Consider the following 72,089-nt stretch of genomic DNA (forward strand, 5'->3'; position numbering starts at 1 on the left):
GATGAGGGAACTAAATGTATTATCTCCAAATTTGCAGATGATACAAAGTTGAGTGGCAGGGTGAGCTGTGAGGAGGATGCAGAGATGCTTCAGTGGGATTTGGACAGGCTGAGTGAGTGGGCACATGCATGGCAGATGCAGTATAATGTGGATAAATGTGAGGTTATCCGCCTTGTTAGCAAAAATAGGAAGTCAGATTATTATTTGAATGGGTGTAAATTGAGAGAGGTGGGTACTCAGTGAGACCTTGGTTTCCTCATGCATCAGTCGTTGAAAGTAAAAGCTCAGATACAGCAGGCAATAAAGAAGGCAAATGGTATGGGGGAGGCTAAATCGGTTAGGATTATATTCACTGGAGTTACGAAGAGTGAGAGGGGATCTCATAGTAACTCACAAAATTCTGAGAGGATTAGACATGGTAGATTCAGAAAGAATGTACCGATGATGTGGGAGTCCAGAACTATGGGTCATAGTTTGAGAATAAGGGGTAAACCTTTTAAGACTGAGGTGCGGAGAAATTACTTCACCCAGAGAGTGATGAATCTGTGGAATTTGCTACCACAGAAAGTAGTTGAGGCCAAAAAGTTGTATAATTTCAAGAAGGAATTAGACATAGCTCTTGAAGCTAAAGGGATCAAGGGATATAGGGGGAAGGCGGGATCAGGGTATTGAACTTGATGATCAGCCATGATCATCATGAATGGCAGAGCAGGCTCGAAAGGTCGAATGGCCTCTTCCTGCTTCTATTTTCTATGTTTCTATGACAGGGAACAGTGTGGGATCTTTTCAGTGGTGCCAGCCTGTCGGGAGGGGGAAAGTAGCTATCCAGAATTGTTATTAAAGCAGGCCATTTATCATGGGAAACACCATTCTACTTAGACATGACAGGTGATTGATATCCACATTCACGATAATGGGGAGCGGTGATAAATATTAGGGGTTACATATACATGCCTTTGTACTGATTGGATAGTTTAATTAAGCATGCGGACCTTTGATGTAATTCGTTAGTTATTCTCATGATGTAATCTTAATCAATCGTCTAGATTGGATAAGTCAAGATAACTAATCACAAATGATTGGTACATGCTAATTTCTTGTAATCGAATCTCAAAGTATATCTGACTGTACCATTCTTGAATCTGTGCTCCCTGGCATCCCAACTTGGAATGCCACGAGCCCCGCTCTATAGCATTGTAATAAAGGCTTGCAAGAGTCTTTGTCTGGTTTCTTGTGAGTGGGAGAGTGAAGTACACAAAAAGTCGAATAGCTGTACTTTTCCGCCACAACAGTCTTCCCAATCTATGTCTCTCTATTCCATGGATCACAGCTATATTTTCTGGATCAGCCTTATGATTAAATTTGTTATCTTATTTACTGCTGTGAGCTTCATCTCTTTCTGTTAATTTGTTTACTTTGTATCCCTTTTCTTATCACAAGTTCACAGAAATATAGCTCACTGTTTAAATTTCTGGTTTTATGTGGAATATGGATTTAGTACTTTTTCAGAAAATATGAATAGTACACTGCATTGAATCAAGAAGCATTGCGTTGAATGTTACAGGGGGCTGGGCCACATATTGCTTGCTCCCCTGGAAAGGTTCTCAGATGTTAGCTGACCACATTTAACAAGGCTGCCTCTCAACAGTAACACTTTGTGGGTTGTCTAAACAACATGAGGGTGGTACCTCTGACCCGCAATGAGAGTAACTTCCACCTTCTGGAGCTGGGAAGCAACTGCGCTAACCACTGTGCTACCGTGCTGCCCACGTGGAATTCCTCTCAGTGGAGGCGGAAAATCGCGGAGGCCACGGAGAATACCTGGTCAGGCCCGCCAATGCTATGCCAACGGCATTTACTGTACGTGTGGAGTGGAACACATTGACGCTGCTGTCGAGGTACTGGAGAGTTGTGATTTGGCGTGAAACTGGCGCCCACCACGATTTTGGTGTCAAAACCGATTCTCCCCCAATTGCGTTTCCCAATTCCGGTGTCAGCCAATGGAGAATCCTGCCAAGGGATTTTAAAAAGGCTTTCCAAAAGAATTCCACCAAAGTTCATGCACAAGCTGGCATTAACGCACGTAAACATATCTATAATCTTCTGCAAGTTTGATTTCTGATGTTACATTGAAATAAATCTTAATGAAAAACCTATTAATTCTCTGGGCAATAGGACAAAATTATCACTGTTATTTCATCAAAAATTGGCTGTGTCTCTTTTAAACCTTTTGACAATTGATTATAAACTCTTAATTTATTGCTGGGGTTTAGAATGTACTTACGGTACCAGCAGTAAGCTTTGTATGCTTACTAAATACATGCATGAAAATTTTCCAAATCCTAGCATATGATGCATTCTAAACAAGAGAGAAGTAAATCTTGAAAATATAACAAGTAATAATGTTGACTTCCAAAAAATTGAAAGGAACATTCAACAGCCTGCCCAAGTACCCTCTGATGTAAGTGCATCATGAAAGGAACAGACTGCTCAAGGAAAGATGCCAACTGAGTAAATATTAGTCAAATATAGTACAGATGGGCTGAATGGCCTCCTTCTGTGCTGTAGGAATTCTATGATTCTTTGGGATGACTTGCCCTTGCCATGTAATTTAATGAAGAATATAACAGCATATTTTTTCTTTTAATACTATTACCGTACTAATGGAATTTACTAATTCAAATATAACTGGAGGAAAATAAATAAACCCAGTCATGATGCAGCAATACATGAAAACATTTTTTTGGTTTCATTTCAGTCTGTGCTTCATTTCTGTCTGTGGGTACACATGCTTTTCTTATTAATAATGGGTTGTTGACATTCCAGCATTCAGGCACAGAAATATTGCTTATGCCTGAAATGTCTTCATTCTTTAAACAATTAAAATAAAATAACATTGACTTTGTATCTGTAGATGGCACTCTTGCTTCAAACCTATAGTTTTCCTATTTTATGTGGACAACTGCAAGTCTTGAGATGAGGGAATATTCATATGGTGGATGTCTTTCAAAATCTGCGATACTCTAATTAAGATTCACCACGTTGCAGGTGTATAATGATCTGTCGCATATAAGGTTGGTCAGAAGTCTTCCTTTGACTGGATCCACTGAGAGGATGATAGTGACGTATAGAGTAAGCAACGCAGAGTCGGGTTATTCAAGTATTTTGACTCTGCTGCATAAGTGTATAACCTAGAGCCACATACAGGGGACAATTTGAACTTAATGCACCAGGTGGGAGGCACACACTGGAGGAGGTGAAACACTGATTTTAAACTTTGCCCAATGGGATCAATTTTAACCTATTCCATCAATCAGGAGACTGATAGGATTGGATAGAATGTTGGTTTCACACCATGGCCGAATTTACTCTCCAAAAAAGCAGTAACCACTGGCCTCTCACCCACCGACTTTGGTTAAAATTCCCCCCATAACATCCAGATCAATGTTCCTGTTGTATTTTGTAAATATGGCACTAACATAACTTTGTGTTCTGATTTAGGAATTGCCCGTGAATGAGCAACACCTCTAAGAATGGCCTTTCAAATTTCTAAACCCATTAAATTTAAACAGGATAAGCTGGTCAAAAGCTTGGTCAAATGGGGACCAAGTTGTGTGAGCTTCAACCATTGGGTTCCCAAAGTTTGAAAACAATTGGCCTATGCTATCTATTTAAAGTGCGCTTTTGTTTTCAGGGTGCACAAACCTCTGGTCATGTTCATAAGACATGGAAATTGTTCCAATCTGTGGAGTTCATCCCCAGCATTCAAGTGATCAAGCTATGAAGCCGATGGTGTCCAGTGTGTTCTCTGGAACATTTCAGTATCATTTTGCTAGTATGTGGTACCATGGGCCACAAATGAAATAACTATTAATGTCCATTAGCACGGAAGGAGCACACACTCACTAGGCAGCCCTTTTCTAGAAGCAGATCAAATGTCTGTGTTCTGACATTTAATTGGCCAATAAGCCAATCCTGGCATCTGCCTTTCTGAAAACAGTAATCAATTTATTAATATGATCAAACATCATGGAATATGAAAGCTAATATGAAACAAGCACAGCATAAGAGTAATAGGATCAAAGGACTTATGAGCAGAAATATGCCGTTCGGCCCTTTGAGCCCGTTTCTTCATTCAATAAGATCATGGCTGATCTGGTTTTGGTCTCAATTCCAATTTCTTGTTTGCAATCCCCCCCCCCCCACACCATCACCACCTCCCTGCATGCTCCAGAACCCTTAACTTCATTGTCTATCAAAAATCTATCGAACTCAACCTTACATAACTTCAATAACCCAGATTCTACTGCTTTGTGGGGAAGATAATTTCACAGAATAACAACCCCCTGAGAGAAAAAACCCTTCTCATCTCCATCCTATAAGGGCAGGGTAGTACAGTGGTTAGCACTACTGCCTTACAGCTCCAGATTCAGGTTCAACACCGACCTCGAGTGACTGTGTGGAGTTTGCATGTTCTTCCTGTGTCTGTGTGGGGTTCTTCCGGGTGCTCTGGTTTCCTTCCACAGTTCAAAGATGTGCAGGATAGGTGGATTGGTCATGCTAAATCTCTCTTAGCGTCTCGGGATGTGCAGGTTAGGTTATGAGGATAGGGCAGGGTGGATGGGGAATTGGACCTGGTGAGAGCATTCTTTCGGAGGGTCGGTGTAGTCTTGATGTGCTGAATGGCTTTCTTCTGCACTGTAGGGATTATATGATTCTGTCACCACTTATTCTTCAACTGTGTCTCCTAGTTCTGTCTTCCCCACAAGAGGAAACACTCTCCAAGTTTCCACTCTATCAAATCCCCTCAGGACCTCAAAAGTTTCAATAAGATCACCTCTCATTCTTCTAACCTCCAATCGGTATAGGCCAAACCTAATCGACCTTCCTTTGTAAGATAAGCCCTTCATTTGGGAAATGATTTGAGTGAATCTTCTCTGTACTGCTTCTAACACAATTCTATCCTTTTCCAAATAAGCAGACTAAAACTGTACACTAATCCAGATGTGGGGCTAGATTCTCTGCCGGTAGTGGAGTTACCGATGAGGCGGATAATCCAGCGCTGGGAAGAAAATGGTATTAGTGCCAGGCACCAATCCGTTTCTGATGCGCCCCCCCCCCCCCCCCCCGCTGGCATCAAGATCAAGATTTGTGCCCCGTGCCCTCAGAAGGATCAAAATGGATCATTGACACATCTGCATTCGCTTACCGGGCCGGGCACCATATTCTCTGCGCCCGCGTGATTCTCCGGTCCTCTGGGACAGGCATCACGTGGGTGAAAATTACTACTGGTTCTGACAAATGTGGCTCTCACGTGGTGGGCCAAGGGAGTAACTCTTTAAGGGTTTTGCACCCAAAGTCTATTGGACTACCCTCTCCCCCACAATGCAAGACCTGCCCACCCCACCCACCTTATCACTCCCACAGAGACCCCTGAAATAAAGAGACCCACAGAGACCCCCCATGACGATCCCCTAAATAAAGAGGTCACCAGAAACCCCCAGAAGAGACAGCCCTGTAAAGAAGCCCCCCCAGAAGAGAGATCCGTGTGGAAACCTCTCAGAAAAGAGACCCTGTTGGAAGCCCCCAGAAGAAAGACCCCTGTCTGGAAGCCCCCCAGAAGAGAGACCCCTGTCTGGAAGCTAGAGAATACACCTATTGGCTCAGGCACAGGAAGCAGCACCTGTCAATTCCTGGAGAGAGAATTCCAGTCAGCTGAGTTAAACCCCCCTCAGATCTTTGATCTACAAACCATTCATTAATTTCGCTCTGACATTGATTTTATTAGTCTGTGATTGATACCTTCCACCGCCCCCCCCCCCCCCGAGCTGTCAGCATTGTTGCGTTCACCTCCCTTCACAGTTCAAGTGGTTAACTTTGAAATATTCAGCTGAGAAATTAACTCAATGTTTATAAACATCAATCTTTGACAGCTCCTGAACCACTTCATTTTTCAAAAAATGTTTTAATTTTAAAATTTAGAGTACCCAATTATGTTTTTTCAAGTAAGGGGCAATTTAGTGTGGCCAATCCACCAGCATGCACATCTTTCGGTTGTAGGTGTGAAACCCATGCAGACACGGGGAGAATGTGCAAACTACACACAGACAGTGACCCGTGGCCGGGAATCGAACCCGGGTTCTCAGCGCCGTAGGCTGCAGTGCTAACCACTGCACCACCATGCTGCCCCTCCTGGAGCACTTCAAACAGAGTTAAGAGCTGTTAGTTTCAAGCTGCCCACTTCAAAGGCACTCAACTATGAAGGGAGATGATTGGAAAGCACTGGCCTAAGGACATTTGGAGGACCATAACCAATGCCTCTACTGTCTCTGTAGCCATTTCTTTCAAGATCCTAGGATGCAGACCATTTGGGCTTGACAGTTTGTCAGCCTTCAGGTCTTTCCCAGCATCTTTACCATTCTGATTGTTTTAAGCCCTTCTCTCCCTGTCACATCTTGATTTTGAAGTATCTTTGGGAAACTTTTAAGTATTCTTCAGGAAGGCAGGCACAAAATACTTCAATTCCCCAGACTCACTCTCCGGAGGACTAGCACTACTTTTAGCTACTCTTTTTCTATATAAATACTTGTAAAAACTCTTACAATCTGTTTTTATGACCAGCAAGCTTTCTCTCATATTGTACTTTCTCCCACTTCATTTTTCTTCATCATTCCTCACTGGTTCTTAAAATGTGTCCAATCTTCTGACCTCTCATTAATTTTTCCAGACTTGTGCAGTGTTTCTTTTGATTTCATAGAATTTACAGTGCAGAAGGAGATATCTTCCACTTCCAAGTACTCCGCAATCGCATCTTTAATAATGGACTCTAAAATCTTACCAATGACCGAAGTCAGGCTAACCGGCCTATAATTTCCCATCTTCTGACTCCCTCCCTTCTTAAACAGGGGTGTTACATTAGCCATCTTCCAGTCCTCTGGGACCCTTTCTGTCTCCAGTGATTCCTGAAAGATCACCACCAATGCCCCACAATCTTCTGAGCTATCTCTTTCAGACCCTGGAATGTAGTCCATCCGGTCCAGGTGATTTATCCACCTTCAGACCTTTCAGTTTCCCCAGAACCTTCTCCTTAGTGAAGGTCACTGCACTCACCTCTGCCCCCTGATTCTCCTGGAGCTCTGGCATCCCACTGGTGTCTTCCACCGTGAAGACTGATGCAAAGTAACTATTCAGTTTATCTGCCATTTCTTTGTTTCCTATTATTACTTCTCCAGCCACGTTTTCCAGTGGTCCAATGTCTATTTTGCCTCTCTCTTACCTTTTATATATTGAAAAATACTCTTCCTATCTTCCTTTATATTACTAGCTAGCTTGCACTCATACTTCATCTTCTCCCCCTTATTGCTATTTTAGTTGTCTTCTGCAAGCTTTTAAAGGTTTCCCAATCCTCTGGCTTCCCACTAATCCTCGCCACTTTGTCTGCTTTTTCCTTAGCCTTTTGCTGTCCTTGACTTCCCTCGTCAGCCATGGATGCCTTGTCCTACCCTTAACATGTGTCCTCCTCCTTGGGATAAATTTCTGTTGTGCCTCCTGAATAACCCCCCAAAACTTCTGCCATTGCTGTTCCACTGTCTTCCCTGCTAGGCTCCTTTTCCAAACAACTTTGGCCAGCTCCTCCCTCATGTCTTTGTAGTTACCCCTATTTAACTATAATACCGTTATATCTGATTGCAGCTTCTCCCTCTCAAACTGCAGGGTAAATTCTATCATATTGTGCTCACTGCTCCCTAAGGGTTCCTTCACTTTAAGTTCCCGAATCAAGTCTGCCTCATTACACATCACCAAATTCAAAATTGCCTGTTCCCTAGTAGGCTCTATCACAAGCTGCTCCAAAAAAACATCTCTTAGACATTCCACAAATTCCATTTCTTGGGATCCACTACCAACCTGATTTTCCAAGTCCACCTGCATATTGAAGTCCCCCATGATCATTGTAATATTGCCTTTTTTACATGCCTTTTCTATCTCCTGATTTATTTTCTGCCCCACATCCTCACTACTGCCTAGGAGGCCTGTGCATAACTCCCATCAGGGTCTTTTTACCTTTGCGATTCCTCAACTCTACCCACAGAGATTCTATGCCTTCTGATCCTATAATCGCTCCTTGCTATCAATTTAACTTCATTCCTCACTAACAATGCAACCCCACCCTCTTTGCCCACCTGCCTGTCCTTTCGATAGGACACATGTCCTTGGATATTTAGATCCCAGCCCTGGTCCCCTTGCAACCACGTCCCTGTGATGCCCACAACATCGTACCTGCCAATTTCAATGGCGCAACTAGCTCATTTACCTTGTTCCGTACACTGCATGCATTTAGGTACAACACCCTCACTCCTGCATTGACCACCTCCCTTTCCCACTTGTCACCTTTTTTGCTCTGCCTGAGGGTGATGTTGTTCTTTTATTTTGGTTCTCTATTTCCCCTTCAGTTATTACACCTTCTAAGCTCACATTCTGGTCATTAAAAATCTCCTTAAATGTCTGCCACTGATCTCTACTATCCTACCTTTTAACCTATTTCCCACATTCATTTTAGCTAATTCTGCCTTAATACCCTTATAATTACCTTTATTTAGGTTAAAACGCTAGTCTCCCCTTCAAACTGAAAGTGAAATTCTATCATGTCATGATTACTGCTGCCTAGAAGCTCCTTTATCATGAGATTATTGATTACCCCGTTTCATTGCACATTATCAGGTCAGTGGTAGGCTCTACAAGGTACTGCTCGAAAGAAATATTCCAGAATACTCTAACAAACTCATTTTCCAGAGCAGTCATTGTCAAACCCAGGGTCACAACCCACAGGTGGATCGCAGGCAGGTGTCAGGAGCGTCATGCGGCCATGTGTAGCAGCATTCCCGATCGCGGATGTGTTCTGGCGTTCCCAATCTCGGGAAGTAGTGCTGGCCATGATTGGCTTTCAGAATGCGGGCCATTCTGCGCCTGCCTGCCGCCTCAGCAGTGCACAGGCCCAGAACCCAGCAGGGCAGAGCGCCTCCTTGTGACGTCAGCGCGCTGACACAGGAGTAGATTTTTAAAAAAAATTAAATCGCTTGAGTCTTCCTGTCTGGAGCGGTGGCAGAACCCAGGTCCCTGGCGCTGTGAAGTGCTAACCACTGTGCTACATGCGGATTCACGAAGTTCAGGAGGCGTGGGCCGCAAAGTTCGGCCGGCGTGGGACGTGAAGGTCAGCCGACGTGGCTCGAGCAGGTCAACTGGTGTGAGTCGCGAAGTTTGACTGCCAGGAGTCTCGAAGGGTGGGCGGTTGGTGAAAATGGATCCCGGGCAATAAAAGTTTGAAAAAACACAGTGCTAAAGGACCTTTGAAAATCTGATTCGTCAGATCTCCATGCAACTTAAAGTGATTCATGATTACTGCAGCACCTTTCTTACATGACATATTGATTTATTCCTGTATACTCTGCTACAGTGTAAATACTGTTATGGAACTACTCCGACATCTGACCTCTTACCTTTCCTATTTTGTACCGCTACTCAAACTGATCCTAATTGCCGTTCATTGGCATCTTTAAGGAACATTAAGGTGTCAGCAGAGGGGGATAGGGGAGTGTAATGTTCTTGTCAGATGGCCTGATTTATATTACGAGAACACTTGTAGCTAAAGCTATAAATAATTTAAAAAAATATATATATATGTTTATTCAAGGTTTTCAATAAATTTTTACAAAACACTCCAAAAAGGAAAGAAAATATACATAAGAAAAATAAAAAGGGAGGCCTTACGCCATCCCCTCCAACAACTTAAACCCCTAAACATTAAACTGTCTCACAAACTAAGAACAAAAATGGGGCAAACGCCCCTTACAAAAATAAAAACAAGGCAAAACACCCCTCCCCTGGGTTACTGCTGCTGCTCTTGACCTCCACCTAACGTTCCGCGAGAAATTCCAGGAATGGTTGCCACTGCCTGGAGAACCCCTGCACAGACCCTCGCAAGGCAAATTTTATCCTCTCCAACTTGATGAACCCTGCCATGTCATTAATCCAAGCCTCCACGCTTGGGGGTTTCGCATCCCTCCACATTAGTAGGATCCTCCTCCGGGCTACCAAGGACGCAAAGGCCAGAACTCCGGCCCCTTTCGGCTCCTGTACTCCCGGCTCATCTGATACCCCAAATATTGCTATCCCCCAGCTCGGTTTTACCCGCATGTCCAAGACTTTGGACATAGCCTTTGCGAAGCCCTTCCAGAACCCGTCGAGCGCTGGGCACGCCCAGAACATATGGGCGTGATTTGCTGGGCTTCCCGAGCACCTCACGCATCTCTCCTCCACCCCATAAAACTTGCACATCCTCGCCCCTGTCATATGTGCCCTGTGAACCACTTTGAACTGGATCAGGCTAAGTCTGGCGCGGGACGAGGAGGAGTTAACCTTGCCCAGGACCTCCGCCCACAAGCCCTCATCCAGTTCCTCGCCCAGCTCCTCCTGCCACTTGCCCTTCAGCTCCTCCACCGAGGTTTCCTCCGCCTCCTGCAACTCCTGATAGATCACCGAGACCTTGCCCTCACCCACCCATACACCCAAGGTCACCCTGTCCTGAAACCTCCGTGCGGGAAGCAGCGGAATTTCCCTTACCTGCCTTCTCACAAACGCCCTCACCTGCATGCACCTAAAAGCGTTTCCGGGGGGTAACCCAAATTTCTCCTCCAGCGGCCCCAGGCTAGCAAAAGCCCCGTCGATAAATACGAACCCCATCCTTTTAATTCCCGCCCGACGCCAGCTTAGGAATCCACCATCTATTCTGCCCGGTGCAAACCTATGATTATTCCATATTGGGGACCAAATTGAGGCCCCCAACTCACCCCTGTGCCGTCTCCACTGCCCCCAGATCCTCAATATCGCTGCCACCACCGGGCTCGTGGTGTACCTTGGCGTCACCAACGCTCCCAAGCTAGTGCCCACGCATGCCGCACCTCTAATCTTTTCAACGCCACCCCCTCTCCCTCCATTACCCATTTCCGAATCATTGCCACATTGACTGCCCAGTAATAACTACACAGGTTCGGTAGTGCCAGCCCACCCCTGTCCCAACTGTGCTCCAGAAACAGCCTCTTGACCCTCGGGGTCTTACGTGCCCATACAAACCCCATAATGCTCCTGTTTACTCGCTTAAAAAAAGGCCTTGGGGATGAGGATGGGCAGGCACTGGAACACAAACAGGAACCTAGAGAGGACTGTCATCTTAACGGACTGCACCCTGCCCGCCTGGGAGAGTGGCAACACGTCCCATCTCCTAAAGTCTTCCTCCATCAGGTCTACCAACCATGCCAAATTAAGCTTATGCAGGACCCCCCAACTCCTGGCCACCTGGATACTCAAATATCGGAAACTCCTCTCCACCCTGTGTTATGGTCAAGGCGTTTTCAGAACCCCAAAATGAATCATGGAGTTCAACCAACCTCACCCTTTAGTGTATTTGTTGCTTTTCCGAGCACACAGCTTGTTCCCTAGGTGTGGGATTACAATTATGGAAACGTGGGTTTTTAAACACAAAACAATGTTTATTCTATGAACTCAACTTAACATCTTAAATAAACATTGGATCTCTTAACACCCCTTCACTTCAAAGATATCTCTGAAAATATTGCAACAGTAAATAATTCCTCAAAATGTTCCTTCAAACTTCCAAGAGACTTAACACCTTTAAACAGAATCCCATCAGGTTAAAGGCTTTACTATTATGAGTTTAAATCACCCAAATGATCCAGAGATAGTCTTTCATGGCAGACATCACAGCAAATCCAGCTCACTGCAAACACAGACACTCCCCAAGCTTTTTTCCTCCAAACTGCAGCTCTCTGGAAACACACAGACATTCACAAGCTCTTTTTCAAACTCAAACTTCAAAATGGCTGACCTGAACTCAGCTCCACCCACTCTCTGACATCACTGTTTTCTTAAAGGTACATTGCTTAAACATCCATGTCTTAAAGGTACTCTCACATGACAACTCCCCCCAAGAAAAAAAAACCATCAACTTCAAGATGGTTTCATTTTTCACTTTTGCACCATCCACTAAGAAATGCACACAGTAAATATACATTTTCATTTAAAGAAAACAACACACTCAAACAGGTATAATAATATAGTCCATTTTTATTTGTTCTCCTTCCTCCAACCAAAATCCTTCTCAATTGGCAGTCTCTTTGAACAAAGTCTCTGCACGATCCATCAATTCCTCCACTCGGTATTTCTCTTCAGAATCAGATAATTTAGTTCAATCTGACCACAGAGCCCCTTGCAATTCTCCAATACAGGAACATTGGTTACCACAGCTTTCAGGCAGTCAAATGCCTGTTGAAAGTCCGCTGTCCATTGAAATTTTTTACGTTTCTTCAGCAATTCCATCAGTGGAGTAATCACGCCACAAAACTTTTGCACAACTGTTCGATCAAATCCACTCATGCTAAAAAATTGCATTATTTCCCTTCGTCTTGAGGATAACGGAAACTCAGCAAGGAAAGTGATTTGGGCTTCTCCAAATTCACTTTGGGCTAGTTTCATCACCAAACCCGCCTCTTGAAGTCGATCGAAGAACTCCATACGATGTTTTAAATGTTCTTTCCATGTCTGGAAGTTGGAAATAAAAGCAGATTGTCCCAATTTCTCAATGCAATCCCTCAAACGTGGGATAGGATAAGAGTCCGTTCTTGTAACTGCATTCACCTTTCAATAGTCCACACACAACCGTTGGGTACCGTCTGGTTTAGGTACCATCACTATGGGTGAACTCCTTTGGCTGCAACCCACTTCAATTATGCCATTTTTAAGCATACTCTCAATCTCTCTGTTAACCTGTGTCAATTTTAAAGGGTTCAGTCTATATAGATGTTGTTTGATCAGAACAGCATTTCCCACATCTACATCATGTATAGCCATTTTAGTACTTCCCAATTTATCTCTACAAACTTGCCCATGTGATATCAATAACTCTTTCAGGTCAGTTCGTTTTTCCTCTGGAAGGTAACTTAACAATTCATCCCAATTTTTAAGAACATCCTCATTTTCCAATTTAATTTGAGTTTTGTCAAATTCACAGTCATCTAGATTTGGTTCGTCACTTTGAGTTAGAATCATTAAAACCTCCTTTTTCTCTCCTTCCCTTTCAAAGTACCTTTTAAGCATATTAACATGACACACTCGGTGATTCTTCCTTCTATCTGGTGTTTTTACCACATAATTCACCTCACTTAATTTCCTTTCAATCTGATACTGTCCACAAAACCTAGCTTTTAGAGGCTCACCTACCACTGGTAACAACACTAAAACTTTATCCCCACTGGCAAAACTACGATCTTTGGATTTCTTGTCCGCTACCCGTTTCATCACATTTTGTGCAACTTTCAAATATTGTCGCGCCAATTCACCTGCTCTATTTAATCGTTCCCTAAAATTAGACACGTAATCCAATAGTGTAATTTCCGATTTCTCACCCACCAATTTTTCCTTAATCACTTTAAGTGGTCCTCTTACCTCATGACCAAAAATTAGTTCAAAAGGACTAAATTTGGTAAACTCATTAGGTGCATCCCTAATTGCAAATAATACGAATGGAATTCCTTTACCCAATCCTCTGGATAATCTTGACAATACGCTCTCAACATTGTCTTTAATGTCTGATGCCACCTTTCTAATGCTCCCTGCGATTCTGGATGGTACGCATTTGATTTAAATTGTGTTATTCCTAAGCTATCCATAACTTCTTTGAATAACTTTGGAGTATAATTTGATCCTTGATCCGATTGAATTTCTGTGGGTTGTCCATATCTAGTAAAGAATTTAAGTAACTCCTCCACAATCCTTTTAGCTGTAATATTACGTACTGGAATGGCCTCTGGAAATCTAGTAGACACATCCAATATAGTCAAAAGATATTGATTCCCACTTTTTGTTTTAGAAAGCGGTCCTACACAATCAATTATGACCCTCGTAAAAGGTTCTTCAAATGCTGGAATGGGTATTAAGAGCGCTGGTTTTATCACTGCTTGAGGTTTCCCTATCACTTGACATGTGTGACATGATTGACAAAATTTAACTACATCTTTATGTAGTCCAGGCCAATAAAAATGTTGCTGGATTTTAGCTTGAGTTTTCCTTATTCACAAATGACCTCCCACTGGTACCTCATGTGCAACTCGCAACACCTCCTTTCTATACCATACCGGCAATACTACTTGATGAACTTCTGCCCACTTTTCATCCGCCTGCATATGTACAGGTCTCCATTTTCTCATCAAGACATCATTTTTATGGTAATAACACTCTGGTATACTCTCAGATTCCTCTTCCGTAAAATGCTTTCTGATATATCCGTTTTATTTCTACATCTTTCTGTTTTAACTCCGCCAATTTTCCTGAACTAAAAATATCCGCCTCATCCTCCACCTGTTCTTGTTCTTTTTGAAACATCTGATCAAAAATCGTTTCTGATAATTGCACTTCAACTTCATCTTCACTCTTTGATTTCTCCTCTTATCTTAACCTGTGACTTTGCGACCTTGTTACTACACAATCCGGAAAAGTCCCAGGATATTCGCCCTTCAACACTTCAGTTGACTGATTTTCCACTGGCTTATCAACCACAGTAGACATCACTCCCACCTGCGATCCAGCTATATCATTACCCAAGATAAACTGTTTTCCTGGACAAAATAGTTCATCTATTACTCCTACTAAAACTTCACTGCTCTTCACTGGACTTTCCAACGTTATCTTATATAATGGAACACTACTCCTCTCACCCTGAATTCCACATATCACCACCTTTCCTGGCAACATTCTTCCCAAACTACATAATTCCTCATCTCTTACCATTAAAGATTAACTAGCCCCTGTATCTCTTAAAATTGTGACTTTTTTACCTGCTCCTCCTGATACACATAGTAAACTTTACCCACACAAGTAAATTCTTTAAATACATCTGGCACCTTCTTAACAATTACTTCTTGAACAGGCTGTACAATCGTTTGCACCTCTTTCACTTCCCTTGGGCTTTCCTTTAACACTTTCACAAACCCCACTGTGTTATCCTGTTTTACCACATCAGCCTTCCCAATGCTTTTCTTCAACCGCCAACACTGTGACTTTACATGGCCTAGTTTATTACTGTGAAAACATCTGAAACTTTTCATTTCTTTCCACCCTCCTGGATTTCTTTTTTAATCTGAGGTACGCTCTCTTTATTGTCTCCCATCAGATCACTTTTACCTTTCCCACTTGAGTATTTCTCATGTCCCCAGTTTCTATCCCTCACCGGCTGAAACTGATGTTGGAAACCAATCTTTGATTTATGAACTAATTCATAATCATCTGCCATTTCTGCTGCTAATATCGCAGTTTTAACCCTCTGTTCTTCCACATGAGTTCTCACTAAATCAGGAATTGAATTTTTAAACTCCTCCGAAAGTATAATTTCTCTGAGAGCTTCATACGTTTGGTCTATTTTCAAAGCCCTTACCCACCTATCAAAATTACTCTGTTTGAGCCTTTCAAACTCCATGTATGTTTGACCAAATTCTTTCCTTAAATTTCTAAACCTTTGTCTGTAAGCTTCAGGCACTAGCTCATATGCACCTAAGATGGATTTCTTCACCTCATACGTTCCAGATACCTCCTCCGGTAGTGATGCAAACACTTCACTAGCCCAACCTACCAGCTTTATTTGAATCAGTAATACCCACATGTCCTGTGGCCATTGCATTTGTTTAGCTACATTCTCAAATGAAATGAAAAAGGCTTCTACCTCCTTCTCGTCAAACCTTGGCAATGCTTGGACATATTTAAATAGATCCCCACCACATCTTCGACTATGACGCTCTGTCTCATTATCCTCATCCATCTCCTCCAACTGTACGTGTCTCTTTGCATCTACCAATTTTAACTGATTTTCATGTTTCAGAGCCATTTTCCGAAGTTCAAACTCTCTCTTTTTCCCTTTCCCCTCTATCTCTTTCTTTGTTTCTTTCTTCTCTCTCCTTTTCTTTTTAGTCTCTTTCTCTTTCTCTTTCTTTTTCCGCTCTCTCTCTCGTATTCAAGCCGCTTTAATTCTTTCTCATGTTCCATTTGTTTAATTTGCAACTGAATTTTTGCCATTTCCCATGAGTCAAACTCTATCTCAGGCAACTTTAAATGCTTAACCACCGCCATAATTACCTCATCTTTTCACATTTTGTCAGGTAATGTTAACTGCATTGTTTTTGCCAGACCCAACAGTCTGCTTTTCGTCTCTGTCCGTAAGGTACTGCGTGTGACAGTCTCCACCCCCAAAAACCTCTGAGCCTCTGAAAGAGCCATTGTCCACAACACACTCCCCACTTAAACTAAAATACCACACCGGAAAAGCAACAATCCTTCACTGTCTTTAAGTTCACAAAAGCCAATCCACTAGATAGACTTTTATCCCCCTCGAGCCCCCAATTGTTATGGGTGAAGCGTTTTCAGAACCCCAAAATGTATCATGGAGTTCAACCAACCTCACCCTTTAATGTATTTGTTGCTTTTCCGAGCACACGGCTTGTTCCCTAGGTATGGGATTACAATTATGGACACGTGGGTTTTTAAACACAATACAATGTTTATTCCATGAACTCAACTTAACATCTTAAATAAACATTGGATCTCTTAACACCCCTTACCTCAAAGATAACTCCGAAAATATTGCAACAGTAAATAATTCCTCAAAATGTTCCTTCAAACTTCCAAGAGACTTAACACCTTTAAACAGAATCACATCAGGTTAAAGGCTTTACTATTATGAGTTTAAATCACCCAAATGATCCAGAGATAGTCTTTCATGGCAGACATCACAGCAAATCCAGCTCACTGCAAACACAGACACTCCCCAAGCTCTTTTTCTCCAAACTTCAGCTCTCTGGAAACACACAGACACACACAAGCTCTTTTTCATATTCAAACGTCAAAATGGCTGACCTGAACTCAGCTCCACCCACTCTCTGACATCACTGTTTTCTTAAAGTTACATTGCTTAAACATCCATGTCTTAAAGGTACTCTCACATGACACCTCTTAAGCAGCAGCTCCTCCAGCCCCCTTTCCTGTCCCCTCGCGTGCACCACAAAGAGCTCACTCTTTCCCACGTTAAGCTTGAAGCCTGAGAAGTCCCCAAACTCCCTAAGGATCCGCATGAACTCTACCTTCCCCTCCACTGGATCTGCGATGTACAAAAGCAGGCCATCAGCAAACAGCGAGACCCGATGTTCCTCCTCTCCCTGGACCAACCCACTCCAGTTTATAGATTCCCTCAACGCCATGGCCAGCGGCTCAATTATAGAATAGAATCATAGAAGTTTACAGCATGGAAACAGGCCCTTCGGCCCAACCAGTCCATGCCGCCCAGTTTTTACCATTAAGCTAGTCCCAGTTGCCCACACTTGGCCCATAACCCTCTATACCCATCTTACCCATGTAATTATCTAAATGCTTTTTAAAAGACACAATTGTACCCGCCTCTACTACTACCTCTGGCAGCACATTCCAGACACTCACTACCCTCTGAGTGAAGAAATTGCCCCTCTGGGCCCTTCTGAATCTCTCCCCTCTCACCTTAAACCTATGCCCTCTAGTTTTAGACTCCCCTACCTTTGGGAAAAGATGTTGACTATCTACCTTATCTATGCCCCTCATTATTTTATAGACCTCTATAAGATCACCCCTAAGCCTCCTACGCTCCAGGGAAAAAAGTCCCAGTCTATCCAGCCTCTCCTTATAACTCGAACCATCAAGTCCCGGTAACATCCTAGTGAATCTTTTCTGCACTCTTTCTAGTTTAATAATATCCTTTCTATAATAGGGTGACCAGAACTGCACACAGTATTCCAAGTGTGGCCGTACCAATGTCTTGTACAACTTCAACAAGACGTCCCAACTCCTGTATTCAATGTTCTGACCAATGAAACCAAGCATGCCGAATGCCTTCTTCACCACCCTGTCCACCTGCGACTCCACCTTCAAGGAGCTATGAACCTGTACTCCTAGATCTCTTTGTTCTATAACTCTCCCCAACGCCATACCATTAACTGAGTAGGTCCTGGCCTGATTCAATCTGCCAAAATGCATCACCTCACATTTATCTAAATTAAACTCCATCTGCCATTCGTCGGCCCACTGGCCTAATTGATCAAGATCCCGTTGCAATCCTAGATGACCTTCTTCACTATCCACTGTGCCACCAATCTTGGTGTCATCTGCAAACTTACTAACCATGCCTCCTAAATTCTCATCCAAATCATTAATATAAATCACAAATAACAATGGACCCAGCACCGATCCCTGAGGCACACCACTGGTCACAGGCCTCCAGTTTGAAAAACAACCCTCTACAACCACCCTCTGTCTTCTGTCGTCCAGCCAATTTTGAATCCAATTGGCAACCTCACCCTGGATCCCGTGAGCTTTAACATTCTGCAACAACCTACCATGAGGTACCTTGTCAAAGGCTTTGCTAAAGTCCATGTGGACAACGTCTACTGCACTGCCCTCATCTACCTTCTTGGTCACCCCCTCAAAAAACTCAATCAAATTTGTGAGACATGATTTTCCACGCACAAAGCAAACAACCTAAAATATTCTGATCTCCGCCGGTTCGTAGATACGCTCGCCACCGGGGCCTGGTATAACAATTTGACCCACCCTATGAACCCCTCCCGAAACCCAAACCTACCAAGCAATTCCCATAGGTACTCCCACTCCACCCGATCAAAGGCCTTCTCCGCGGCCATTGCTGCCACCACTTTTGCCTCCCCACCCTCCGAGGGCATCATAATCACATTCAGGAGCCTCCGCACATTTGCATTTAGCTGCCTGCCCTTCACAAACCCAGTCTGGTCCTTGTGTATCACTCCTGGGACACAATTCTCAATCCTTGTGGCTAGGACCTTTGCCAGCAACTTGGCATCCACATTAAGGAGCGAGATTGGCCTATACGAGCCACACTGCAGCGGGTCCTTGTCCCACTTAAGGATCAGCGAGATCAGCGCCCGAGACATCGTCGGGGGGCGAATCGCTTCCTCCCTCGCCTCGTTGAAGGTTCTCATCAGCAGCGGACCCAGCAGATCCACAAATTCCTGTAGAATTCGACCGGGAACCCATCAAGCCCCGGGGCCTTGCCCGCCTGCATACTCCCCAGCCCCGTAACCAGCTCCTCTATCCCAATCGGGCCCCCCCGGCCTTCCACTTGCCCCTCCTCCACTCTCGGGAACCTCAAATGGTCCAGGAACCTCCCCCCCCCCCCCCCCCCCCCCCACCACCACTCCGGGGGTTCTGACTTATACAGGTTCCCATATAAATCCCTGAATACCTCATTTATTTTAGCCGAACTCCGCACCATGTTCCCCCTCTGTCCCTGATTACTCCAATTTCCCTAGCCGCCTCCCTCTTGCTTAGCTGATGCGGCAGCATCCGGCTCGCCTTCTCCCCATATTCGTATACTGCCCCCTGCACCTTCCTCCACTGTGTCTCAGCTTTCCCCGTGGTCAACAAATCAAATTCCGTTTGGAGGCTCCGCCGCTCCTTCAGCAGCCCCTCTTCAGGGGAATCGCATACCTCCTATCCACCCTTAATATCTCCCCCACCAACCTCTCCCTCTCCGTTCTCTCTCTCTTCTCCCTGTGAGCCCTAATTGAGATTAACTCTCCCCTGACCACCGCTTTCAGAGCCTCCCAAACCACACCAACCGGTACTTCCCCATTATCACTGGCCTCTATGTATCTCTGAATGCACCCCGGACCCGCCCACAAACCTCCTCATCTGCCAACAGTCCCACGTCCAAGGCCACAGCGGGCACTGGTCCCTTTCCTCCCCCAACTCCAACTCCACCCAGTGGTCCGAAATTGCTATGGCCGCACATTCCATTCCCTCCACTCTTGGAATCAGTGCCCTGCTCACCACAAAGAAGTCTATCCGTGAATAGGCCTTATGCACGTGGGAGAAAAAAGAGAACTCACTGGCCACCGGCCTAGCAAACCTCCACGGATCCACTCCCCCCATCTGATCCATAAACCCCCTGAGAATCTTAGCCGTAGCTGGCCTCTTGCCCGACCTCGACCTGGATCGGTCCAGTGCCATTTCCAGTGCTGTATTAAAGCCCCCACCCATTATCAGGCTCTCCGCTTCCAGATCCGGTATCCGACTCAGCATGTGCTTCATAAACCCTGCATCGTCCCAATTCGGGGCATACACATTCACCAGCACCACCCGGGTCCCCAGCAGCCTACCACTCACCATCACATATCGACCCCCATTATCAGCCACAACGTTCAGCGCCTCGAACGACACCCGCTTACTCACTAGGATTGCAACCCCTCTATTCTTCGCATCCAGCCCCGAATGAAAGACCTGCCCCACCCATCCCTTTCTCAGCCTGATCTGATCCACCACTTTCAAGTGTGTCTCCTGCAACATAGCAAAGTCTGCCTTCAGTCCCTTTAAGTGCGTGAACACCCGGGCCCTCTTGACCGGCCCATTCAGGCCCCTCACGTTCCATGTGATCAGCTGGATTGGGGGACTGCACCCCCCCCATCTCCTTTCTTAGGCCAGCCACATGCCCACGCCTCCCGCACTCTCCAGTCCTCCAAGCGGAGGACCCCTGCCCCGACTCTCCCTCTTTACTCCAGCTCCCCTTCGGTCAATGCAGCAGCAACCCAGTTCCCCCCCCTCCCCCGGCTAGAAAACTGTCTATACCCCTTGCTCCCCCCATTGCACTCCCGTAAGTCAGCTCCCCAGTCAGACTCCTGCTGACCCCAGCCGCTCCCGCCTCTGCCAACGATCCCCCGTTTAGATTCCCCGTCAAAGTCCCCCCCTGCCCCTTCAAGTCGATACGGACACCCCTCCGTTATTACGTTGTATAATTTTACTTCTGCTTTCATTTGTTTGTTGCTTGTTTATGCAAATTCCTGAATAAAATATTTTTAAATCAATGCACAAATGGTACAGCAACTTCAGGGAAGAGGAAATTGTGCAGTTAAAATGAAATACTGTAAAGTTGTCATCTGATTTATGCGGCTCAACCATTAACTTTGCAAAAATGGTGGCTTGCTGTTTGGTTCCCTTTTGAAATGCATTGAACAGAGTGAAGGTGCTGTGCTGGATTCCTGGCTTGGATCACTGTCTGTTCGGAGTCTGCACGTTCTTCATGTGTCTGCGTGGGTTTCCTCCGGGTGCTCCGGTTTTCTCTCACAAGTCCTGAAAGACATGCGTGTTCGGTGAATTGGACATTTTGAATTCTCCCTCAGTGTACCCGAACAGGCGCTGGAGTGTGGCGACTAGGGGATTTTCACAGTAACTTCATTGCAGTGTTAATGTAAGCCTACTTGTGACATTAATAAAGATTATTATTATCGCTGTGCAGTGAATATGCACAAGATGCCCCACAGACAGTTGAGTCTTGTCCATTTCATTTAAGTAACCTTTTAACAATATGATAAGTGTTTATCACCACCAATCAAATTCTCTGGCAATAGAAATTCCTGAATTGTCTTGAGAACATTAGATTTAGAAGTTTAGAGGAGATGTGAGGGGGAACCTTTTCACCCAGAGGGTGATGGGAGTCCAAAATTCACTGCCTGAAAGGGTGGTGAAGGCAGAGATCCACACAACATGTAAGAAGTATTTAGATGTGCGTTTGCGATGCCAAAGCATACAAGTGTTATGGCCCAAGGTTTAGAAAACTCCAAAGTATATCATGGAGTTTACCTGGCCAACAAGTGTTTATTGATTTTGGTTATGATGAGCACAAGAGCCTGTCTTTCAGATGTTATTCAACAGAGTTCTTAGCCACTTTTAATCAAAAAAACAAGCTTTATTCTAAGAATTTAGTTAACATTTGTAGAAACACACACAGTAAGAATTATCACCAACTACAAACATAAAGACTCCACACAGCTACAGTAATCTATGTATAACCCTTAATGAATTCCCCCTTAACTGTTCCAATTCAATAACACGATTCCATAAACCAAAAACCTCTTTTTACCAAAACAGCAGGTAACTTTAATTATAGGGTTTCTTCCTTGGAATACTCTTTAAAATTGATAATAGAGAGACAGGCCAAAATACTTCTCTGTCTGAGTCGACAGCAGCCAAATGTGAAAACGAAAGTAACAACTCACAGAGCCACAAACCAGGTTCCAGAACTCAAGGTGAAAGTAAAAAATACTACACTCCTGTACTACACTCCTGCATGCTTCACCTGATGCCAGCGATTATGTATTTACATTGTGTAGCTTGTGTTGCCCTATTATGTATTTTCTTTCTATTTTATTTTATTTTCATGTACTTAATGATCTGTTTGAGCTGCTCGCAGAAAAATACTTTTCACTGTACCTCGGTACATGTGACAATAAACAAATCCAAATCCATTTTGGTTTTTTTTGCAAATGCAGGTCTGTGCCTTGTTTTCATGTCTTTGCTTTCAAACAGAACTGATCTTTATTCTGCTATTAACACACACTCTGGACCACTGCTTTGTTTATTTACCACAACAATTAACACTCCCATTGTCAAACCCACCACATATCTACCTTCCTTCAGTTCCAAATAAATAATTCTCCTCAATACATGAGCCTGTTTCTATCTCCACAACTGCTGCCAGACATGTTGGGCTGGATTCTCCGGTTGCCGATGCCGAAATCGCGTTCAGTGATCGGCCGGAGAATCCCCGTTCCCGACCAAATCGGAGGCGGCACCACTTTTGTGATGCTCCGCCCCCTCCACCGCTCCACGTATCGGCGGCCTCTGGGCATTGCCTGAGGGCCGTCCCCCGATGCTCCGCCCCTGATCAGCCGAGATCCCGACGGCATCAGTCGCATGTGGTCCCGTCAGGAACCCGGCGTGGGCTCAGTCCAGAGGAATCAGTCCAGCGCTGCCACAGTTGGGGGAGGGCCAATCCGCAGGCAGGGTGGAACTTTATTAGGGGCTGGTGGCACTGTGGAGGGGGTGATCCGGGACGCACAAGCCTGCCGAAGGGGGGGGGGCTTTTTCCTGGGCCAGGTCCGCGAGCAGCCAGTGCTATGTAGCACAGCACGACCGCTGCAGGCTGACGCTGTGCACATGTGTGGCCACGGATCCGGCAATTCTCCGGGACGTATTGGCAGCTAGAGCTGGGTGCTCTACGTTGCTGGCATGCTACCCGCAGCAAAACAGGGAATCGGTGGCCATTTTACGCCATTTTGTCTGGCGTAAGTTCCCATGCCGGCATGGGGCATAGCCCCAGAATCGGGGAATCCAGCCCATTGAGTTTGTCCAGCACGTTTTGTTTTTAATGGCAGAAATCATAGATTATCATAGAATTTACAGTGCAGAAGGAGGCCATTCGGCCCATCGAGTCTGCACCGGCCCCTGGAAAGAGCACCCTACCCAAGGTCAACACCTCCACCCTATCCCCACAACCCAGTAACCCCACCCAACACTAAGGGCAATTTTGGACACTAAGGGCAATTTATCATGGCCAATCCACCTAACCTGCACATCTTTGGACTGTGGGAGGAAACCGGAGCACCCGGAGGAAACCCACGCACACACGGGTAGGACGTGCAGACGCCGCACAGACAGTGACCCAAGCCGGAATCGAACCTGGGACCCTGGAGCTGTGAAGCAATTGTCCTATCATGGGCTTTCTTTTCACTCCCCCCTCCTCTCCCTCCAACCACTAAAAGCAGTGCTATTGAGTGGTTGCCTGTTTTCTAGGTTGGATTTTCTTGTCTCGATGCAAGAAAACCATGTCCGTTTGCCAGAAATGGAGGTGAATGAGTCCCACTTGTAGCGGTCCCACACCCATTATTGTCAGCACCTATTTTGATCAGTGCAGGGTAAAGGTGTGGATCATAATCTCTATGTAGCACTCCCACCCTTTGATTGTCAACTCACACACCTGTTTCCCTGCTTTTCAGCTTGAACAAATCACTGAGCTCTTTCAATGACTTCGAAGATTTTCACCTATTCCGCTCTGGAATTTATATATATAGCTGTGGAATTGAATTATGAATGTTTAGATGAGTTGCCAATCTCCACTAAATGAATCCAGCTCAGCAGGGTTTGTTGATACTGCTGTCAAAGGGAGAATGAGATTATTTATCTTGGACGTTTTATGACACTGAAGAGGATGCGTCTTTTGAAGTGGTTTATAAAAGAATGTTACTTTTATAGAAATTACAGTGCAGAAGGAGGTCATTGGACCCACCAAGTCTGCACCGGCCCTTGGAAAGAGCACGCTACCTAAACCCATACCTCCCCACCCTATCCCCACACCTCCACCCTACCCCCGTAACCCCACCTAACAATTTTTGGACACTAAGGGAATTTAGCATGGCCAATCCACCTACCCTGCACATCTTTGGACTGTGGGAGGAAACTGGAGCACCTGGAGGAAACCCACACACACACGGGGAGAACGTGCAGACTCCACACAGACAGTGACCCAAGCCAGGAATCGAACCTGGAACCCTAGAGCTGTGAAGCAATTGTGCTAACCACTATGCAACAGTGCTGCCCAATCGTGACAATTTCATGAGCATCTCAAAGAATTCCCAATGAGGGCTCAAGAGTTCTGTACGTTGTGGATACTGGGTGAGTGGGCAGGAGGTAGTGAGGAAGTATGGGGCTGGGTAACTGGGCATGGAGAGATGATGAGGTATGGTATTGGTGAGTGTACGTAGGGTTGATGGGGTGCAGGAGGTGGGTGGGGTGCATGGGGTGGGGCGGAATTATGTGGGTGGTTGAGTAGACATGGGAGGAGAATTGGGTTGGGCAAGTTAGCGTGGCAGGTGAGGGTATATGGGGATGATGGACTATGTGTGGATAAGTGAGCATTGGGGGGTGAAAGGATGCGGGGTGAGTAATTAGTGAAAGAGGCAGACCTTGTAACCCGGCCGCCTGGGCATCTGCCTGGCACTGTTTCTGTATCTGCTCTGCTTTAGGAAGTGATGACCCTGACACCAGCCCATCCCTGACTCTGAGAGAGGAAAATAAAATGGGTGGGCATGATGACTCAGAATGCATGGTTTTGGAAAATTGTCCAACTCCTGATTCCCGTCTCAAAGGGGGAAATCTGACCTCCTGTCTCTGTCCCAGCTCAGGAGACTGAGTTGGGCAGCTGATCTAATTATGAACAACCACTTAAGGCAATTAAAGGAAAAAACTATAATTTTCCAGTTGGCCTCCACATTCCTGCAGGCAGCTTGGTCCAATATGTCTGCCTGGATGTGTTCTTCCAGCATAGACAAGGAATGTAATGCTCCACACAGGCCTGCCTGTCTGAGTGCAGTAAGAGCTGCAGACTTCTGTGTGGAGGAGCTATGCCCTCTAGTCCTTCATTTCACTGTAGCACAAACTCACAAATGGACCAAAGGCCAATAATTTCAGTTCTGAAAAGTGCGCAGTCTACCTTAAATTACCGTGGACAAGCAACATATGTTTTTTTTTAAATTGAACAACAATCTAAGCAAACCATTCCAACCTGCAATTATGCAGTGGTTACATGTTCTACCATACAATTGAGCAACATTGGTTGGAATCTTACCAGAATTTGGCAAAGTGTCAGACTCGGACTGGGAACTGGCTTGCTGTTCTCCAGTTGCATAGACCAGTTTTCTCTACAGATCTTGAGCCTCTAAAAGAAAAAAAAAGACTGGTAGTGGGTCACGCCACCATTCTAGCAGGGTGGGGCCTAACAGAGCCAGCAACTGATTCCACAGAGATCAGGGTGGCATCTTTAAAGGGTGCCCCAATCAGCATTGAAACTTAACAGCCCCCAGTTCCCATCATGAAGGTATCAGGGATTCTCCCCTCCGCCCACCCCCGACAATCATCGCCAATATTCCCTTCCCACCTCACCCCGACAATCATTGCCGGCATTCTCCCCACCACCACCAACGTATCGCTGGCATTTCCCCCCCCTCAGTGTCCACTCTCGCATCCCCCCTGCCTCTACCACACATAAATGAACCACCCCCCCCACCCCAACCCCCCATGGGATTCCCACTAGGGCATACCACCAGTGCTGGCCCCTACCACAGGTTGAGCCAACCTGTATCAGGGGCAGTGCCAGGGCAGATCCGATCCTCCCGGGTGCTATATTTAGTTCTGTGTCCCTAGTGGGATCCCCTTGTTGACTGCTCCTTGTTTGGCCAAACCAGTTTTAACCCTCACCGAATTGATTATGAATATTTAGCAAGGGGGGATCCGGGCCCGTTAATAATAATTTAATTAATTAAAATCTATTTCAACGTGGTTTCCGTCCTTTAGGGGCATGAACCTCATGGCATCGTCGGCAAGGGGTGGGAAAAATCAGGAAATGCGATCCCTCTGGAGAGAATCGCTTTTCCAATTCTCTATGATTTTTGTGCACACGTCACTGATCCCGTGCTCAAAATCACCGCCATTGTGTATGTATTTCAATACCAGTGCAAGGCCAGCTCCAGAGACCATGGGCTGAATTCTCCGATTCTGAGGCTACCTCCACATGCCGGCATTGGAACGGTGATGTTTTACGACTGAAAATTCAGCGTAAAACGGCCACCGACCCTCCGTTTGGTTGGGGCTAGCATGCAGGATGGACCCGGCCTGAAAAATAATGTCCCCCCTTTGGCTGGCTCGTGAACCACGGACTACCCCCCAACAGCGCCCCCAGCCCCTGGCAAAGTCCCCCATGCCCTTGGATCGACCCTCCCCCGACTGTGGCGGCGCTGGACTGAATCCAACGGGAACTCGGCCGGTCGGGGACAGAGCATTGGTGGGGGGTGGGGGGGGGGGGGGCCTCAGGCAACGTTCTGAGGCCGTCAATATGGCGCATGGCATACTCCGCTTTGGAGGGGGCAGAGCATCGCGAAAGTGGTGCCGCCCCCGATTTGGTCGGAATCGAGTATCCGCTGGCGCGATCGCCGAATGCGCCGGCAACCGGAGAATCCTGCCCCGTATGTCCCAACAATTAACTGATTGAATCAAACAGCATGTTGTTTGGTTGTTCCAAATAGGCAGGGTACAGACTGCACACAACCAGCCCACACTTCCAAAACCCAAAATAAAATATCCACTGTTAGATGTGCAATTGGGCAACACCTGCTGAACAATCCTGAAGATGCCAACAGTTACACTAACAACCAATCAATCAAGTTCTGTATGTGGCTCATTTATGCTTGCTAGAAGTGGCACACGTTCATACACAGGTACCCATCCTCTGGGTGGAAAAAGGAATTTCTTCAAGCCTTGCACCTTTTGGAATTACCCAGGAGCTTGGGGAGCCAATAGTTCCCTCTTGGTTTCTCAATGGCAATACCTTGGCCAATCAGAGTTGACCAAAACATAATCAGGTACCATTTTTCCTGCAGTATATATTGTTGTGACTGTTTTGGCAACATGTCTCTCTTTCCAAAGATGTGCAGGTTAGGTCAATTGGCCATGCTAAATCTTGTAGACGGAGGCAAAGACTCCAGGCTGACAGGGTACAACTCACTTTATTCCACACTAGTCACAATAATCACTCCTCTCCAGTCCCCTCAGGTTCCCCTTCTCCGAACTGCTTCCAGGTCAGGGTTTAGGTTCTGTGGGGAGCTCCTCCAATTGGGAGGACGCTCCGCCCCCTAGTCACCTGAGTAGCTCATACTCTAAGGTACGCACAGGCTGTGTTTTTCTGATCTCCAACTGCTTCTGGCTGTAACTCTGCTTCTGGACCTGATGTGTTATTCTGTATGCTGGCTGCCTTCTCCGGACTTTGAAATCTGGACTTTAGCAAGGGAGAACAGTGCTATGACCAGTTGGATAGAGGGCAAGAGGTGCCTGTTGCTGCTGCCAGATGCGTGCAGGGGAGAGAGAGAAGAGAGCTTGCAGTTGCCATGCCTGGGACTCATACTTTTTACTGACTGGCTTTCGGTTTATTGGCTGGGAGTGGAGCACGGGGTGGATTTTGGTGGAAATCGGCACCTCTGGACTCAGCCCCACCCTTGTTTTTAACAACGTGGACATGACGTCCACAAATCCCTGCCAAAATCCCCTAAGCTTTGGACATGTCCAAAACATGTGGACATGGTTCGCCGGTCCTCCCGCACATTTTACGCACCTGTCCTCCACCCCAAAGAATCCGCTCATCCGGGCCACTGTCATGTCAGCCCGGTGATCAACCTTAAATTGTATCAGGCTGAGCCTGGCACATGTTGCAGACGCGTTGACTCTACTCAACGGGTCTGCCCAAAGACCATCCTCTATCTCACCTCCCAGCTCCTCCTCCCACTTGTTATTCAGCTCCTCGGTCTGCGTCTCCTCCGACCCCATAAGCTCCCTTCTCCAACCCACCCTCTGGAGACTACCCTGAATCCCCCTTAGTGGTAGGAGCAGGAAGGTTGACACCTGTTTACGAAGGAAGTCCCGCACCTGCAGATACCTGAATTTGTTTCCCCTCGCCAACCCAAACTTTTCCTCCAACTCGAAAAGCTCCCCTCTATGAACATATCCCCCATCCTCTCAATCCCCGCTCTCCACCATAACCGGAACTCCCCATCCATACTACCCGGGGCAAACCGATGATTATCACAGATTGGGACCCAGATTGATGCTCCCAATGCTCCGCCTCCACTGGCCCCAAACTCTCAGGGCCGCCACTACCACTGGACTGGTGGAGTACCGTGCCGGCGGGAACAGCAGAGGCGCAGTTACCAATGCCCCCAAACTGGTGCCCTTACATGAAGCCGCCTCCATACGCACCCATGCCGACCCCTCCCCCACCACACACTTCCTGACCATGGCTATATTAGCCGCCCAGTAATAGTTGCTAAAATTTGGCAGCGCCAGCCCGCCCTCTCCCCGACTCTGCTCAAGCATTACCTTCCTTACTCGCGGGGTCTTGCCCGCCCAGACAAAGCCCGTGATCACTCTGTTGACCCGCTTAAAAAAGGACCGCGGAATAAAGATGGGGAAACACTGAAATAAAAATAGGAATCTCGGGAGGACCGTCATCTTCACCGTTTGCACCTCCCAGTCAGAGACAACGGAAGCGCATCCCATCTCCGAAAATCGTCCTTCATTTGGTCCACCAGCCGGGCCAGATTCAGTTTATGCAGCCGGTCCCATTCCCGCGCCACTTGGATGCCTAGGTACTTAAAGCTTCCCTCTACTAACCTAAATGGCAGCTCTCCCAGTCGCCTCTCCTGTCCCCTCATCTGGAACACAAACATCTCACTCTTTCGCATATTAAGATTATACCCCGAAAACCGGCCAAATTCCCCTAGAGTCCTCATGATTTCTTCCATCCCCTCTATTGGGTCCGAAACGTACAGAAGCAGGTCATCCGCATAGAGCGAAACCCTGTGCTCCACCCCCCCGGACCAGTCCTCTCCAGCCCCTCGAGGCTCTCAGAGGAATTGCCAACGGTTCTTTTGCCAGCGCAAACAACAGTGGGGAGAGGGGGCATCCCTGTCTCGTCCCCCGGTGTAGTCTAAAATAGTCCGATGTTGTCCTATTCGTCTGTACACTTGCAACAGGAGCCTGATATAGCAACCTGACCCACTCAATAAAGCCCCGTCCGAATCCGAACCATCCTTGTATCTCCCACAGATAATCCCATTCTACCCGATCAAAAGCCTTTTCTGCATCCATTGCGATCACTACCTCCACCTCCCTACCTTCCGGGGGCATCATGATCACATTTAACAGCCTTCTTACATTGGCCACCAACTGCCTGCCCTTAACAAACCCTGTCTGGTCCTCCCCAATAACGTCCGGAACACAATCCTCGATCCTGGAGGACAAGATTTTGGCCAGCAACTTGGCATCTACATTCAACAGGGAGATCGGCCTGTAGGACCCACACAGCTTTGGGTTCTTGTCCCGCTTAAGAATCAGCGAAATCATTGCCTGTGACATCGTCGGGGGGAACACCCCTCTTTCCCTTGCCTCATTGAACATCCTCAACAACACCGGCCCAAATATCCCCGAGAACGTTTTATAAAACTCCACTGGGTACCCTTCCGGACCCAGGGCCTTACCCGCCTGCATGACCTTCAAGCCCTCCACTATCTCTTCCAGCCCGATTGGGGCCCCCTCTCGTTCTACCTGCTCCCCGCCCACCTTTGGGAAATTCAGCCCCTCCAAGAAGTGCCTCATCCCCTCCGGCCCTGTAGGGGGCTCCCACCTGTACAGCCTGCTGTAGAAATCCCTAAACGCCTTATTCACCCCTACTGAATCACCAACCAGGTTCCCGTCTCTGTCCTTTACTTTCCCTATCTCCCTAGCTGCCTCCCTCTTCCTAAGCTGCTGTGCAAGCATTCTGCTGGCCTTCTTTCCATGTCCGTACATCGCCCCCCTTGCCTTTCTCAGCTGCTCCACCGCCCTCCCTGTGGTCAGCAAGCTAAACTCCATCTGCAACCTCCGCCATTCCCTTAAAAACCCTGCCTCTGGGGTCTCCGCATACCTCCTATCAATCTGTAGTATCTCCTTTACCAGTCGGTCCGTCTCTGCTCTATCCACCTTCTCCCTATGGGCCCGGATCGACATCAGCACCCCCCTGACTACCGCCTTCAGTGCTTCCCACACCACCGCTGCTGAAATTTCCCCCGTGTCGTTGACCTGCAGGTAGCTCTGAATACATTTCCTCAGCCGCTCGCACACCCCTTCATCCGCCAAAAGCCCCACGTCCAACCTCCAGTGCGGGCGCTGGTTACTGTCTTTACTAACCTGCAGGTCAACCCAGTGTGGAGCATGGTCTGAGATTGTAATCGCCGAGTAACCCGTGTCCACCACCCCAGCCAGCAAGGCCCTGCTCAAAATAAAGAAATCAATCCGGGAAGACACTTTATGCACGTGTGAGTAGAAGGAGAACTCCTTCACCTTCATCTGCCCAAATCTCCATGGATCCACCTCCCCCACCCCGCCATCAGCTCCATGAACCCTCTTAGTTCCTTTGCCATTGCTGGCACCCTGCCCGTTCACGAGCTTGACCGGTCAAAGCCAGGGTCCATAAATGTGTTGAGGTCCCCTCCCATGACCAACCTGTGCGAGTCCAGGTCCGGTATCTTCCCCAGCATCCTTTTTATAAACTTCACATCATCCCAGTTTGGCGCATACACATTTACTAATACCACCTGCCCTCCCTCTAGCTTCCCACTGACCATAATGTACCGACCTCCCACATCCGAGACTATTCTACCCGCCTCAAACACCACCCGCTTATTGATCAGGATCGCGACCCCTCTAGTCTTTGAATCTAGTCCCGAGTGAAAGACCTGACTGACCCAGCCTTTCCTCAGTCTAAGCTGGTCCGTTACTTTAAGGTGCGTCTCCTGCAACATTACCATGTCCGCCTTCAATCCCCTAAGATGCGCGAACACAGGTGCCCTTTTGAGCGGCCCATTTAACCCTCGAACATTCCAGGTGATCAGCCTAGTTGGGGGACTCATTGTCCCCCGCCCGTCCCCCTCCTCCGCTGATCAGCCATCCCCTTTTTTAGGCCCGCTTCCAGCTCCGCGCCTCCACCGGTCCATCCCCTGCCCTCAACCTCCTCTCTGTCCCTCAGCCCAAGTCCCTCCCTCATCAGCAGAACATTTGCTCCCCTCGCCCCCCCTAGCAACAACACTCTGTAACCCAACCCCTTTACTAAACTAAACATATGCACACCCCCCACTGCGCCTCCGAGAGCTAGCTCACCCAGCTAGCTTGGTGGCCCCCATCCTCGGCACCAGATAGTCTCCCACCTATTGTTCCCTCCCCACCCTCCCTCCCGCTCATACAAACAAACTCCAACATCAAACAATCCCCACACAATTGCCCAACAGAAAAACACCAAGATCAAAACAAGCACACCTCCATCCCCCAACAGTGCAAATGAAAACCTTAACTCCCTCAGCTCTACTGCTGGTTCCAGATCAATGCAAACGGCATCACAAACATCTTCCATGAAACGCAAAACAGAAACTTAAAAACAGAGAAACAAAAAGAAAAAACAAAAACATGAACGTTACAGCCAAGTTCAAAAGGTCTCAATCCATCACCAGCCCTTTCTTTTTCGCGAAGTCCAACGCATCCTCAGGCGTCTTGAAGTAGAAGTGCTGATCCTCATGCGTGACCCAGAGACGGGCTGGGTATAACAGTCCAAACTTCACCTTTTCATAAAAAGGACCGACCTGATCTGGTTGAAGCCTGCTCTCCTCCTGGTCACCTGTACACTCGGGTCCTGGTAAACCCGCAGGATGCTATTGTCCCATTTACAGCTCCGTGACTGCTTGGCCCACTGTAGAATGCGCTCCTCATCCGAGAACCTATGGAATCTCACCACCATTGCCCTCGGGGGGTCTCCCATTCGCGGCTTCCTCGCGAGTGCTCTGTGAGCCCTCTCCACCTCCAAGGGTGGGGAAAATGCCCCATCCCCCAGCAGCTTCACAAACATGTCTGCAATGTATGCCCCAGCGTCCGTTCCTTCGGACCCCTCCGGGAGCCCGACGATTCTTAGGCTCTGCCGGCGGGACCTATTTTCTAGGTCCTCCACCTTCTCCAGGAGCTTCTTCTGCTGGTTCCTCAGCATCCCCACCTCCAGCCCCACTGCAGTCTGATGCTCCTCCTGCTCAGCCAGCGCCTTCTCCACCTTTTGGATCGCCCAATCCTGGACGTCCAATCTATGCTCCAACCGCTCAATCAACTCTTTTATCGTGTCCAAGCAGTCCCGTTTCTGCATAGCAAAGCCTTCCTGAATGACTTGCATCACCTGCTCCATAGACTGCTGGGTCGACAAGCCAGAGGTCCGAACCTCCGCCATGCTGTCTTCTGCTGCAGCTACAGCCCAAGCCTTCTCTGTCTTTTTGTTTCTGCCCTTACGAACGCTTCTAGTCCTTCTCTCCATGCACCGAAGTGGGAATTCAGTAAACAATTGCCACTCACATCCGTTTTACAATTCAAGTCTGGTAGAATAACGGGGGAAAGGTCCAAAAGTCCGACCAGAGCTGGAGCCAGCAAATGTGTGACTTACTCCTCCATAGCCGCCACCGGAAGTTGATTATTGATCTTATTAAAGTACATCCAGTTTCTTGTTTATCAAAAATAATGGCACAATTCAATGACACAAACATAATTGTAGTAAGTTCATCTTAGTGCAGTAATTTGTTATCAAAGAAGTGCATGAAACATTTATTACATTGCATTTTTAAAAAAGTAGTTACATATAACATACAAAGCAGGAGTGAAATTGAGACAAGTAGGAGGAATGCAAGGGTCTATGAAGTTTGGCATGCTGGTGAACCTAATGAGAAATGAGGCATTCAGGGCGCGATTCTCCGGAAAAATTTCGAAGTGTGGTAGCGAGCAGGAATTGATGCGAGCTTCCCGGCGCTCAGCCCAGCGAAGCCAGCAACGCAATTCAACGTTATTGGTCCACTTAATGAGGCCGCATGGGCTTCTCGCCACAAATGAAGGCTTGCCAGCTCACCGGGAACGCGCTCGCCAACCTGCCGCTAACATGGTCGAGCAGCACTTAAACAGCACTTGCTGAACCAACACCAGCCATCTTGCAACATTGGCTCTGAGGATGCTGACCTGGGAGGCTGCTAGATGCCATGGAGGCCAGGAGGGATGTCCTGTTCCCCTGAGGTTCAGGAGGGTCACCACAGGGCAGCCAGTGCTACCTGGGATGAAGTGGTGGCAGCTGTGAGCTCAGGGTGTGTGACTAGGAGGACTGGCCTTCAGTGCCATAAGAAGGTCAATGACCTACACCGGGCAGCATGAGTGAGTAGACACCAAGGCCCCCACCCCAAGGGAGCATCCACCCCACAACTCCCTATGCCACGCCCCTCCCCCTTCAACCCCACGACCCTCACTTCACACCCCCCCCCTCCCACCACTGTGAACCACGCATGTGGTTAACGATGCCCTCTCTGTGTCCCCTCAGGAAAAGCTCTCCCATAATCGTCGGGAGAAGGCCCAGACTGGCGGAGGGGTGCCGGACTTAAGAATCCTCACCTCCTTCAAGGAGTGGGCCCTGGAGGTGACAAGAGTGGCCGAAGACAGGTCGGTCACCCATGCGGAGGCTGGCGGATGCCGCAGAGGTGAGGAACCACCAGGCCCCACCTGGAGGACCTGTAAAATGTGAGTTGTTATTGCCTTACTGACTGACCCATCGCTCCCACTTGTCCATTCACCCACAGGTCCTCCAGCCGAAGGCGTTGTCCAATCCCAGTACTAATCAGCACCAGCGTTACCACTTGCTGGGGAGGCCGCTGAATGACAGGAGGCCGTTGGATTTGGGGTGGCTCTCGTTAATTGTATGGCAATTGGGCTTAAGTGGCGATAATTGGTTTCTCGCCACGCTCCGGCGAGATCCCAATTTTGCCTATGGGAGCAGGGCGGTTGCATCACAAACTATCTGCCGCATGGCGCGGTTCTCGTTTTTGGCCTCTCCCACTATTCACCAGCCTTGTTTCACTCCAGCGAGAGCATAACAAGGCCGGAGAATTGCACCCTCAATATCAACTGCCACCTGATCAAGTGTACAAGATATTTGTAACATTCTTGTCAATCTAATAGTATAATAATATTTGGAAAATGGACAGCACCTCAGTTAAATTCCAGGCAGACTTCCATAATGGTTAGATTGTAGTTCAACACTGCATTTTAATTGACAGCTGTGTATGTCGGTTTGGCAAATAGTTTGTGCAGTTGGTAGAATAAAAACAGTCCTTGACTTCTAAGGGGAACTCACATCTGCCTTTTAGTAAATATACATGACTTTGATCCTTTTGGGTGTAAGTCAGTTGAACCCAGTTTGACTTACCAACTAGGTAGATCATCTAATCATTGGATGGAGGAGGGGTGATTGATGCCTCCAGGCCAAAACAAATGGAGCATTGCACTGTTCTGATCAGAACATATTATATACTGAAGCTGATTTTTACAAACAGTTAAAAATGCATTTGTGTTTCCCCTTTAACTCTGTAAATGTTATAAAATATTTATAAATGCTTGGAACTATTCTTAGCATTACAGCCTTTATGTACAGAATACACATTTTTGTAGTTTTCTGTTAAAAATGTAAATACATGGGGCGCGATTCTCCACTCCCACACCGGTTGGGAGAATCGCCTGGGCCGCCGAAATTTCCGGGGACGCCGGTCCGACGCCCTCCCGCGATTCTCCCAAGCAGTGGGAACAGGCCGGTCGAGTTTCGCGGGCCGCAGGCCGGAGAATCGCCGGAGATACCCAAAATGGCGATTCTCCGGCACCCCCGCGATTCTGAGGCCTGGATGGGCCGAGCGGCCAGGCCAAAACGGCGGGTTCCCCCCAGCGCCGTCCACACCTGGTCGCTACAGTCATGGGCGGTGTGTGAACGCTGGGGGGGGGCGGCCTGTGGGGGGGCGAGGGGGGATCCTGCACCGGGCTTCACCTTGAATGTGGGGTGGCCCGCGATCGGTGCTCACCGATCGTCGGGCCGTCCTCTCTGAAGGAGGACCTCCTTCCTTCCGCGGCCCCGCAAGATCCGTCCCCCATCTTCTTGCGGGGCGGATTTGGACAGGACGGCAACCACGCATGAGCGGGTTGGCGCCGGCCAACCCACGCATGGGCGGATGACGTCCGTTATGCGGCGCCTGCCGCGTCATCTATTCGGCGCCGCTTTTACGCGGGCGACAAGGCCTGGCGCGGGTAGATGACGCGGCCCCGATACTGGCCCATTGTCAGGGCCTGAATCGATTGGGACCGGGGCCATTCCGCGCCGTCATGAACCTCGACGGCGTTCACGACGGCGCGGCCACTTCGGCATGGGGGTGGAGAATCGCGCCCAAGATGTGCCCAGAAGAACACAGCTCATAATATTCCAATCTCCCCAACTTGCCAAAAAATATATTTTCATATTATCACAGAGCAGCACCTTATTTGTGAAAGCTGTAACCATATGCACCCACATCCATAAATTTCCGTGATTCCTCCAACTCATCAGTGGTGTTACGACCAACTCCAGGTGATGTTCCTCAAAGTTGTTGATCCGGGTGAGACCCCTCCATCTGTCACCTTCTGGCTGGGATACCCCCAAAATTGGTACAAACCTAGTTGAGGAGGGATGAACTGGCTCGCTGTCTACATTCAACCCCCCTCTGATGGTTGCAATAAGATTTAATCTAAAAAGGTTCCCTTTTGCGGTTACCTTTTCCCCAGACCAAATAAAAAGAGCCAAAATATAAGAAGCGAATTTAACCAGGCTTTCTTGAGTTACAGATAGAGTCGATTTATTAATTACTAAAGGCAAGAAAGTGGCAGAATGCATCTAAGCATTCATACAGGTTAGAAGGGAGAATTGAGTTTAATGAAAGTAAATATTTAAGAAAAGGTATACAGAGCAATCCTTAACGTGTGAGGATAAGTGATTGAGCATTGCTTCCATTGTGATTTGAGAATCCAGTAGAATTGACTTCAGTATGTGAATAAATAGTTCTGAAATTGACTTTAGCAGGCGAATATTAGGTTTGGCAATTCAAGTGTTCTGGGGCAAAATTCTCCGTTATCGGCGGAAAGTCCGCCGATCGGCGCAAAAAACGGCCCAAATCCCACTTGCGTCACGTCAGAAAAATGGGTCGATAGTCTCCGGCCCGAAATGGGCTAGCAGCGACGTAACGGGATCCGCGCTTGCGCAGTGGTTCACGCCGTGCAGCGTCATACGCGCTGCACGGCGTGACGGCTCATAAGGCCGCGCTGCTCCCCCCCACCCGACCGGAACACCCGACCGCAACACCCGACTGGATGGCTGGCCGTCGCTCAGCCCCGAGGTTCGAGTCACGCGATGTGGAGGCGCTCCTGGACGCGGTGGAGCAGAAGAGGGACGCCCTGTATCCCGGTCACGGCCGCAGAGTTGCCCCACGCCACAGCCGGCGTCTGTGGAGGGAAGTGGCAGAGGCCGTCACCGCTGTGGCCCTGACACCACGGACAGGCACCCAGTGCCACAAGAAGGTGAACGACCTTGTCAGAGCAGGCAGGGTGAGCCTCCCCCATATCCCCCCCTATCCCCCCTCCCCATCCCATATGCCCCCTCCCCCATATCCCCCCTCCCCCATATCCCCCCTATCCCCCCTCCCCCATATCCCCCCTCCCATATCCCCCCCTCCCCCATCCCATATCCCCCCTCCCCCATATCCCCCCTCCCCATATCCCCCCTCCCCCATATCCCCCCTCCCCATATCCCCCCTCCCCATATCCCCCCTCCCCATCCCATATCCCCCCTCCCCCATATCCCCCCTCCCCCATATCCCCCCTCGCCCATATCCCCCCCTATCCCCCCTCCCCCATATCCCCCCTCCCCATATCCCCCCTCCCCATCCCATATCCCCCCCTCCCCCATATCCCCCCTCCCCCATATCCCCCCTCGCCCATATCCCCCCCTATCCCCCCTCCCCCATATCCCCCCTTGCCCATATTCCCCCCTCCCCTATATCCCCCCTATCCCCCTCCCCATATCCCCCCTCCCCATATCCCCCTCCCCCATATCCCCCCTCCCCCCCTCCCCCATATCCCCCCTCCCCCATATCCCCCCTCCCCCATATCCCCCCTCCCCCATAGCCCCCATATCCCCCCCTCCCCCATATCCCCCCCATATCCCCCCTCCACCCAGCGATGAGGGGGGCAGCCACAGGCCCCCGTCACATCCGAGCCAGGACACACTACCCAGGACACCACTACCCAGGACACCACTACCCAGGACACCACTACCCAGGACACCCCTACCCGGGACAGCACTACCCAGGAAGACGAAATACCGGACAGTGACTCACAGTGGATGGGTGGAGACGAACACCCACCCCAAAGTGCCATGGACTCAGAGTGGGACGAAGAGCACGACACAACGCCAACTGCTGTCACCAACACCCCTCCACCATCGCAGAAACTCTCACCACGGTTGGGCACTTTAGTGATGAGGCCATCTGGTACACTCACTGGTGCGCACAACACAGCCGTCCCGGTACAGCAGGTGGAGGTAGGAGCAGCAGAGGGACCGGGCGGTCGGAGGGCAGCCCAGGCCAAGCGAACATCTGCCGCCCAGATGGATCCCGGGTTCCTGCAGTTACCACACCCACACATAGATCCGATGCAACCACCGACCCGGAGACGAGCGAAGAGGGTGACGGGCGGCTTGCGGCGGCTGCGGTCGCAGGTGGAGGAGTCCACCCGCGTCTAGGAGCTGGGAGTGGTCCCGGTCATGCGTGCCACCCAGGCTGACACCGCACGGGTGGCGTCCGCGGTGGAGGCAATGGTTGCGACGGTGTCAGACATGGGGAACGGTTTGCGAGGCCTGGGGCCTTCCGTGCAGGCGGCGTCTGTGGCCCAGGAAATGGCTGCCCTCTCACAGGAGGCCATGAGCCAGTGCCAGCGCCAGATGGCAGAGGCGCTCAACGCCATAGCCCAGTCTCTGCAGGCCATGGCCCAGTCTCAGCAGGCCATTGGCCCAGTCTCTGCAGGCCACGGCCCAGTCTCAGCAGACCATGGCCCAGTCCTCTGCAGGCCATGGCCCAGTCTCAGCAGGCCATCGCTGAGGGCATCGGCGCCAGTGGCCATGTGCGAGCCGGCGTCGCACTGTCACAGACAGGGTTTGCCAACCCCCTGGGCTCCATGGCTGCAAACCTGCAACGACCCTGTCGATACCAGCACGGGCCTCCAGGGACTGGCAGCGCCAGATGTCGGGGGGGGGGGCGTCGGATGGCCAGTCCGTTCGCATCCCCCACCCATGTAGAGGCCTGGGGGGCCATCGGGCACCCCGAGGGAGGAGGAGGTGGTGTGGTCCGTCCCGGCTCCCTCTGTAGGGGAGGTCCCGGTACACCGCGACACCTCGGACTCCCCCCCCTTCCGTCCCAGGTGCATCGGGTGGGGCAACGGGCAGGACAGGCTGGCAGCTCGCCATCCCAGTCGCCCCGGGCCGCAGCCTGGCCCATCTAGGCCAGGACGCCCCAGGAAACGGCCGCCAAAAGGATCCAGTGTCAGAGGGCAGGAATCACAGGAGTCCACCTCCAGTTCTGCTTTACCGTCTGGGGAACCACGTAGACATAGTCAAAGGGCCCGTAAGGCCAAACAATTAGACACTGAGTAAGTTGGCACGGGTGCAGGCACAGATGCGTTTTAGGGGCTAGGGCACGTGCATGAACTCCTTTGGTTATTAAAGTCAATGTTACACCCACCGAAGCTGCCTTTGTGCTCTGTCCAAAGTGTGCGGGGCGTGTCATGTACGTTGAGCGCAAGTGTGTGTGTGAGGGGGTGGTTCTTACCTCAGCCCCAGGTGAGTCTGCCCCCTTCCCCGTGGGTCGCCATCAACATCCCCCGGGCAGAAGGACGGGACCGTGCGCTGCAGTGTCACAGCCGCATGCAGGGATGGTCCGGGTGGATGGTGGTACTGTGGCCATGGGTCAGACATAGTCCAACGATGTAGAGCCAGGAGCTCATCGCAGGGCGGGTTGTCATCATCCTCCATGGCCTGCGATAGGACACGCGTCCACCCGCAACTGTGTGAGCCCGGCCCGTTGTGCCGCAGGTGGGTCGGCAATGGGAGGGGGGGGGTGGTGTGCATGCGGGTGGGGTGGGTGGGGTTGGGGTGGGGGGGTGAGGGTGCCTGGGTGGGTGGATGGGTGGGGGGTGTGGGTGGTCGGCTGTTGCCATGGTGTGCGGTCTGTGGCCATACTACCCGATTCCCACGCCCATCTAGTCAGTGAAGCGGGCGTCTATCAGTCTGTCCCCGTGCCCGCTGGGCCAGCCGGTAACGGTGGACAGCCACCCGCCTGTGTCTACCCCGTCTGCCCTGACCATTGCCCCCATCCCCCTCATCTGGGGAGGACTGGGCCTATTCCTGCTGCTCCTCCACTCCGCCCTCCCTCTGCCTGCGGCACATCGCCCCTCTGCTGGGCTATGTTGTGCAGGACGCAGCACACCACAATGATGCGGCCGACCCTATCTGACCAATACTGAGGGCGCCCCCAGAGAGGTCCAGGCACCTGAAACGCATCTTCAGCACGCCAAAGCACCTCTCGATCACTCCCCCTTGTCGCTACATGGGCATCATTGTAGCGGTTCTCCGCCTCATTGCGTGGCCTCCGTATAGGCGTCATCAGCCACGATCGCAATGGGTAGCCCCTGTCGCCCAGCAACCAGCCCCTCAGCCGGGAATGGCGTCCCTCGTACATGCCGGGGATGGATGACCGCGACAACATGAATGAGTCGTGTACACTGCCTGGGTGACGGGCGCAGACGTGCAGGATCATCATGCGGTGGTCGCAGACCACCTGTACGTTCATCGAATAGGTCCCCTTCCTATTAGTGAACACGGCCCTGTTATCTGCAGGTGGCCGCACGGCGACGTGCATCCCATCGATCGCGCCCTGGACTATGGGGAACCCGGCCACGGCAGAGAAGCCCACGGCCCGGGCATCTTGGCTGGCCCGGTCCACGGGGAAGCGGATGTAGCGGTGCGCCATGGCATAAAGGGCATCTGTCACTGCCCGGATGCACCGGTGCACCGAAGTCTGCGATATGCCCGACAGGTCCCCACTCGGTGCCTGGAATGACCCCGTTGCATAAAAGTTCAGGGCCACCGTAACCTTGATGGACACGGGGAGAGGGTGTCCCCCGCCAGTGCCACGCGGTGACAGGTGTGCCAGCAGGTGGCAGATGTGTGCCACGGTTTCCCGGCTCATCCGGAGTCTCCTCCTGCATTCCCGGTCCGTGAGGTCCTGGTATGACTGCCGGGGCCGGTACACACGGGGCGCCCTCGGGTGCCTCCGTTGCCGTGGGGCCGCGACGTCCTCCTCCCCCTCCTCGTCCTGTCGGTCAGGTGTCCCTCCAGCCTGGGCGGCTGCCGCCTGCCCCTCTGCGGCAGCCTGCGCCGCCTCTCTGGCACGCTCCTCCTCCTCCTCCTCCTCCTCATCCAGGGCAACATAGACATGAGCGGCTGCCACCACGGCGGCCAACATCGCTGGATGATCTGAAAACATGACGGCCTGGTGGGGGGGAACGACGACATGTCATCATTGCCCATATCCCCTCCTCCCCCCAGCCAGGTGGCATGGACCGCAGGGGTCCAACTGTTGTGAGGCTGGCACCTGGCCAGGTGGACCAACTCACTTGCCCTCCCATCACCCTCCTCGGCACGGACCCCCCCCCAACCTCCACCCCGGCACGGACCCCCCCCCCCCAACCTCCACCCCGGCACGGAACCCCCCCCCCCCAACCTCCACCCCAGCACGGACCCCCCCCCAACCCCCAACCTCCACCCTGGCACGGACCCCCCCCCAACCTCCACCCCAGCACAGACCCCCCCCCAACCTCCACCCCGGCACGGACCCCCCCCCAACCTCCACCCCAGCACGGACCCCCCCCAACCCCCAACCTCCACCCCGGCACGGACCCCCCCCCCCAACCTCCACCCCCAACCTCCACCCCGGCAAGGACCCCCCCCCCAACCTCCACCCCGGCACGGACCCCCCCCCCCAACCTCCACCCCGGCACGGACCCCCCCCCAACCTCCACCCCAGCACGGACCCCCCCCAACCCCCAACCTCCACCCCGGCACGGACCCCCCCCCAACCTCCAACCCAGCACGGACCCCCCCCAACCCCCAACCTCCACTCCGGCACGGACCCCCCCCCAACCTCCACCACAGCACGGACCCCCCCCAACCTCCACCCCAGCACGGACCCCCCCCAACCCCCAACCTCCACCCCGGCACGGACCCCCCCCCCAACCTCCACCCCGGCACAGACCCCCCCAACCCCCAACCTCCACCCCGGCACGGACCCCCCCCAACCTCCACCCCAGCACGGGCCCCCCCAACCCCCAACCTCCACCCCGGCACGGACCACCCCCCCAACCTCCACCCCAGCACGGACCCCCCCAACCCCCAACCTCTACTCCGGCACGGACCCCCCCCCCCCAACGTCCACCCCGGCACGGACCCCCTCCCGGCACTCCCCCGGAGCCCAGCCTACTCTAACCACCACCCCCGCCGCACACACACACACACAAGCCGTGACACATCTCTCCTCACGCAATCTGCGGCCACGCCATTTCCTGCCCAGAGCCAACCCCCCAGGCCGTCACTCACCTCCACGCTGGTCGGCGTGAGCCTGGAGCACCGGGTCACGCCGATGAAAAGGAGGTTTGATTCACGTCGACGTGAACGGTCATCACGTCGACGGGACTTCGGCCCATCCGGAAGGGAGAATATCGGCAGGCCGAAAATCGGCTGCCTTGCGCAGACCTGTGACATTCTCCGCGGCAGCGGCGCCATTAATGCCCCGCCGACTTTTCTCCCTTCGGAGACTTCGGCGGGGGCGGGGTCGGGATTCACGGCGGCCAACGGGCATTCTCCGACCCTCTGGGGGGGTCGGTGAATGACGCCCCTGAAGTTTGACGAAGAAGCTTCCCAGTTCTCTTTTCAGCTGTGGTCTTTTGCACTTGGCTGACCTCCTCAGTCAGAGAGAGAGACATTCTTGCAAAATAATTATTTGCAGGGGCAGTGTGAGTGTGCTTGCTGGTTTCTACTTCTTTGTCAAAACTTCCAACACTTGTTCCAACAGATCACATACACCACAGACAACCTGGGGCAGATTTCATCTGATTTTTAACCCATGCTTTGCATATTCCAAGTGGGAAGGTGAATCCACAAAATCTATCTGGGCTTTACACAGGAAATCTCTTGATGCAATGTTCATTATGGCCCATTGTCTCTACAGGAAATGGCAATTAGTTTCTGGATGCTTTTAGAAGTACTTTGGTAACAGGGTAGGTTCCGTTGTCTCTCAGAGAATCAGCCTACAGCAATTCAGCCAGTGGTTTGTGTATCCATTTTTTTTTAAAAGCTCAGCTATTACTTAAAATCCAATAACTGAATGTTATTCGGTGTTTTTTTCCTTTATTGTTATGACAGTGTTGAGTACATTCAAAGCTCCTAATGCCCAAATAGGAAACCATCGAAAATATATGCTAGTTGTATATGTCTAAAAACTATGACTGTGCCTTGATGTGTACAGTTAGCATACCCTGGGTCTCAATATTCCACTCAAGTGTTCTGATGAAAGTCCTTGCACAAATCTCAGCCCCTTGTCTCTAAGTCAGAAGATGCTAATTTCAAGTGTCATACCAGATATTTAAGCATATCATAACAAGGCAGATATTTGTAATATAATGTTTTTTGACTTCGGCTTCAGCGAGGGCTGGGGGGACTGGTGGAGGGTGGTCCGGGGGCGGCGAGGGGGTGTCCAGGGGGAATTATCTGGCAAGACTGGTCCACGGCGGCCGGCGCCAAGTTGTATGGTGTGACCGCAGCAGGTCGTCGCAGTGCGCATGCGCTGCCACAGACTCAGCCATTCTCCGTCCGTTTTTGGCGCGGGAGTCGGGGGTTTTACCCGGTGCCGCCGCTAGCCCCTCACCGGTCCTGGAATTGGTGAAGGTTCAGCACCTATTTTGTCGTCATAGAACGCCACAGTTCCCACGTCGGAGTCGGCACTTGGCCACAAAATCGGAGAATCCAGCCCCAGAAGGACTAAATTCAATTAAACAAAGCAAAAGGAATCCAAATCCAAGTCTGTTCATCTAAATACTAACCCCAAGATATTCCACACAACAAAATAATTTGTGATTGTATTATTGTGGTAAAATGACCCAAGATTTGATGGCAGAGCGACTTGAGATGGCCAATGATTAAAGTGTTAATTCAAACATAACAGAATGAAGCTATTTAAGGACAATAAGATTCAGAAGGAACAACAAATGTCTACCAGTTGGAAGACTGCAGTAGACTGGAAAATACAACTGCCAAACTGATTCATCAAGCATAAATATAGATTGAAAACCCCACGAGAACAAATCAGTGTTAGATGAGGGAGGTTTTCAGTACATTTTAACGCATAAATCTAGCTGGAGAAGCAAAGTTCAATAATTGCTACCGCAAGAGGTATTTCCAGGCAGTACATCAGAGATAACAGTTGGTAACATTTTGGATGTGACCCAGAAATGGACAATATAAAAAGAATAGGAAAAACATATAGGTAGGAAACTGTTCCCTGAAAAAGTTCCTGAAGCAATTTTATCAAACATTTGCTATGTTATTGACTTCTTTAGTTCTGCGTTAATAGCTTCACTTCCAAAAACCAAGTCACAGAATAGTATGATACAATTGTTACAGATTTTAAGTTCAAGGAAGAGTAACCTGGACACCCCCACCCCAGAGGACGACCGGATCCCCACCCTGCCCCACATGCCTGCACCCATGCCAGCCACAATGGCCGGGTGCCCTGGCCACTGATGCCCAACCCCTGGCCTACATGCGCCGGATTGTCTAACAGTGTCGTTGTTTGTGTTTGCCCCCCCCCCCCCCAGGACAAGGCCGCCCACAACCCCTGGGAGCGGGAGAAGATGGGGGGGGGGGGGCATCAGGCCTGCGTCCACTCACCGTGCCCGAGCAGAGGGCACTGGATGTGGTCGTCGGCCTGGAGGAGAGGGAAGTCGCCGAGGCGGAGGTTGGCGGCGGGGGGTGGAAGTGAGACCATGCTTAGATGCGGATCCCGATGACCGCCCCCCCCCCCCCCCCCCAACGGGGTCAACAGAGGGGATGATGGCTGGCGTCCAGCACCTGTGGACGCAGGTGGAGGAGTCCAACCGTGTGCAGGAACTGGGCGTGGTACCGGTCATGAGTGCCACCCAGGCCGAAACTGCATGGGTGGCGTCCGCGGTGGAGGCAATGGGGCAACGCTGTCGGATATGGGTCAGAATGTGCAAGGGCCTTGGGCATTCTGTGCAGGCAGGAGTCGAGGCCCAGGACAAGGCTGCCCTCTCACAGAGCCACCTGGAGATTGCAACTGCGTTCCTCAGCGTGGCCCAGTCACAGCAGGCCATTGTTGAGAGCATTGCCCAGGTGCAGGCCGGCGTGGCGCAGACACAGAGGAAGGTGACCAGACCCTGAGGGATGTGGTCCACACCATCAGGGGCGTGGCCCACACCCTGAGGGACGCGGCCCACACCCTGAGGGACGCGGCCCACACCCTGAGGGACACAGACCACACCCTGAGGGACGCAGCCCACACCCTGAGGTTCACTCACTGGCTGATGTGGCACAGGCCCTCAGGATGGTGGCACAGTCGCATAGTGATGTGGTGCAGTCCCACATGCAGATGTGCCGCTCCCTGTGCTACGTGGCCGTGAACGTGCAGACCCTTGTCAAGACCAGAGGGGGCTTCCAGGCCTGGCAGCGCCAAGTGTCGGGGGGGCCTCAGGGGATGGTTCGCACCCCCGTCCCATGGAGTAGCCCGTGGACCATCAGGCACCCCGAGGGAGGAGGAGGTGCTGGGTTCCATGCTAGTGGCTCCCGCAGGGGAGGTGCAGGAACAGCGCAGAATTTCAGACTCTGCCCTCCCCCCCCTCCTTTCCCTGGTGCATCTGGTGGGCAGCGGGCAGATTACAGGGGCACAACGCTACCCGGGACGCCCGAGTAGCAGCCCGGCCCATCCAGGCCGGGCCGCCCCAGGAGACGTGTGCCAACGGGGACACTCGTCGCAGGGCAGGAATCACAGCAGCCTGCCTCTACCCCTGCTGTGCCGTCTGGGGAACCACTTAGGCGCAGTGTTAGGGCCCGTACGGCCAGAAAGTTAGACACCAGTTAAGTTGGCACGGGTGCAGGGCACAGTTTAGTTATAGTGGCTAGGGCACAGACTGTATATACCTCTTCACATTAAACACCTTTTAACACCGTTGAAACCTGCCTCTGTGCTCTGTCTGTTGGGAGTGGGGGTGCGGCAGTCAGTTCTGGCTAGTGGGAGTGGAACAAAGAATAAAGGAAAGTACAGCACAGGAACGGGCCCTTCGGCCCTCCAAGCCTGCGCCGACCATGGTGCTCGTCTAAACTAAAATCTTCTACACTTCTGGGCTCCGTAGCCCTCTATTCCCATCCTTTTCATGTATTTGTCAAGATGCCCCTTAAACGTCACTATCGTCCCTGCTTCCACCACCTCCTCTGGCAGCGAGTCCCAGGCACCCACTACCCTCTGTGTAAAAAAACTTGCCTCGTCCATCTCCTCTAAACCTTGCCCCTCACATCTTAAACCTATGCTCCCTAGTAATTGACCCCTCTACCCTGCTAAAAAGTATCTGACTACTCCCTGTCTATGCCCCTCATAATTTTGTAGACCTCTCGGAGGTCGCCCCTCAACCTCCGTCGTTCCAGTGAGAACAAACTGAGTTTATTCAACCGCTCCTCATAGCTAATGCCCTCCATACCAGGCAACATCCTGGTAAATCTCTTCTGCACCCTCTCTAACACTTCCACATCCTTCTGGTAGTGTGGCGACCAGAATTGAACACTACACTCCAAGTGTGGCCTAACTAAGGTTCTATACAGCTGCAACATAACTTGACAATTTTTATATTCAATACCCCGACCAATGAAGGCAAGCATGCTGTATGCCTTGTTGACTACCTTCTCTACCTGTATTGCCCATTTCAGTGGAGGTGGGGGAGGTGTGAAGGCCCAGTGGGTGGACCGTGTTATCCCCCGCCCCACCCGTCCCCAGCGTCCCCTCCCCAGGGATTCAACGGGACTGTGTGATGGACTGGCCAGCTCGCATGCAGGGATCACCCAGGTAGATGATGCTACTGTGGGCATGAGTCAGACATTGTCAAACGATGTGGAGGATGGAGCTCATCGCAGAGCGGGCTGTCATCATTCTCCATCCCATGGACCAAACACGCTGTCACTGGCAACCCAGTGCTCCCAGCTCGTTGGACCGCAGGCATGTATTACCGAGAAGGTGTGCATGCGGGTCGTTTGGTGGTGTGGGAGGTGAGAGGGTGTGGTATGGTGGTGTCCGTGCCCCTGGCCAGTGACCCTCCTTCCCCCCAATCGGTGAACCGTTGCGTCGAATGTGTTCCGTGCTCACTGACCCTGGCGGTATCGTTGTGCGGCCTCCCGTGCCTGCCCAGGCCCCTTGTCCCACTCATTTTCTCTATCCCCCCTCATCCTCCTCGTCTGACGAGGCCTGCCCTTCGTCCTCATCCTCCTCCAGCACATTGCCCCTCTGCTGTGCGATGTTGTGGAGGACGCAGCAGACCACCACAATGCGGCCGACCCTCCTGGCCTCGTACTGGAGGGCCCCTCCAGAGCGGTCCAGGCTCCTGAAGTGCATCTGCTGGACACCAAAGCACCTCTTGATCACAGCCCTGGTCACTGTATGGGCATCACTGTAGCGGGTCTCCGTGTCGGTCTGTGGCCTCCGTATAGGCTTGTCAGCCACAACCACTACAGGTAAGCCCTGTCGCCCAGCAGCCAGCCCCGCAGCCAGGGGGTGCACCTCGAAAATGTCAAGGATCATCGAGTGCGGCAGTATTAAGAAGTCAAGCACACAGCCCGGGTATCAGACGCAGACGAACATAATGCGCTTCTGATGATCGCAGACCACCTGTATGTTCATCGAATGATACTCCTTCCTGTTCGTGAACAGCAGCCTGCTATCCGCTGGTGGCCGTAGGGTGACATGCATCCCATCGATGACCCCCTGGACCTGGGCAACCCAGCAATGGCAGCGAACCCCGCTGCCCGGGAATCATGGTGGGCGCGGTCCACAGGGTACCGCTCTGCCTGGGCATACAGGGCGCCTGTGACGGCGCGGATGCACCTGTGCGCTGATGCCTGGGAGATGCCGGACAAGTCCCCACTCGGCGACTGGAAGGACCCCGTCGCGTAAAAGTTCAGTGCGACCATCACCATGACAGCCACCGGGAGCGGGTGTCCTCCCCTATTCCCAAGTGGTCCAGGTGTGCCATCGTCTGTCTCCATGGTCAACTGCAGTCTTCTTCTGCATGCCCGGTCCGGAAGGTCCTCAAACGTCATGCGGCGCCTGTGCACGCGGGGCCTCATCCGGCGCCTCCTTGGCACCTCCTCGACTTCCTCCTCCTCGTCCTGTTCGGCGGTTGGCCCTCCAGCCCGAACGACTGCCACCTGCCCCTCTGCAGCCTGCTGCTCTGCTGTAGCCTCCGCCTCCTCTTTGAGCGGCCCCTGCTCATGCTGCCACAGGGCTTCATGCAGGGCAGCGGCCAGTATCGCAGGTTGGTGACCAAAAGCCACTATTTTCTGCAGGGGGTGAAAAGCAAACATGTTAGCATGGCGCATACAGTCGTGCCCAACCAGGTGCCATGGGCTACATGGTGGCCCCGGTTGGCAACACGGGCCTCAACCATGCATGTTCCCCACCCCCACACCCGGCCCTGTCGATGCCCTTTGTCCTGGCACCCACCCCTGCTGCCAGGGGCACCGTTGGCTGGCACTACCCTACTGGTGGCTGCCATGATTGTGGCCCTGGGTGGTCTCCCAGTGGGTGGCTGTCGGTTGATTGGGGTGGTCAGGAGGGGTCGCACATCCATATGGCTATTGTCACTGCGTGCACGCAGGACCGGGCGTGGGTAGCCAGCAAGATGGCCGCCGTTATGGTAGTCTGTGCCTGGGCCCACCCCTGTCCTGTTGGAGGGCTTCACAGCTGCTCGGCCTGTCCCCCTGTGGAAGTCACCACCGATGTGTATATTGTATATATAGGATGTTGATATAGTGCTTTACAGTAAGACCCCTGTACTACAGGTACAGGGGTAGATCCTGCCTGCTGGCTCCGCCCAGTAGGTGGAGTATAAATATGTGTGCTCCCAGTGCAGCAGCCATTTCGTCAGCTGCTGTAGGAGGCCACACATCTCAGTGAAATAAAGCCTCAATTACATCCTACTCTCGTCTTTGTGTAATTGATCGTGCATCAATTTATTACATTGGGTTTTTCAGAAGGTGGACCTCCGCATCAAGCCGGATCGCCTGCAGCTAATCCGCAAGCAGACAACGCCAAAAAGGACTTTGAACATTGGCTAGCCTGTTTTGAAGCGTACATCGGGTCTGCACCAGACGAAATGTCAGAAGCACAGAAGCTCCAGATCCTTGACACGTGGCTGAGCTCCAACGTCTTTCCACTTGTCCAAGACACGCCGACCTACGCAGAGGCCATGAAGGAAAACTACGCTCAGCGGACTAACACACTCTACGCCAGGCACCTCCTCACCACGCGGCGTCAATTTCCCGGTGAGTCGGTGGAGGATTTCTGGCGCGCCCAGATCCCCCTAGTTAGAGACTGTGACTGTCAGGCCGTTTCGGCCACGGAACACTCGAATTTGCGAATGAGAGACGCATTTGTTAAGGGCATAGGGTCTGACTACATCCGCCAGCGCCTCATAGAGGGGGCCACGCTCGACCTCGCGGCGACCAAAAAACTAGCGCTTTCAGTTATGGTTGCATCACACAACATTCAGGCCTATGCCCCCGACCGCGCGGCCCACCCCCTCTGTGCATCGTGTACTCCGCAGACGGCCGCCCCATCGTGGACCCCATCAGCGACCGCCCTCAGCCAATCCCACGCCTGTGCCGCGCGGCAGTCAACCAACCCCGGGGGGGCCCAAATGCTATTTCTCATGGGCAGGCAAAACACCCCCGACAGCGCTGCCCGGCGCGGAGCGCCCTCTGCAAGGCCTGTGGCAAGAATGGACATTTCGCTGCAGTGTGCCAGGCCCGCTCAATCGCCGCTATTGTCCTGGCACCCCCCACGTGCAGCCAGTGGGCGCCGCCATCTTCCCCTCCTAGGACCACATGCGGCCAGTGGATGCTGACATCTTGCTCGACTCACAACACGTGCAGCCCGTGGGCGCCGCCACCTTGTTCCTCCCAGGACCAACGGGCACCGCCATCTTGCTTTCCCCACGACACATGCGGCCCGTGGGCGCCGCCATCTTACCCGACTCAGGACCCATGCCTGTCGGGCACCTCATCCGGGCACCCATCGCCTGCAACCGCCAACGACCAGCCGCGTCTCGCCTCGGTCACGATTGACCAGTCTCGACCACACAACCTCGCGACTGCTTCAACTAAAGTGAAGGTCAACGGGCACGAGATCTCCTGCCTGCTGGACTCCGGGAGTACTGAGAGCTTCATTCACCCCGATACGGTAAGGCGCTGCTCCCTCGCGGTACACCCCGCTAACCAGAGAATCTCCCTGGCCTCCGGATCCCACTCTGTGGCGATGTGAGGGAACTGCATCGTCACTCTCACCATCCAGGGCGTGGAGTTCAGCGGCTTCCGCCTCTACGTCCTCCCCAACCTCTGCGCTGCCTTGCTACTCGGCCTGGACTTCCAGTGCAACCTCCAGAGCCTAACCCTGAAATTTGGCGGGCCCCTACCACCCCTTACTGTGTGAGGCCTCACGACCCTTAAGGTCGACCCACCTTCCCTTTTTGCAAACCTCACCCTGGATTGCAAACCCGTCGCCACCAGGAGCAGACGGTCCAGCGCCCAGGACAGGACCTTCATCAGGTCTGAGGTCCAGCGGCTGCTTCGGGAAGGTATCATCGAGGCCAGCAACAGCTCCTGGAGAGCCCAAGTATTAGTGGTCAAAACTGGGGAGAAAAACAGGATGGTCGTTGACTACAGTCAGACCATCAATCGGTACACGCAGCTCGACGCGTACCCCCTCCCACGCATATCTGATATGGTCAATCAGATTGCACAGTACCGGGTCTTCTCGACAGTAGACCTGAAATCTGCCTACCACCAGTTCCCAATCCGCAAGGCGGACCGCCCTCACAGTGCGTTCGAGGCAGATGGCCGCCTTTACCACTTTCTTAGGGTTCCCTTCGGCGTCACCAACGGGGTCTCGGTCTTCCAACGGGAGATGGACCGAATGGTTGACCGGTACGGGCTGCGGGCCACTTTCCCATACCTGGACAATGTCACCATCTGCGGCCACGGTCAGCAGGACCATGACGCCAACCTTGCCAAATTTCTCCACACCGCCACTCTCCTCAACCTCACGTATAACAAGGATAAGTGCGTGTCCAGCGCGAACCGCTTAGCCATCCTCGGCTATGTGGTCCAGAACGGAGTTCTGGGGCCCGACCCCGACTGCATGCGCCCCCTCATGGAACTCCCCCTCCCCCACTGCCCCAAGGTCCTCAAACGTTGCCTGGGGTTCTTTTTGTATTACGCCCAGTGGGTCCCAAACTATGCGGACAAGGCCAGCTCACTCATTCAATCCACTGTCTTTTGTCTGACGGACAAGGCTCACCGCCTCAGCGTGGACTTCAAAGGGCCCCTCCACTCCACTGACCGCAACACATACTTTCTCAGTGTGGCTGACGAATATTCCCGATTCCCGATTGCCGTCCCATTCCCCGACATGACGTCTGCCACCGTCATCAAAGCCCTCAACACCATCTTTGCTCTGTTCGGCTTCCCTGCCTACGTCCACAGCGACCGGGGATCTTCGTTCATGAGCGATGAGCTGCGCCAGTACCTGCTCAACAGGGGCATTGCCTCGAGCAGGACGACCAGCTACAACCCCAGGGGAAATGGGCAGGTGGAGAGGGAGAATGGGACGGTCTGGAGTGCCATCTAGCTGGCCCTACAGTCCAGATATCTCCTGGTCTCCCGCTGACAGGAGGTCCCCCCCGACGCACTTCACTCCATTCGGTCGCTCCTGTGCACCGCGACTGATGAAACCTCCCATGAACGTCTCTTAGCCTTCCCCAGGAAGACCACCTCCGCTCACAACATGGCTGCCAGCTCCGGGACCCGTTCTCCTCCATAGACACGTTCGACTCCACAAGGCGGACCCGTTGGTTGTGAGGGTACAGCTACTTCATGCAAACCGCAGTACGCCTACATAGCGTACCTCGACGGCCGCCAAGACACAGTCTCCCTCAAGGGCCTGGCACCAGCTGGTTCCACCCCCACCCCCCACCCCCAACTCAGCACCAACCTCCTCCCCGCCCGGCGCACCCCACCGCAGCCCCCGCTCCGGGACAATCCGTCCTCCCCTTGCTCACACCCGGGGATGAAGAGGATTTCGACACGCTCCCGGAGTCACCGAAGACCAAGCCGCCGCCGGAATCGCCAGACAAATCAAGGCACCGGACAGTCTGTATTTATAATATTATCTGTACTTTTAAAACACAACTTTCTGTGTATAGTTCTCCACACCCCCGCCCCCCCCCCCCCAGCCGGACTCATATTTTTAACAGGGGGTGAATGTGGTAGTCACCACTGATGTATATATTGTATATGTAGGATGTTGATATAGTGCTTTACGGTAAGGCCCCTGTACTACAGGTACAGGGGTAGATCCCTGCCTGCTGGCTCCGCCCAGTAGGTGGAGTATAAATATGCGTGCTCCCAGTGCAGCAGTCATTTCATCAGCTGCTGTAGGAGGCCACATATCTCAGTGTAATAAAGCCTCGATTACATCCTACTCTTGTCTTTGTGTAATTGATCGTGCATCACCCCCCCTCTCCTTAGCTCCCCCGGCCCTGGCAGCACTCCCTCCCCCGCCGCAGCCAGCAAGGCCAGTATCCAAGCCGGAAGCTGGCAGTCACCCCACGCCACTTCCTATCTCCTCTCTCTGACGCCGCAGCTAGCACGGCAGGTTCACGATTTTTTATAGCACATTAGAAACATGCCGTCGGGAAATCGGCCCATCCGAGGCACTGAATCGCGGAGGCCCCGGAGAATCTGTCGTCAGGCCCGCTAGTGATATGCCAACTGTACTTTCAGGCCGCACGGCGGGCGCCGTGATTAGGTTGTTTTTGGGGGGCCGGAGAATCCCGATTTGGCGTCAAACCGGCGTCTAGCTCGGTTTCGGCGTCGGAGGTTATTCTCTGCCCAATCACCTTTCGCGATTTCAGTGTCGGCTAATGGAAAATCCAGCCCCAGAAGTATTCAGAACTGGTAGATCATGGCAACATTTAGCATGCAAGAGCAGCAATGCCATTTGAAGCCCAATGCTCCAGCTAACACCATTTCTTAAACTTGCAAAGCTGAACATTTGTTAAATAGCAGGGAGGATCTTTGCCAAGGCTATTTAAAGGGTTCATCACCTACTTACAGGTGAGCTTTTGGTTAATTTGTGCTGTGTTATAGCACCCACCACTGGAGCCCCCGGGATCAGACCCATTTGGTTGTCTATGACCTCTCCGTAATATGAATTTCCCCCTTTCAGGGGTTGGGGCTTCCCATTAACAAGGAGAGCCCCAAGCTGTATAAAAACCCTGGCCTGTTTGAAGGAGACCCTTAGGGGAGTGAAGGAGTTTTGGAAATGCATCTAAAAAATCTTGCTTGTTAATTTCTACTATCCTTTATGCGTTCTGCATACCACGGATTCAAAACTGGTGACGAGGATTCAGTGGCGAAATCAGTTTAACTGCACACCTGGTCCACCTCGCCTAGGCCTCGGAAGGCCCCACTACTAACTGCCAAAATTCAGCACACAGAAAAGCTGGAACCTTTTAATGCAGATACAGATGATGGGGGGCAATATATACAACGCACAATATATACAAAGCACCTATATCAACATATATTTTTTACGAACAAATGTGATTACCAGTGATGAGCGACAAACTGTGGTATTACTAAGGGCTTGCGGAGAGCCTACCTAGAGTGTGATAAAGAGCCTGACTCATCTGGATCCCCAGGTACCTGGTCATTCGCCATCTTGGTGGCTCTAATGGGGAAGCATTTTGACCCAAAATCACAGCTTTGCGAGTGGCGTTTCTGGTTCCACTCACTTTGGTGGGTGACTTCCTGGCCCCACCCTCGGCAAACTGGCTGAGACTTCTGATCGACATTGAATGTGACACTCCAGGATGGCTTGGTGTGTGACGCAATGGAAATGACTAGCTGTGGCTCACCTGGACCTGCAATGTGTGGTGGAGATAGCCATCTCCAGAGAAAGTGCCGAATAAGGAGTCCTGGAACTCCAGGGACTGGAAGTGCTCAGACTGGTACGATAAAGTGAGCGCCAATCACACTCAACTAGAACTGAGGAAGCCGGCCCCTGACAGGAGGACAACTAATGGTGGAACATAGGCCCCTGTAACAGAGGCCGGGAATGCCGCCAGACGTTCTCCCCCCGACCATGAGGAACAAGAATACGACCACTGACCAGCGGAGGCTGCAACATGCCACAGAGAACAGGGGAACAAGAGGCCCTGTGAGGATCTACCCACCCGCTGACCTGCCTGGCACGACCACCCCCCACATAACAGGGCGTAATATGTGAAAGACAAATACAGCACTTAGCATCAATTGCACTGCAACATGAGTGGCACCCATTGGATCTCCCTGCAAATTAATGGACACCCAATCTGCATGGAACTCAATACTGGGGCGGCACTGTCGGTAGTCAGTCACTGTATGATCGACCAGATTCAGTCTGGGCCTTCAATTGTTAACCCTGTTGGACACCAATCGAGGCTGGCCACTTATACAGGGGAACCACTGGCAATAGCAGGACTTCCAACTGTTCCAGTCGAGTATCGGCAACAATGTGCTAATCTTCCTCTGGTGGTGGTACAGTGGAATGGTCTGAGCTTGTTGGGGCTTGACTGGTTACTCCATCTGCGGTTAGATTGGCAGCGGGTTTGCCGCATGTACCCACATGGACCTGAAGGGGTGCTGGCAAGGTTCCCATCGGTGTTCCAGGATGGCTAGAGCACCATAAAAGGGCTTGTGGCTCGAATAAGCATGGTAAGCGTGGTTCACCCACGCTACATCCGCGCCTGACTTGTTCCATATGCCTTTCGACCCAAAGTGGGCGCTGAGTTGGATCAGATGGAGAATTTGGGCATCATATGCCCGGCGAAATTCTCCAACTGGGCGGTGTCAGTCACCCCAGCCATAAAACCGGATGGATCAGTACTTTTATATGGTGACTATAAGATGACAGTTAATCGTGTCCCCCGACTGGACCGTTATCCGGTCCCTCAGATTGAGGATCTTTACGCGAAGCTCAGCGGAAGTCGCACGTTTAAGAAACTCGACATGAGTCACGCTTACCTCCAGTTGGTGCTGGCCCCTAAGTCCAGACGCTTCATAACCGTGAATACGCGCATAGGGGTCTATATGACAACACCTGCCTGCCCTTTGGGGTTTCTTCTGCATATGCAATATTCCAGAGCATAATGGTAAACATCCTGTGAAGCCTACCTCACGTGGCGGTCGATCTAGACAATGTCCTGATTATAGGCTCATCCAACTAGGAGCACCTACAAATCCTGGCCAAGGTGCTGAGATTTTTTGAGGAAGCTGGAGTCCGCGTCCGGGGGAGAAATGTGTCTTTAGCGCACCAAAATAATGTGCCTCAGCTACCGCATAGACTTCAATGGCTTGCATCTGGTGAAAGAAAAGGTTCAAGCAATTTTACAGGCTCCAGTACCTAATGGCCCAATCGAACCCCGATCATTCCTGTGCCTGGGAAATTACTATGGTAAGTTCCTCCCAAACCTGGCACCCACTTTAGCCCCCCTCCACCCTCTGTTAAAGAAGGGGCAACACTGGCAGCAGGCTCTAGAACAGCAGGCGGCATTGGCCAACGTAAAACAGCAGCTCTCCTCATCAAGACTGCTAATCCACTTCAACCCATCTCGACCGCTCCTGTTAACCTGCGACACGTCTCCGTACGGCGTTGGGGCCATATTTACCTACACCATGGACAACGGATCTGAACGTCCCATTGCCTCAAGAACCTTGGCCAATGCAGAGAAATGATATGCTCAGATCGAGTTGGAGGATTTGACCATCGTGTTGGGGTCAAGAAATGTCATCAATATGTCTACGGACATTGCTTCACTGTTCTCACAGACCACAAGCCACTCCTAAGGCTCTTCAAGGAAAATCAACCGCTCCCCCCCCCCCCCCCCCCCCCCCCCCCGCATTGCTCCCGTCCACATCATGGCATCTTTCCGGTCATGGCGTCCTGTATCCGCAGGTAGACCCAGACTGACCCTCAGCGATCCCGCGTCTGCCACATGGTGCAGTATGGGGCTCAGCACAGGGCTTTACCACAGGACCTGAAGGCTTACACAACAAAGAAGACAGCATGTTCCTTTGGGGGACCTGCGTGGTTGTCCCCGAACGTGGACATGTGTAAAATTTCCCCGGTATGTCCTGTATACAAAAAAACAAGACAAATCCAACACAGCCAATTATCGCCCCATTGGTCTACTCTCGATTATCAGTGAAAGGGGTCATCAACAGTGCTATCAAACGGCACTTACTCAGCAATAACCTGTTCACTGACGCTCAGTTTGGGTTCCTCCAGGGTCACTCACGGCTGACTTCATTACAGCCTTGGTTAAAACGTGGTCAAAAGAGCTGAACTCCAGAGGTGAGGTGGGAGTGACTACTTGACATCAAGGCAGCATTTGACTGTATGGCATCAACAAGCACTAGAAAATCTGGAGTCAATAGGAATCGGGGGGAACACTCCGCTGGTTGGAATCATATCTCAAACAAAGGAAGATGGTTGTGTTATAGATCATAGAAAATACAGCACAGAACAGGCCCTTCGGCCCACGATGTTGTGCCGAACCTTTGTCCTAGATTAATCATAGATTATCACTGAATTTACAGTGCAGAAGGAGGCCATTCGGCCCTTTGAGCCTGCACCGGCTCTTGGAAAGAGCACCCTACCCAAACTCAACACCTCCACCCAACACCAAGGGCAATTTGGACATTAAGGGCAATTTACCATTGGCCAATTCACTTAACCCGCACATCTTTGGATTGTGGGAGGAAACCGGAGCACCCGGAGGAAACCCACGCAGACACAGGGAGGACGTGCAGACTCCGCACAGACAGTGACCCAAACCTGAATCGAACCTGGGACCCTGGAGCTGTGAAGCAATTGTGCTATCCACAATGCTACAGTGCTGCCCTTGAGAACAAATAAATCTACACTATATCATTTAACCGTAATCCATGTACCTATCCAATAGCTGCTTGAAGGTCCCTAATGTTTCCGACTCAACTACTTCCACAGGCAGTGCATTCCATGCCCCCACTACTCTCTGGGTAAAGAACCTACCTCTGATATCCCTCCTATATCTTCCACCTTTCACCTTAAATTTATGTCCCCTTGTAATGGTTTGTTCCACCCGGGGAAAAAGTCTCTGACTGTCTACTCTATCTATTCCCCTGATCATCTTATAAACCTCTATCAAGTCGCCCCTCATCCTTCTCCGTTCTAATGAGAAAAGGCCCAGCACCCTCAACCTTTCCTCGTAAGACCTACTCTCCATTCCAGGCAACATCCTGGTAAATCTTCTTTGCACCTTTTCCAAAGCTTCCACATCCTTCCTAAAATGAGGCGACCAGAACTGTACACAGTACTCCAAATGTGGCCTTACCAAAGTTTTGTACAGCTGCATCATCACCTCACGGCTCTTAAATTCAATCCCTCTGTTAATGAACGCGAGGACACCATAGGCCTTCTTCACAGCTCTATCCACTTGAGTGGCAACTTTCAAAGATGTATGAACATAGACCCCAAGATCTCTCTGCTCCTCCACATTGCCAAGGACTCTACCGTTAACCCTGTATTCCGCATTCATATTTGTCCTTCCAAAATGGACAACCTCACACTTTTCGGGGTTAAAATCCATCTGCCACTTCTCAGCCCAGCTCTGCATCCTATCTATGTCTCTTTGCAGCCGACAACAGCCCTCCTTACTATCCACAACTCCACCAACCTTCGTATCGTCTGCAAATTTACTGACCCACCCTTCAACTCCCTCATCCAAGTCATTAATGAAAATCACAAACAGCAGAGGACCCAGAACTGATCCCTGCGGTACGCCACTGGTAACTGGGATCCAGGCTGAATATTTGCCATCCACCACCACTCTCTGACTTCTATCGGTTAGCCAGTTTGTTATCCAACTGGCCAAATTTCCCACTATCGCATGCCTCCTTACTTTCTGCATAAGCCTACCATGGGGAACTTTATCAAATGCCTTACTAAAATCCATGTACACTACATCCACTGCTTTACCTTCATCCACATGCTTGGTCACCTCCTCAAAGAATTCAATAAGATTTGTAAGGCAAGACCTACCCCTCAAAAATCCGTGCTGACTATCCCTAATCAAGCAGTGTCTTTCCAGATGCTCAGAAATCCTATCCTTCAGTACCCTTTCCATTACTTTGCCTACCACCGAAGTAAGACTAACTGGCCTGTAATTCCCAGGGTTATCCCTAGTCCCTTTTTTGAACAGGGGCACGACATTCGCCACTCTCCAATCCCCTGGTACCACCCCTGCTGACAGTGAGGACGAAAAGATCATTGCCAACGGCTCTGCAATTTCATCTCTTGCTTCCCATAGAATCCTTGGATATATCCCGTCAGGCCCGGGGGACTTGTCTATCCTCAAGTTTTTCAAAATGCCCAACACATCTTCCTTCCTAACAAGTATTTCCTCGAGCTTACCAATCTGTTTCACACTGTCCTCTCCAACAATATCGCCCCTCTCATTTGTAAATACAGAAGAAAAGTACTCATTCAAGACCTCTCCTATCTCTTCAGACTCAATACATAATCTCCCGCTACTGTCCTTGATCGGACCTACCCTCGCTCTAGGGTACATCAACAGTGCTATCAAACGGCACTTACTCAGCAATAACCTGTTCACTGACGCTCAGTTTGGGTTCCTCCAGGGTCACTCACGGGGGTGTTGTCGAAGGTTAGAAATCTCAGCTCCTGGAGATCACTGCAGGAGTTACTCAGAGTAATGTTCTAACCCCAACTGTTTTCAACTGCTTCATCAATGACCTTCCTTCCATCATAAGGTCAGAAATGGGGGTGTTTGCTGATGACTGCACAATGTTCTGCACCATTCATGACTCCTCAGATATTGAAGCAGTCCATGTTCAAATGCAGCAAGACCTGGACACTATTCAGGCTCAGGCTGACAAGTGGCAAGTAACATTCGTGCCACACAAGTGTCGGATAAAATTAAAATAAATAAAAAATAAAAATTGCTTATTGTCACAAGTAGGCTTCAAATGAAGTTACTGTGAAAAGCCCCGAGTCGCCACATTCTGGCGCCTGTTCGGGAGGCTGGTACGGGAATTAAACCATGCTGCTGGCCAGTTATTTAGCCCAGTGTGCTAAACCAGCCCCAGTAATGACCAGTAATGATGGATAATGACCATCTCAAATAAAAGAGAATCTAACCATCACCCCTTGACATTCAATGGCATTATCACCAATGATTCCCCAATATCAACATCCTGGCGGTTACCATTGACAAGAAACAAATGGACTAGCCATCTAAATGCTATGACTACAAGAGCAATCTAAAGTCTTGGAATCTTGGCAAATAACTCAAACCTGAAACGTCATTCTCCGACCCCCCGCCGGGTTGGAGAATCGCCGGGGGCTGCCGTGAATCCCACCCCCGCCGGTTGCCGAAGTCTCCAGCACCGGATATTCGGCGGGGGCGGGAATCTGGCCGCGCCGGTTGGCGGGCCCCCCCGCTCGATTCTCCGGCCCGAATGGGCCGAAGTCCCGCCGATAAATTGCCTGTCCCGCCGGCGTGGATTAAACCACCTTTTGAATGGCGGGACAAGGCGGCGTGGGCGGGCTCCGGGGTCCTGGGGGGGGGCGCGGGGCGATCTGGCCCCGGGGGGTGTCCCCATGATTGCCTGACCCACGATCGGGGCCCACCGATCCGCGGGCGGGCCTGTGCCGTGGGGGCACTCTTTCCCTTCCGCCTCCGCCACGGTCTCCGCCATGGCGGAGGCGGAAGAGACTCCCTCCACTGCGCATGCGTTGGAAACTGTCAGCGGCCGCTGACGCTCCCGCGCATGCGCTGCTCGGGGATGTCATTTCCGCACCAGCTGGTGGGGCAACAAAAGCCGTTTCCGCCAGCTGGCGGGGCGGAAATTCCTCTGGTGCCAGCCTAGCCCCTCAATGTTGGGGCTCGGCCCCCAAAGATGTGGAACATTCCGCACCTTTGGGGCGGCGCGATGCCCGTCTGATTGGCGCCGTTTTGGGCGCCAGTCGGCGGACATCGCGCCGTTTCGGGAGAATTTCGCCCCTCATTCCTCAAAGCCTGTGCACTATTTGCAAGGCACAAATCAGGAGTATGATGGAATACCCTCCAATTGCCACAAACATTCACTCCCTCCACCACCGATGCACTGTGACAGCACAGTGTACCACCTACAAGATGCACTGCAGGAACTCACCAAGGCTCCTTAGGCAGCAGCTTCCAATGATCGCCACCAATTAGGAAGTGAAGGGCAGCTGATACCTGTGAACACCATCTCAAAGTTTCCCTCCAAGCCACTCGCCAGACTAACTTAGAACTAGATCGCTGATCCTTCACTGTGGCTGGGCCAATCTCGTGGAACTTGCACACTATCAACACTGTGGGTATACTGGCACCACGTGGACTGCAACAGTTCAAGAAGGCAGCTAACCACCACCTTCAAGGGCAATTAGGGATGGGCAGTGAATGCTGGCCCAGCCAAAAACGCACACATCCCTTGAATGAATCAAACAAAAATCCAGATGCAACTGCACCCTCCAGCAGATAGCACGTGTACTGTCTTGCCTTTGTTGTAGTTCACCCATGCCAGATGTCTCCACACATGCATTATCCTTCCTCTTTGCTATTCTTTAAGATATGCTCAGTGTCAATATCTGAGCTGGGGCCTGCAATTAGGAAATTTATTTGTGTTGCTGTGTTTTCATCATCGCCACTTTTAGTGTTCCTGCACTGCCTCACCCGACTCCACTTCCTGGGTATCTGAATGGAAAAGACACAAGGGTAGAGTTAGGCAGAAGGGGAACTTAGTTGTAGGTGCAAACTTATACCACCTGCAGCTTGTGAATCAAATAAAAGTGTAGAATGAAGGAGAATTGGGATGTGAGAAGAAGAATTACACATGAGGATACCGTTGTCTTCAATGGTTTCAGCACCTTTTCTGGTCATGGCCTCAGCAATGCATTTTCCAATAATGGCCAGTTTATCGTCAGCTCATTTAAATCTGTTTATTCCATGTCACCGTTTTAAGATAATTGGTTTCTTTCTGATTCTGAAGCATTTGTAAAGACCAAATGGATTTGATAGATGCTGTGACAAAGAAAGGAACACTGTGAGCCTTTTTGTGCTTGCTGTTACTGGAGGAACTAAGTAAGCTTGATAATAACTATTGTAAAATATATGTTGTGTTATTCCCTTGTTCTTTTCCTGTTTAATAAACTGATTTGAGAATCAATTCCAGCATTGTGTTATTCCGTCACATTCCAAAGACAGAGGATAAATCAAACTGCTTCGCTCAATCGCTGGCCATGCTACAAATTTAAATGGCTGAAAATCTTGGAAAGTGGAACATTCCCTGGGACTTGAGAATCAGAGGCATCAAAACCACGATCCAATCAGTAACAAACCTCGCAATTCTAACAATATCCACTTGGGGTTTTATTAAAATTAGTTTGAGGAGGGGTTTCTTAAACTATTGGAATGACTCAGCCAGAATATGTGCATAACTTTGTGGATGAGTTCCCGAAGATAGATAGCATGGATGTTAGGAGAATTTAACTGGGAGGTAGGCTGGATATTAAACAGAGCCATCAGTTAAAGACCGAGACTACTTGAAGTTCTAGATCTCATGTACATCCCACTTGCCGGCTGACTACCCAACATACTGCTCCTTTTCCCTGGTCAGAGTCATTCTTGGTGCACGGCAAATCCTGATGGAATTCGTGCTTCCAAGAGGCCCACTGCACAACTACAAAACTCCAGTGATGGTTGAACAGGGCCACTGTAGGGTACAGCATCAGAATTTCCTCTCCGTCTCAATCACTACCTCATTTTGGCAGAAACGTCAAGAAAAGGCAATTCCCTGTGCACTTGCCTGCACGATAGCAGTGTACGTAACACTACAAATATTGCCTGAGAAAATCCATGAACCGACAATCACTGCTATTAAACTGGAATTGTGTCTATCAGGAACCTCCATTGTTGACCCCATCAGACATCTCATTGTCAAGGTGGGGGTCCTCATGTTGAATATGATTAATAAAATGTTTGAATGGTGCCTCTGTGGACAGCACTCAGATGTTCACTTGGAGTCAGCAAAATGTGGCATTCAATGTGCAGTTCAGACGGAGTACAGACTGGAAATAAATGAATGTTTGCAACCCACTTACCCCAACCAAATGCAAACACTACCTACCTCCTTTCCAGTGGTCACCCCGGTAAGATTGTCACTTTTTAAACAAAACTAAAAAATAGAAATGCTTTTCATAAGGTCCAGACCATGATCCTGATCCAGAATCCCAGGTGGGGCCCCCACATGCGCTCTAAGTTGACACACCACTGCTGATGCTACTCAGGGTCCCATCATGTATGAATGTACATGAGGAAACGTTTACCTGTGCTCCACTTTTTCCGATGGAATAGCATTTTTATCATCCATTATCAACAAGTTAAAAATTAGCACTTCATGGTAAACATTTGCTTTACATCTGTTTTCTTCATTTTACTTCAAGTTCATTCATCCCTTGGTGTCACATGTTGTCTTAAAAATTACAAATAAGCATGCAGGATCAGGACATGTTCTTAATGACTTCAGTTGGCATATCCCCTGAAACCTATGACCTAAATTTTCAATGCTTTGTGCAGGTCAGCCCCTCAACATGAAACACACCACATCCACAGTGTGTGTCTGAGTTTAATGAGGCAAGCGCGATTCATACTTGTACTAAAAGTTAAATTGTTATCAGTAAATTTAAAAATAGTATGCATTTTGCAGGCATATTGGGCGGGATTCTCCGACCCCCGCCAGGTCAGAGAATCATCGGGGGCGGCGTGAATCCCGCCCCCGCCGGCTGCCGAATTTTCCGGCGCCGGGGATTTGGTGGGAGAGGGAATCGCGCCGGTCGGCGGCCGCTGGCAGCGGCCCCACCAGCGATTTCCGGCCCGCAATGGGCCGAGTGGCCGCCCGTTTTCAGTCGGTCCCGCCTGCGTAAATTAGAGTAGATACTTACCGGCAGGACCTGGCGGTGCGGGCGGCCTCCGGGATCCTCGGGGGGGGGGGGGGCGCGTGGAGGATCTGGCCCCGGAGGTGCCCCCACGGTGGCCTGGCCCGCGATCGGGGCCCACCGATCCGCGGGTGGGCCTGTGCCATGGGGGCACTCTATTCCTCCGCGTCGGCTGCTGTGGTCCTCCGTGATGGCCGACGCGGAGAAGATCCCCCCTGCGCTTGCGCTGGGATGACGCCAGCACATGCTGGCACTCCTGCGCATGCGCCAACTCGCGCCGGCCGGCGGAGGCCCTTCGGCACCGTTTGCCGTGGCGCCAAGCCCCCTCCCCGCCGGCTGGCGCGGCGCAAACCACTCCGGCGCCGGCCTAGCCCCTGAAGGTGCGGAGGATTCCGCACCTTTGGGGCGGCACGGCGCTGGAGTGGTTCACGCCACTCCTTCCCGCCGGAGATGCCCGCCCGCCGATTCCCGCAGAATCCCGCCCATTAGGCCTCACTTACACCGAGTTAAAATCAGACCCATAAACTCAATTGTTAGTTCATGTGGATACATAAAACAGGCCAAGACAAACTTAGTACGAAGTGATTGTTAGTGCTGCAGCGTTGCAGTCTGCATACATCCGGACGCAAAGGGTGAATTGCACAAGAGCCCCAAACTGGACTCCGCCCAGCGAGATCTGGATCTTTCCCTCGCTGGGCAAGATCCAGAGCTGCACAATGAAATAAGCCTAATGGCTTATTTAAATACCCAGACACCATTTCACCCAGCCCTCCCAGACCTCACCAGGGCACTCTTTCGTACTGGTCCTCACAAACTTGGACCAGGCATAACAGCACCTCGGGGGCTCTTGCTGGGCATTAGGGACCCCCGGATGATCAGTAACAGGGCAGGGTGGTGTGTTGGCACTCCCCTGGCAGCTGGGCACATTGGCACTGCCAGCCTGGCACCCTGAGTGCCACATGAGCACTCTGGCAGTGCACCCTGGCACAGTTAAATTTTGACACGTGGCCTGTTTAAAATTATTATGCAGATCATGTTTTGTAAAGCACAGTTACATTTGTCTGTAAATGTTAACACTTCAAAAGGAAGAGGGATGTATTGATATGCTTGTGCAGTTTTGTATATAGTTATTAATGCGACCTCCAACCAGCTGGTGGCGATGGAGATCTACCATGTGACTCGAGATATCCGGCAGTTGGTAGTAAGTCATACTAGAGGGCATTCGCACTAGAAGTAGCTCCAGGAGAATTCACTGAATTCATTTATTTTGTTACTGTTTGTATCACTGTTCGTTAGTTATCTTTCCACATGTTCACCTTGTTAATAAAACTATCTTACTAGTCAAAGAACTAGATGTTCTGTGTGCATCTGTACTACGGTCACAACACAGAACATAACACACATAAAAAGATTTTTCCAGAATCAGTACTCATCGTAGTGCATAGGTCAGACCACAGGGAGATCTTTGGAATCCAGAGATGCCAAAGACCAACGGAACATGGTAAAAAATAGACCAGAGCAACAAAATCAAGTTCAGTATAAAAGACCAGGATAAACTTCAGAGAACATTTCAGTGATGTTAGGCACAAAACTGAAGTTAAGTTGACCTGGAAAGTACGCTGAGGCACAGCAACAGAATAGGAAAAACACATGCCTGGAATTGCTGGCTGGTGCAGGGGGCCTCCCAAGCCAAGATTAGAGAGGCTGTATTTGGTCATAGGGAGACATAGAATCATACAGCACAGAAAAGGCCCTTCGGCCCAACGTGTCTGCGCCTGCCAAAAACAACCACCTAACTATTCTAATCCCATTTTCCAGCCTTTGGCCCACAGCCTTGTATGTCCTGGAATCACAAGGCACATCTGTTGTGAGGGTCTCTGCCTCCACCACCCTTTCAGGCAGGGAACTCCAAACACCCACCACCCTCTGGGTAAAAAGTCTCTTCTTCACACCCCCTCTAGATCTCCTGCCCCTTACCTTAAATCTATGCCCCCTGGTCATTGATCCCTCCACCAAGGTAAAATGTTTGTTCCAACTCTAATCTATCTATGCCCCTCATAAATTTATACATCTCAATCGTGTTCCCCCCCAGATTCCTCTGTTCTAAGGAAAACAATCCAAGTCTATCCAATCTCTGTTCATAAATAACACTCTCCAGCCCAGGCAACACCCTGGTAAATCTCCTCTGCACCCTCTCCAGTGCTATCACATCCCTCCTGTACAATACTCTAGCTGTGGCCTAACCAATGTTTTATACAGTTCCAGCATAAGCTCTATGCCTTGGCTAATAAAGGCAAGTATACTATATGTCTTCTTCTCCACTATATCCACCTACTCTGCTACCTTATTAGACTGGTGTACATGCACGGCAAGATCTCTCTGATCCTCGGTGCTTCCCAGGGTCCTGCCATTTATTATGTATTCCCTTGCCTTATTAGTCCTGCCTAATGCATCACCTCACACTTATCAAGATTGAATTCCATTTGCCACTGATCAGCCCAGTGAATGGGGATAAGAAAAGTATCAGCCATGATTGAATGGTGGAGTAGACTCAATGGTCCGATTGGCCTCATTCTGCTCCTATGTTTTATAGTCTTATGCTCTTATTTGACCAGCCCATCTATATCCTCCTGTAATCGAAGGCTATCCTCCTCACTATTTACCACCCTACCAATTTTCATATCATTCACAAATTTACTGATCAATCATAGAACATAGAATCCTCCTACATTCATACCTAAAACATTTATATAAACCACAAACAGCAAGGGCCCCAACACTGATCCCTGTGGGACCCCACTGGACACAGGTTTCCAGTCAAAAAAACACCCCTCGACCACCAACCTCTGCTTCCTGCCACTCACCTAATTTTGGATCCAAATTGCCAAATTTCCTTGGATCCCATGGGCTCTGACATTCACTATCAGTCTCCCATGGGGGACCTTGTCAAAAACCTTGCTGAAGCCCAAGTAGATTACGTTAAATGCATGTCCCTCATCTACACACCCAGTCACCTCTTCGAAAAATTCAATCAAGTTGATCAGACATGATCAGACCCTAAACAAAACCATGCTGATTATTCATGATTAATCCCTGCTTCTCCAAATACAGATTAATTCTGATTCTCAGAATTGTTTCCAATAGTTTCTCCACCAATGAGGTTAGACTGGTTGGCCTGTAGTCTCCTGGTTTATCCCTTCCTCCCTTGTTGAATAATGGTACCACATTGGCTATTCTCCAGTCCTCTGACACTTCTCAGATTCACCTGAGGAAGGAGCTGCGCTCCGAAAGAAAGTGATTTGAAACATACCTGTTCGTCTTTAACCAGGTGTTGTAAGACTTCTTACTTCCCCTGTGGCCAGAGAGGAATTGAAAATTATTACCAGCGCCCCTGCTATTTCCTCCCTTGCATCACTCAGCAGCCTGGGATACATTTCATCTGGCCCTGGAGATATGTCGACTTTTAAGCTTGTCAGACTACTCAGAACCTGCTGGTGCTGAGAAAGTCCAAGTTCAACCAGGAAAGAAAATTGATTAATAAAGTCAAAATATCTACATAAAATTGTAATGATATGATCAGAATGAATGAAAAGTTAAAGCAACAAGAATATAAAGTACAAATTGAAAAGCCTTTATTTTTATTGCAGCCACCACCATGTTCTTTATAAACTGTATTTAAAAGAAAATGATCCCTGCGTGGTCTGTAAACTCAGCTAAAATCAGTGCCACTTTATGTGTTTCACAGAGACATGGCCCACTCCTGCCTCACTGGACTGTGCCATTTAACCAGAGGGCTTCTCAATACACCGGATGGATGCATGGCGTCATCGGGCAAAGTGAAGGATGGAAGGGTTTGCCTCCTCGTCAGCTGCTCCTGGTGCTCAGGCGTGGCAACACTGGCGACCTACTGCTCCCTGGGCCTGGAATATCTGACTGTCAAGTGCCACCCGTACTATCTTCCACAGGCGTTCACTTCTGCCATCATCCCACCCCAGGTGGAAGTGAAGAAGGCACTTGATGAATTGTACACCACTATAAATAACCGTGGAACAGAATACCCAGAGGCCTTGTTCAACATGGCTGGGGACTTCAACCAGGCCAACCTCAAGATTGTACTGTCAAAATTCCACCAACACATCTCCTGTCCCACCAGAGGCCATAACATCCCCGATTAACTCAATGCATTCTATGCTCGTTTCGGGAGGAAGCGAACAAACCGTTGTCAACTGCCCAAACAGCCTCGGATATACTCATACCTACCGTCACAGCTGCAGAAGTCAGATCGGCCTTCTTGAAAGTGAGCTCACGGAAAGCAACGGGTCCTGATGGAGTCCCTGGGCGTGCACTCAGATCCTGCATGGACCAATTGGCGGATGTGTTCATAGACATTTCCAACCTCTCTCTACCTGAGGTTCCCACCTGCTTCAAGAAGACCGCCTTCATACCAGTGCCAAAGAAGAACCAGGCAACGTGCCTCAATGACTACTGCCTGGTGGCCTTGGCATCTATCATTATGAAGTGCTTCGAGAGGTTGGTCATGACACACATCAAATCCATACTCCCAGAATGCGTTGATCCACTACAATTAGGGGCAGCACAGTAGCAAAGTGGATAGCACTGTGGCTTCACAGTACCAGGGTCCCAGGTTCGATTCCCCACTGGGTCACTGTCTGTGCGGAGTCTGCACGTTCTCCCTGTGTCTGCGTGGGTTCCCTCCGGGTGCTCTGGTTTCCTCCCACAGTCCAAAGACGTGCAGGTTAGGTGGATTGGCCATGATAAATTGCCCTTCGTAACCAAAAAAAAAGGTTAGGTGGGGTTATTGGGCTACGGGGATAGGGTGGAAGTGAGGGCTTAAGTGGGTCGGTGCAGACTCGATGGGCCAAATGACCTCCTTCTGCACTGCATGTTCTATGTTCTATGTAATTCGCATACCACTACAATCGGCCCACAGGAGGCGCTATTTCCCTGACCTTACACTCATTGCTGGAGCATCTCGACAATAAGGTAGAACTACGGGCTCAACAGGAGAAGCAAGTCGCCACGAACCAGGTGCAGAGACAGTAACGAACTAGGACCCAAGAAGCCAGAGGTGAGCCTGAAGATTTTGTGTGTTTTTAAACGGACCCATTCAGCTAGGAAGTGGTGAGTATATTTTGTCAGCTTACAGAAGCACTAAGGGCAAAACCTCCACCCACCGGTTCGGTGAATCACCGGTTTCTTTCCTTATCCTTTCCTTAATGGTCCGGTTTAACCGTTCGACTGGGCCCGAGGACTGGGAGTTATAAGCCACATGCCATTTGGCTATTATGCCGAGTACTTTAAGTGTTGCCTGCATAACTTGACCTGTAAAGTGGCTCCCTTGATCCGACTCCACAAACTGCGGGGGTCGGATCGTCCTGGGGCGGGGGCTGTAGTGAGGTGCGCTGGGGGGAGGATGGGGGTCGCCGGGGCAATTGGAGGGGGGGTGGGGAACCAGCTGGTGCCAGGTCCCTGAGGGAGACTACGGCCATCGGGGTATGCCACGTAGGCGTACTGCGGGTTCGCATGCAGCAGCTGTACCCTTTCGACCAACGGGTCCACCTTGTGAAGCCGCACGTGCTTGCGGAGGAGGACAGGTCCTGGGGCTGCCAGCCACGTTGGGAGCGAAACCCCGGAGGTGGACTCCCTAGGGAAGGCAAGGAGATGTTCATGGGGGGTTTCATTATTCGCAGTGCAAAGTAGCGATCGGATGGAGTGGAGTGCGTCGGGGAGGACCTCCTGCCAGCGGGAGACCGGGAGATTTTTAGACCGTAGGGCCAGCAGGACGGTCCCGTTCTCCCTCTCCACTTGCCTGTTTCGCTGGGGGTTATAGCTAGTCGTTCTGCTCGAGGCAGTGCCCTTGCTGAGCAGGAACCGACGCAGCTCATCACTCATTAAGGAGGATTCCCGGTCGCTGTGGATGTAAGCGGGGAAACCCAACAGGGTGAAGATACTATTGAGGGCTTTGATGACTGTGGCAGACGTCATATCGGGGCATGGGATAGCAAAGGGGAATCTGGAGTATTCATCGACCACGCTCAGGAAGTACGTGTTTTGGTCGCTGGAGGGGAGGGGCCCTTTGAAGTCCATGCTGAGGCGTTCAAAGGGATGGGAGGCCTTCACCAGGTGCGCACGTCTGGCCGGTAGAAGTGTGGTTTGCACTCCGCGCAGACTTGGCAGTCTTTGGTGACCGCCCTGACTTCCGCAATGGACAGGGTAGGTTGCAGGCCTTTATGAAGTGATAGAACTGGGTGATCCCTGGGTGACAGAGACCATCGTGTAGGGCCAGGAGTCGGTCCACTTGTGCACTGGCACATGTACCGTGGGATAGGGCATCAGGGGGCTCGTTGAGCTTACTGGGGCGATACAAAATCTCGTAATTGTAGGTGGCGAGCTCGATCCTCCACCTTAAGATTGAATCATTTTTGATCTCGTCCCGCTGTGTGTTATTGAACATGAAGGCAACTGACCGTTCGTCAGTGAGGAGAGTGAATCTACTGCTGGCCAGGTAATGCCTCCAATGCCGCACAGCTTCTACGATGGCTTGGACCTTCTTTTCGACAGAGGAGTGCCGAATTTCGGAGGCATGGAGGGTGCGGGAAAAGAATGACACAGGTCTTCCTGCCTGGTTGAGGGTGGCGGCCAGAGCAACGTCTGATGCATCGCTCTCGACCTGAAAAGGTAGGGTCTCGTCGACTGCGTGCATCGCGGCCTTGGTGATGTCCGCCTTGATGTGGTTGAAGGCCTGGTGGGCCTCAGCCGTCAGGGGGAAAACTGTGAGGTTCAGGAGTTTGGCGGTGTGGAGAAATTTGAAAAGGTTAGTGTCATGGTCCTGCTGGTCGTGGCCGCAGATGGTGACATTATCTAGGTACGGGAAGGTGGCCCGCAGTCCGTACCGGTCAACCATTCGGTCCATCTCCCATTGGAAGACTGAGACCCCATTAGTGACGCCGAAAGGAACCCTAAGGAAGTGGTAAAGGCGGTTGTCTGCTTCGAACGCAGAGTATTGGCGGTCCGCCTTGCGGATGGGGAGCTGGTGGTAGGCAGATTTCAGGTCCACTGTAGAGAAGACCCGGTACTGTGCAATCTGATTAACCATATCAGATATGCGTGGGAGGGGCTACGCGTCAAGCTGCATGTACCGATTGATGGTCTGACTGTAGTCAACAACCATCCTGTCTTTCTCCCGAGTCTTTACTACTACCACTTGGGCTCTCCAGGGGCTGTTGCTGGCCTCAATGATCCCCTCCCGCAGTAGCCGCTGGATCTCCAACCTGATGAAGGTCCTGTCCTGGGCACTGTACCGTCTTCTCCTGGTGGCGACGGGTTTGCAATCCGGGGTGAGGTTTGCAAACAAAGAAGGTGGGTCGACCTTAAGGGTCGTGAGGCCGCATACGGTGAGGGGTGGTAGGGGTCCGCCAAGTTTTAGATTTAGACTTTGGATGTCGCACTGGAAGTCCAGGCCGAATAGCAAGGCAGCGCAGAGGTTGGGGAGGACGTAGAACTCTATGCCCTGGACGGTGATTGTGGCGATGCAGTACCCCCTGATTTCCACGGAGTGGGATCCGGAGGCCAGCGAGATTCTCTGGGTAATGGGGTGTACCGCGAGGGAGCAGCGCCTTGCCGTAGAGGGGTGGATAAAGCTCTCCATGCTCCCGGAGTCAAGAAGGCAAGGTGTCTTGTGGCCATCGACTTTTACCGTCGTTGTCGCGGTTGCGAGGTTGTGTGGCCGGGACTGGTCGAGTGTGCTGGAGGCGAGCTGCGGCTGGTGTTGGTGGGCCCCGGGTTGGTCGGCGGCGGTGGCGGGCGATGAGGTGCCTGACGAGCAGGGGTCCTGAGGCGCCATCCAAAATGGCGCCGAAGATGGCGGCGCCCACAGAGCGCACGTGGGGGGTGCAGGAACAATGGGCCTGGATACAGCGGCGATCGACCGGACCTGGCACACCGCAGCGAAATGTCCCTTCTTCCCGCAGGTCTTGCAGATTGCACTCCGCGCCGGGCAGCGCTGCCGGGGGTACTTTGTCTGCCCGCAGAAATACCACCTGGGCCCCCTGGGGTTGGCTGGCTGCCGCGCGACGCAGGCTTGGGGTAGGCTGGGGGCGGCCGCAGGTGGGGCCCACGATGTCCATGAGGTGGGCGCCGTGCGGTCGGGGGCATCCGATTGTACATTACGGGAGGCTACCGTTAGTGAGGTCGCGAGTTGCTTGGTTGCCGCGAGGTCGAGCGTACCCCCTTCGAAGAGGCGCTGGCGGATGTACGCCGACGCCATGCCCGTAACAAAAGCGTCCTCGATTAAGGGTTCAGTATGTTCAACGGCCGAAACTGCCTGGCAATCGCAGTTCCTCGCCAGGATGTGCAGGGCACGCCCAAAATCGTCCAATGACTCACCGGGGAGTAGTTGCTGCATGGACAGGAGGTGCCTGGTGTAGAGTTTGTTGATCAGCCGGATGTAGTTCCCTTTCAGAAGCGCCATTGTCTCAGTGTAGTTGGGCGCATCCCGGATAAGGGGAAAAATATTGCAGCTCACCCGTGAGTACAGGATTTGGAGTTTCTGTGCTTCTGAGGGTTGTTCTGTCACTGATCCGATGTAGGCTTCAAAGCAAGCTAGCCAGTTGTCGAAGGCCGACATGGCGTTGACTGCTTGAGGGTACAGCTGTAGGCGATCTGGCTTGATGCGTAGTTCCATCGCTGTAAAATCTCTGCTTAATAAATTGATGCACTATCAATTACGACGAGACGAGAGAAGAGAGTAATCGAGGCTTTATTAAGCAGAGATGTGTTGCCTCCTGCAGCTGCTACCGAAATGGCAGCAGCTCGGTGAGCACACACATTTATACTCCACCTACTGGGCGGAGCCAGCAGGCAGGGATCTACCCCCATACCTGTAGTACAAGAGCCTTACCGTATTACCTCTAATACACGTATTATACAAACAGTGGTGACTACCACATTCTCTAACCAGAATTTGTGCTGTGCCCAATGCAGTGGCTGTTTAGCAGGGGAAGGCTTCTACCCACTTCGTGAACATGTCTACTAGCACTAAACAGTACTTGTAACCTCCCTGTGCGGTCGGAAGGGGTCCTACGTAATCGATTTTACTGACTGCCATGGCCCTTCCACCCTCCTGATGTGTCCCATTGATACCTTCCTCTTCTGGGGATCTGGGTTGTTTGCTGCGCAAAC

This window comes from Scyliorhinus torazame, chromosome 2 (genome assembly GCF_047496885.1).
Source record: "Scyliorhinus torazame isolate Kashiwa2021f chromosome 2, sScyTor2.1, whole genome shotgun sequence".
NCBI classification, from domain to species: domain Eukaryota; kingdom Metazoa; phylum Chordata; class Chondrichthyes; order Carcharhiniformes; family Scyliorhinidae; genus Scyliorhinus; species Scyliorhinus torazame.